The sequence below is a fragment of the Trichosurus vulpecula genome, chromosome 6, assembly GCF_011100635.1.
Source record: "Trichosurus vulpecula isolate mTriVul1 chromosome 6, mTriVul1.pri, whole genome shotgun sequence".
Taxonomy (NCBI): Eukaryota; Metazoa; Chordata; class Mammalia; order Diprotodontia; family Phalangeridae; genus Trichosurus; species Trichosurus vulpecula.
The window spans coordinates 142,877,798-142,949,886 of NC_050578.1; positions in this window are offsets into that span (position 1 = coordinate 142,877,798).

The following is a 72,089-nucleotide window of genomic DNA, read 5'->3' on the forward strand; positions in this document are numbered from 1 at the left end:
TTCTATTTTTTAAGGTGTTATTTTCATCAATATTTTTGTGATTTCTTATCCAAGCTCTTTAATCTTTTTTTCATGGTTTTCTTTCATCACTTTCATTTCTTTTTTTTAATTCATCTACTTCTCTTATTTGGTTTTTAAAATTACTTTTGTGCTCTTCTAGGAATTCCTTTTTGACTTGATACCAATTCACATTTTTCTTTTGGGAGAAAACGGGCTTTGGATGTAGCAGTTTTGACTTTGTTATCATTGTCTGAGGGTGTGTTTTGATCATCTCATTCACCTTAACAACTTTCTATGGTAAGGTTCTTTTTTTTTTGGTCTTGCTATTTGTTCAGTTTCTAGCCATTTTTTAACATTTCACTCTATATTAAAGTGCAGCTCTTCTCCCTGGGTGAAGGGGGCACTATACCAAGCTATAGGCCTTTCTTGCTGCTTCTCTCAGACCTAGTTCTGGGGTCTTTAATTTTCAGTTCTACCAAGGTGGTATTATCTCAGGAGAAGTGTGTTTACTGTCTCCTGTCCTGTGCTCTTGTCTTTCAGCAAACACAAGCTCCTTTCTAGCCTGAAATTGTTACCAGCATCCCCATTTTCCTGTGGCCACAAACTCTGGTTTTCTAGTGCTCCTCTGTCTCCTGGGACTGCAACCCAGGTCTGCAACTGGATCTGTGTATTGGCAATGCAAAAGAGTCCTGTCCCCAGTGGCAGCAAAGGGACCCCTGTAATCTCCTTTTGACTGGTTGTCCAATCCCCTTGCCATATCTGTGCTGAAAGATCTAGAAGCCCTAGTTGCCCACCACTGATTCAGTCACCCCCAAGGCCTGTTCTGCTTTGCTGGGGCACCACCTGCATTGGCAGAACTTGCCCTAGAATGATCCACTTTCACTCCACTGTGACAGACTTTTCTTGCCAACATTCAAAGTTGTCTTAGGCTGGAAAATTGTTTCACCTTATCCTTTTTTGGATTCTGCTACTCCAGAATTAATTTTGAGGCATCATTTAAATTGTTTAGAAGGAAATTTGGGAGAACTCAGGTAAATCCCTGCTTTTTCTTTGCCATCTTGGCTTTGCCCCTCTTATTTTGAAAAACAAACAAATTTTTTTTTTTTTCTGCCAGGAATTCTTACTGTGTTTAGGTCCAATTCACTTTTTTTTTTTTCCCTTTCAGGCTTTGCTTGTAGCTGTTCTGATATCATTTTATTTTTCTGATTTTTTTGTGTCTTTATCTTCCTCGTCATTATAGTAGCTTTATAAGAGTCAAATTCTTTTTTTTTTTTGCTCTCCCCCACCAACTATTTGCTGACTTTTAATTTTATCTTAAAATTGGCCTCTGTTTCCAGGATTGGGAGTGGGGTGGGGCCAATCAAAAGCTTCATGTTTTTTGTGCTGCAATTTTCAAAGCTAATTTCATGGGTCTATAAGTTTTCAATATTTTCAAAGTATTATGGTCTGAGGCTAGATAATATCTCTACTCTTCTGGTCTATCTTCTAGTCTTCACCCAGGTAAGGGCCCTGCTCCCCTGCAGCCACGACAAGTGCTAGTGTTCCTCTCGCCTTGAAACTGTAACCAGTTTTGTTTTTGTTTTTGTTTGCTCTGTAATTGGGACCCAAAATAAGCAAAGCAACATTGTCCTGCACCCAGTGCCAGCAAAAAGTCCCCTATAATTTCTTTCTGGCCATTTGTCTGACCTCTTTACTTTCTCTGATCTGAGAGCTCCGGGAGCTGCTGCTACAATGGGTTCTTCTACAGTCTTCTGCATGCACTCTGGGCTGGCCCCGCCCAGGTGATGTCTTCCTTATGCTTGGTTTAGGGTGAGACTCCTCTCCTGCAGATCTGATAAACTATATTAGCCTGAAAAAAAAAGACTCACCCTAACCTTTTCTTGGCTCTGCTGTTCCAGATTTTGACTTAAGGCTGTTTGGGGAAGAATGTTGGGAGAGACCAGCCGGGATGCTACCTATACTCTGCCATCTTAACTATAACTCAACTATATTGTGCTTGAAATTTCAAAACAATTTATTTTAATGATATCGGGTACTAATGACAGGAGAATAATACTTTGGCTCATAATGGTTAACAATGCATCATTGGGTGTGACAAAAATAAAACCTAAATTGTGTAATACGTGTCGCTAATCAATGAATTTACTACTGATTTTTATTTGCTGACGGCTTAAAGGAATTTATGATTTAGAAGGAATTTCATATCAAGATCAAGAAAAGAATGCATGTCTGAATATGTTGAGACATTATTTATTTTTGTTAGTTTCACTGTTGGTTTTAGACTCAAGGTGAAAACGTGGTACACATAGGCATGCCAAATGAATAAAATAATATAAAATAATAAGATAAATAATTAAATAAGTGGTGAATTGATTTAGAAAATGTTGGAATAACTAGCCAACAAATTCCTTACAGTTGTTAGTTAATCTCACCTGGAAAGAAAAAAAAATGTGAAATTTTGAAATTAAATTCTTAAATATCTTGTAGTTTCTCTAATTAATTTATTTATTTTTAGTTTTAAACATTTATTTCCACAAAATTTTGAGTAACAAATTTTCTCCCCATCTCTACCCACCCCACCACCCCAAGAAGCAATGTATTTTCATTGCCCCTTTCCACAGTCTGTACCACCTTCCGTCATCCCATTCCCCTCCCCTATCCCCTTCCCCCTTACTTTCTTGTATGGTCAGATAGATTTCTATACCCCATTGCCTGTATATCTTATTTCCCAGTTGAATGAAAAACAATTTTCAACATATGTTTTTAAGACTTTGAGTTCCAAATTCTCTCCCTTCTTCCCTCCCCACCCACCCTTGTTGAGAAAGCAAGCAATTCAATGTAGGCTTTACATATATCATTATATAAAACACTTCCATAATAATCATGTCGTGGAAGACTAACTATATTTCCCTCTATCATATCCTGCCCCCATTTATTCAATTTTCTCCTTTGACCCTGCCCCTTTTCAAAAGTGTTTTCTTTTAACTTCCCCTTCCCCTAAACTGCCTTCACTTCTATCATCTCCCCACTCTTATCCCCCCCCCCCACTTTCCTGTAGGGTAAGATACCCAATTGAGTGTATATATTATTCATTCCTTAAGCCAAACCCAAGGAGAGTAAGGTTCATTCAATCCCTTTCACCTACACCCTTTTCCCTTCCCTTCCCTTCCCTAACAGCTTTTTCTTGCCTCTTTTATGTGAGATAATTTCCTCCACTCTATCTCTCCCTTTCTCGTTCTCCCAATATATTCCTCTCTCACCCCTTAATTTATTTTTTTCAGATATCATTCCTTGGTATTCAACTCACCCTGTACCCTCTGTCTATATATATATATATATATATATATATATATATATATATATATATATATATATATATATATATATATATATATATATATATATATATATATATATATATGTATATATATATATATATATACACATATATATACACACATATACATATATACACACACGTGTATGTATGTATATATGTGTATATATATGTATATGTATGTATATATGTATACGTGTATATGTAAATATGTGTACATATGTATGTATGTATGTATGTGTGTATGTATATTCCCTTCAAATACCCTAATACTGAGGAAGGTCTTATGAGTTAAAAATATCATCTTTCCATGTAGGGATGTAAACATTTAACCTTTATTAAGTCCCTTACGATTTTTCTTTCCTATTTACCTTTTCATGTTTCTCTTGATACTTATATTTAAAGGTCAAATTTTCTATTCAGCTCTGGTCTTTTAATCAATAATACTTGAAAGTTCTCTATTTCATTGAAAAACCATTTTTTGTCTTGAAGCATTATACTCAGTTTTGCTGGGTAAGTGATTCTTGGTTTTAATCCTAGCTCCTTTGACCTCTAGAATATCATATTCCAAGCCCTATGATCCTTTTATATAGAAGCTGCTAGATCTTGTGTTATCTTGATTGTTTCCAGAGTACTTGAATTGTTTCTTTCTGGCTGCTTGTAATATTTTCTCCTTGACCTTGGAACTCTGGAATTTGGCTACAATATTCCTAGGAGCTTTCCTTTTGGGATCTTTTTCAAGAGGTGATTAGTTGATTATTTCCATTTCTATCTTACCCTCTGGTTCTAGAATAACAGGGCAGTTTTCCTTGAAAATTTCTTGAAAGATGATGTCCATGCTATTTTTTTGATCATGGCTATCAGGTAGTCCAATAATGTTTAAATTCTCTTTCCTGGATCTATTTTCCAGATCAGTGGTTTTTCAAGTGAGATGTTTCACACTGTCTTCTATTTGGTTCTGTTTTATGATTTCTTGATTTCTCATAAAGTCATTAAGTTCCATTTACTCCATTCTAATTTTTAAGGCATTGTTTTATTGAATGATCTTTTGGACTTCCTTTTCCATTTGGACAATTCTGCTTTTTAAGGCATTCTTCTCCTCATTGGCTCTTTGGAGCTCTTTTGCCATTTGGGTTAGTCTATTTTTTAAAGTGGCATTTTCATCAGTATATTTGGGGTCTCCTTTAGCAAGGTGTTGACTCATTTTCCATCATTTTCTTGCATCACTCTCATTTCTCCTCCCAATTTTTCCTCTATTTCTCTTACGTTATTGTCAAAATTCTTTTTGAGCCCTTATATGGCCTGAGACCAATTCATATTTTTCTTAGAGACTTTTGATGTAGGATATTTGATTTTGTTCTCTTTTTCTGCCTGTATGTTTTGATCTTCTTTGTCACCGAACTAAGAATCTACGGTCTGTGGTTTTTATATGCTGCTTGCTCACTTTCCCAGCCAATTACTTGGATTTTTAGCTCTTTGCCAGGGTAGAACTCTATTTCCAGAGTGGAGAGTGCTATGTCCCAAGCTTCAGGGGTTTGTGCTGCTTTTTTTCAGAATTACTTCTAGGCACCTGTAAATTTTCTGTTCTTCTGAGGTGGTATGATCCAATGAGGGGTATTAGTCCTCTCCTGGTCTGTGCTCTGGTCTGTGAGTGATCTTAAGCACTCCTTTCTGCCATGTAACTACCAGGAAGAACCCCTCTCCATAGTCACCACAAGCTCTGCCACACCAGTGCTCTTCCTTACCCCAGGACCAGCAACGAGGACTGTGACCCAGATCTAATCAAGGCAAAGCAAGAGAACCCTACCTCAGCACCAGCAAAGAGATCCCTGCACTCTCACTCTGATCAGTTGCTTGATTTCCCCCACTGTCTGTGGGCCTGGAGCCCCTGAAACAGCCACCACTGCTGTTGCCACTGTCTCTGCCATTACAGCCACCTCCGCTGCTCTGGGACTGGCGCCAGATCACGCCCTTCTCTCACCGAGGTCCAACAGAGTTTTCCCACTGACTTGCTAAGTTGTCTTTGGTGTTTTTGTGTTGAGAAGTCTGGAAAGAGTCACAGATCAGTGATTCAGGGCCCTGAGGCCTGCTCAGCATATTCTGCTCTTGTCTGGCCTGTCCTGGTGGGGTCCATGCTGGGCTGTGCTCTGCTCCCAACACGATGTGATAGAACCCTTCCCAGCGACCATCTAGGCCATCTTGGGCTGGAGACTTGCTTCACTCTGTTATTTCATAGGTCCTTGTAATAGTAATTAAGGTAGGACTTTTCGCTGTTCTTCTCTTAAGTGCCTTTGTTTGAATGGGGCAGATAAAGCGGGATCTTTTTGTCTTTGAGTATTTCTCAGCACTGAGACAATTGGAAGTCATCAATTTGTATACGATGTGATACTGGGGATGGGGAACTTTCACACAACAAGCCTGGGTGAGGTCAGAGCCCTCAGGGCTCTCAACAGGATATAATTGAGGAGAGCTTGGCATTTGACTTTTGGGGCACACTTATGGAAGGAGTGTTGAGACTCTGGGTAAGCTGCAACTGCCCCCCTTTACAACTCAGATGTTGGTTCTTCTCTGGTAACTATGTGTTGTGGTTTGAATCAGATGAGGTCTGTTTATTGGGGTTTGTAATGTCTGTTTCCATTTACCTTGAAGTTCAAGGGACTGAGCTTTTCCCCCTGAACTATGAATGGTATTTGTATGTTTGATTAAACTGAGATTCTTAACCCCTTAAAGTTACTTTCCTTAGTTAAGCAGATCAAAGAACCTGTGTTGGCAGTTTTCTCTGTGCTGGTGGGTCTTATACCTCTAAAGCAGCTGCTAGCAGATTGTTGATACAGTTCTGTAGCTCTAGAATTTGTTTAGAGTCATTTTTTACAGGTGTTTGGAGGTATTTGGGGGAGAGCTCAAGGAAGTCCCTGTTTTCTGTCTGCCATCTTGGCTCATATCTCATATTTGTTCTAGTCATCTGAAATGATCTAAAATTCACTTACTTGATGGTTATGAAAAAGTATCATTTACCCATTTATTTAAAACTAGACATCAGAGGGAACAAAAGAGTTACAGGAGCAGGATTAGGGAAAGAAACATAATTGTTTTATAATGTTTAAATAGGAGAAAAGAATTATGTGTGTTTCATAGCAATCTAAATACATTTTTAAAATGGGAAAAATATTGGCTGATAATGTTCTCATACTTTCTAGGGACTTATTTCATTACCTATAAAATGTCAAAGATAAATTATATTTGTTTTTCATTTATCATACCCTCTGAGGGACGGAAGAAGTATGGAACAAAAACTGAAGGACATAAACAGAGTAAATAACACAAATCAGGAGACAGGGCTTCTAAGCATCTATTCAGAACAATACATACATAGTTACCAGAGAGAGGAGCACCAAAATTTGGGTTTTCAAAGCCAGGGGACTCATTAACAGCCACCCAGAGTCTCGTCTGGCCATGAACACTCTTCCAATGAGTGAACCTCCAAAGCAAAATGCTAACCTCAGAGTATATATGCACTTCTTCAGGGTCAGCTCACAGAGGGCATCACAACCATGTGACTGGAACTTATGTGAATTAGGCTTTCTTGTGACTTAAGCAGGTCATCAAAGACTCTTGATAAATCAAAGACTCTTGATTCAAATAAAGGCAAATTTCAATCAAAGGCACTTGTTTACCTTAGTGCTGAGAAAAACTAGCACTCCAAAGAAAACAGAGTAAAACAAAAAGTCTCATTTTGCTTGCCATTACAAGTGGTTTGCCATTTCCTTTTCTGACTCATTTTACAGATAAGGAAACTGAAGGAAGCAGAGTTAAGTGGCTTATCCAGGACCATATAACCAGTAAGTGTCTGAGGCTTGAACTCAGTTATTTCTGATGCCAGGCCCAGCATTCTATCCACTGCACTTGCTAGTGCCCCATTTGATCTACAAACATGAAAAACATTCAGTTCTGTCATGAAATACCTCACACTCACATGATGTGTTTATTGGAGTGGTACTACTATTAGAACTTTCCTGAACCCACGACATCTCCCACTTCCATGCATTTGCATAAGCTGTATCCTGTGTCAGGAATCCAAGTCAATCTAATCCCACAAACATTTATTAAGCTCCTACTACATGCCAGGCACTGTGCCAAGTGCTGGAGATATAATTAACAACAACAACAATAATAATAAAAGACAGTCTCTGCCTTCCAAAAGCTTTATAATGGGGAGAGACAATACAAAAGGAGGCAGAAAAGCAGGGGAGGGGGGGAAGACCAAGCTCAGGAGTATCTTTGTTCCACAGAGTTAAAACCAGGCAGGAGAGCAGATGCAAAGAGGATTGAGCCTAACAGTCCAGTTTCTACCATTTATAAAGAAAGGGATTGGGAGGAGTTTAGTATGCCAACCTCCAGCCCTCTTAATCAGAAGGGAGAGGAGGATAAGGGAGATAGTGTCATTCTATGCTCCAGCTAGCAGCATGTTTATAAGATTAGAGGTAATGAGCTTAACCTCATAGGGGCATCTTGTTCATTGGACTTGAAACCAGGCAGAGCAGCAGATATGCATCCATCCTTTCCTTACTCTGCCTTTCAAGTTTCTTTTCTTTGAAAAGTTTGACCATCCTAAAAAAGTGTATTAACTTGTAGTAGAGACTATAAATCTCTTCTTTTGTGTCATCTCTACTGCGTTTTCTATGAGTTTTGAAAAATGATCAGAAAAATCTAGCTTTGCTGCTGGGGAAAGTTAAGATACAGGGGGGTATATGAATAATTTGGTAGATACCCATTTCCCTTGGACAATTCTATATTCCTGGACAAAGCATAAAGCACCAATTGAGCATGAGTCATTTTCTCACTCCCATCCACCCACAGAGAGAGAGAGAGAGAGAAAGAGAGAGAGAGAGAGAGAGAGAGAGAGAGAGAGAGAGAGAGAGAGAGAGAGAGAGAGAGGGAAACATTGAACTTCAAATCAGAAGAGCTAAGTTTATGTATTGATTGTTATTCCTTAACCCTTTCACCTTGGTAAATTAGCTTCACCTCCCAGACTCCCAATTTCTTCATCTACAAAATATTTTTATTATTAACCTCCTCATGGAGATATTCTGAAGACTGAGATTTTATGTACTTATGTATATGTATACACACTTACACAAAAATGCAGGCATGCACGTATACACACACATACCTGGTATATGCAGGTTAGGGACTAGGTCTATGATTTCATAGATATAAGAACTCTCAGGTGAAAAACTCCCTTTCCAATGCAGATTGGCATGTTATCTGTAACTTAGACTCTTAATCCCCTAGAAACTGAGGCTTCAAAGAGAGTGCTGGCAAATGCAGCTGTAGTATTAATTTGATCAAAGATATTCCCCACCCATTCAATAGGCCTCAGGTGGCCCTACCTGGGAAAGCTTGATTATATCTTTGTTTGTAAGTAGGCCTAAAGCCCTTACTTACTAGGTGGGCTTACTGGTTTCTGGAACACAATTACTATATCAAATTAGGGGTATTGGTTCTCAGATTTGATCCTCTGGAGTCTAAATAAATGTTATACTTCCTCTGCCTTCTACATAGAGAGTTTTTCATACTTTGTGATTCCAAACCATTCAGGCATGTTCATTGTCATCCTCAAAGTCATAAATCTTTGCCTTACTGATATAGCAGCCCACAGCACTCCTAGGGTTTCCTGAACTACATTAAAATTGTGATTGAGGAATATTTAACAAAGTAAATAAAAATAACACTCAACATAGACAATGTTTTTTTGTTGTTGTTGTTGCTATGCATCTTCTGGAATGCTTAACTATGGTTTACTGGTCTCTGTTTCTATTTGAGGTTGACTCCACTGGCCTAGAGGCCAGAGGGGCTTAAGTGATTTACCTACTGTCACACAAAGCCAGTTTGTGTCAGAGATGGAACTTGTATCCAGAGTTTCCTGATTCTAAGACCAATATTCTCTCTTCTATACTGTGCTATCCTCTCATGTAGTTATATTTATATTCAGTCATTTTTCAGTTTCTCTGACTCTGCATGACTGCATTGGGGATTTTCTTAGCAAGGATGCTGGAAGTGGTTTGCCATTTTCTTCTCCAGAGCATTTTACAAATTAAGAAAAAGGATTAAGTGACTTGCCCAGGGTCACACAGCTCTGAGTGTGACCAGATGGAGATAAGTTTTCCTGATCAGGTACAGCACTCTGTCTCTATCCTCAAAGCCACTCAATGCCTGCACACACACACAGACACATACAAACACGTAAACTGTAGTGGTATATAATGCTTATAAACACAAAGCTAGGGTCTCAGCTATTATTACTATCAGATATAATATAAATTGGTACTTTGTACTTAACAAACATTTAATAAATTTTTGTTGAATGAAAAAAGAATGTTACTAGGAAACCATCTTAACTCAATACTTTTTCATTCATGTATTTTTGAGTCCTATTTTGGAAAATGAAAACAATTTGATGACATTTTATTACACATAACAATTTAAGGCTTGTTTTTGCATATGCTAAAATGGCTTTGTTTACCTTGCTATTCTAGAGGTATGAGTTCCTCTCACCTGTTCATAATATAAAAGCAGATTGGGCAATGGCAGGGAACCAGAGGAGCAGGATAGAAAGGAAATGATATTGATTAAAAATTCAAGACACCCCACTTTGCATTACCCTTAAATGCAGAATTTAATTAATTCAGCTGAAATTTAACTCACCCCATTGGCAATCAAGCTGTGCTAAATAGTATCATTCATCATTCAATTTAAAAAAAAATAAGGTCTCAGCTGGAGGTAGTGTCTCAATGGAAGTTTATCAGTGAGGGTCTTGGAGATTTTCAAGTGAAATGATAGAGGACTAGATACAGTGAGTTTGTTGCTAGAGAGAAAATCCCATCTATCATCCTGAAGTCAAGTCATTAGGATAAATGTTTAATTTGGGGTGGGGGTGGAGTAAAGAACAATATGGTCCCTTTTTTTGTTGCAATCAGTGATATTTAAAGTTAGTCTTAAAAACAGGACACCAGGGATGAATAAGGGAGAAGAGCAGCTAACCAAAAGTTGCTTTGATTTAAGTTGCTATGTTTTCTAAGGTGGTATTTCTCCCCTTCTTATAGATTGCCAGTATGGGTGGTGATTCAACAGAGGCAGGACTGTTTGTCCTCTTTAAATCGCTGGTGTTTTGTACTACATGTGATATCATAAAATCTTATTAAGAATGGAATGGAAAGGACTGGATTGAAAGGGAAGGGAAGGCCATGGAATTGAAACTGTCTTCAAACTTACAACTTGTGAAAACTATGGTGCAGAAACAAACTACTGCTATTTAAAATGGAGTGAATTGTGCTCTTTCACATCCTCTGTGTTTCAGTAGTAAGGGAGAAATGGGAGATGTGACTAGTTATATATTAACAAAACTGATTTCATCTAGACACCTAGGAAAACTAGCCTCATTACCTTATATTTATACCTCACCTATCAGTGAATGAATGCAAACTGCACAATAGATGTCTCTCTTTTTCTTGTTCATGGAATAGTAATATGGAACATGGGGAACAATAAAAGCCCTCAAGAGGGCTCTAGAATGAAATCCACTGTCCTTGAGTATACATGATTATATTTGTAGTACCTGAGATAACAGTATTTCTAAGTTGCTGGTAAGATTTAATATAGCTGATTTCCACGAGAATGACTCCTTTTCCAATTTTTAATAATGAGGCATTTTTTTCTTTCAAACTTTCAAGCCAAAAGTGGCTTCCTTTTAAAACACTTAACTTTTTCTTAAATGTGTCTGGGAAACGAAAGTCACACACTTTCCATTTGTAGTAATATGTCTAGAGCATGAGTGTCAAGTGGAAATGAACTAGCACTTAGAGGTCTATGACCCAAGATGGAATAAAAAGCCTTCTTCCAATAGGTTACTAGACAGTACTCCTTGAAAGAAAATCAGGACACTTTAGCAACCTCTATCTAATTATCTACTTCCTCAAATGCTAACACTTATTCAAATTATGCATATCCTGTCACCTTAACTGTGCCTTTTCACAAGAACTATTTAACATGAACATCATGTCTCTGACTCAAGAACTCTCTAGTGACCATTGTTAGGATGAGAAACCTGAATGGTTAAGAACTAAAAGCAAAATCATTGTAAACATTGATAATCATACCAAATATGCAATAGTTTTTTTTTTAAAATCTCTATAATTCTGCTCTGATGCCTCACCATGATATGCATGTCTGAGTGCAGAGAGGTGGTGGAAAAACTCTACTGTCTTTGAGATGGAAGACCTGAGGTTAAAGACCTTATATGACCTTGGGCAAGCCAAAGTCTCTGTTCCTCTTTTTCCTCGTGTAAAATAGGGAGGGGGCAAGAAAGTATTGAAAGCTATGACCCTTTAAATCTCTTTCAGCCTTAACTCGTTAATCACATGGCCTTTGATAAAAGGCTGATGAACCACTCCAATGAATTCCCAGATTTTTGAAGTATTAATTTGAAAAAAAAAATAGAAAATCAACTGTATCCCAAAGAGACACATTGTTATATTGGAGATAGTCTAGAAAATAACTTATTTAAATGCAAGGGTATTGTGATTTTGGCCACAATTCCCCCAGCTAGAGAAATCCCAGGTCTTTGACATGTTCTTGTACATATGTTGTATGATAATATTTAATCAAATTTAAAGAGCCCCTTATAAACAGTTCTTTATAGATATCTCCTTTAACCTCACAATAGCTCTGGGGGAATATTTTTATTGTCCTTATTTTACAGATAAAGGAACTGAGACAGATGAGCTTAAGTGGCATGCCCAGGATCATAAATCTAGCGACTATGGCCCAATTTAAACTCAGATTTTATCAACTCCAGGCCTAACATTCTGTCCACACTACTCTACCTAAATGTTTGTAGAGTTATAAACATGTGTAGAGTATAATACTATTTAGGTATATAATTATGATCTTAAAATTCTAAAACTTTTAATGAGTCAAAAAACTCTCAAAATTTATATATCAAGAGTTGTGGTAGGAAATGGGTTTTGTAAATATAAAGGCAGTGGAGTCGTAAATATTTAAGAACCAGCTCTCCAAAAACAAACAAAATATATATACTCATAACACAAGTTTAAGTTTAATCTGGAATATAAAAAAACTTCTTCATTACTTTATTAAGTCTAGACAATAGACAAAACAATAACAAATCAAAAATTGATTTTCAATGTCTATATATTTCCAAAAGTGTAAATTCATAAACTGAAAATTTGATAAACATCTCTCCAACCTCATTAGAGTTGTCTCCAGCAGACTTGCTTAAAGGCATTTATCATTTTTATTATAAGCCTCAATGAATCTGAGTGGCTATTTTCTAAAATCAAATCCACCATCAAAGGACTAAGTTTGAGAAATAGTTGGATCTAATGGAAAGAATATTTGACTAAGAATTAGGAGCCCTGGGATCAAGTCCTGGCTTCCACATCCTGGCTGCATGGGCACTGGGGAATTTACCAAGTCACCTAACCTCTTAGAGTTTGTTTCACCATTTAAAACTGAGAACACTACTTTAATTCTTCTACATTCCAACACCCACAGTATTGTTAGAAGAAATACAGTTTGTTATTTGTAAATGCTATGAAAATATGAGTTGTGAGTAATTTGCCACATTAATGCTTCTAAAAATTATCATAATTTCTGAAGACAATTCTAAAACAGTAATTCCAAGAAGTTTTGAGAGGTAGCATATTTGGAGTAAGTATATAGCCTCACAAGATGACTATTTTGAAGAACAACATGCATTTAAATGTATAAGTTCTATTAGGTAATGTGTTGATGATGTGATTAATGATCTTTCCGGCCCATTCAATAGGCCTCAGGTGGGGCCAACAAAGGGAGGCTTGATTACAGGCAGGCCCACACCTTTGTGATGCAAATCTGTTATTAAATATTTTTCCCACCCACTCAATAGATCTCAAGTGAGGCCAATTAAGGGAAGCCTGAGTAGAGGTTTGTTTGTAGGCAAGCCTTTACTTACTAGGAACTAAGGCTCAGAGGCACACCCTTTTGCTGATTGGGCTTGAAACCCTACGGCCCTAAAAAGAGTATATACACCCAGAAAGTAGCCATTGAGAACTAAGAATTCAGAAGTCAGAAGTGAGAATTCAGAATCCATCACAAGGAGGAGAAGTAAGAATTCTGAGATGACTGAGCTGCAGAAAGAGTGTGGAGCAGAGAGTGGAGTGGAAACCAGGGAGCTTGGGAGACCAGAGGACTGAAGAGGAAAGAGAACACAGGCAAGCAAACAGTTAGGATTTGTGAGTGAATGTTTATGGGAAGGCCCTAGCAGAAGGGAAGGTTACAGGATGACTTGGTTCCTTGCTATAATACTGTGCTATAATTTCCTTGTTGCTACATTGAGGTGGGCTTACTGGTTTGGAAATATAATTACTGCTATATGGAATTGGAGTTATTGATCTTGGGATTTGGTACTCTGATGTCTAAATAAATGTTATATTTCCTCTGCCTTCTACCTACAGAGTTTTTCATACTTTGTGATTCTGAACTACACAGGCATGTTCATGATCATCCTTGAGGTCATGAGTCTTGCCATACTGATACAATTGGTAAACAATATCTATCTCCTCCTCACATTTTATTTAGCATATTCCTAGTTAAAAGGTCTATCTACATTACAACAATTCTTATTCTATACCCATAATAAATCAGCACAGAGATATCTGTCATTAAATTAATATGCAAGCAAGTGAAGAATATTTTTAATGTCAAAAAACAGCATGGATTGAATTATCACTTGACCTAAACTGGACTCTTTGCACAGGAGTTTTCCATGCCCTGAATTCCCTGAATAAGCAAAATTTTTTTCTTTATTAAATGAGTAGGGTAAAATAAAAATAAATAAAAGAACAAAGAGTCCTTTTGGAGAGGCTTAGAAGGTCTGGGAAAAAATTAAAGTGTAATATAGTATATTCTTATTATGCCTTTAAGAGAGCTTAGATGCTCAGCAATTTTCACATTAAGAAAAATTCCAATGTCCAATTTAGTAATCCTCATCAACTTTCATCTGAATTCTTGTTTCTACATTTTTAAAGTTAAAAATGAAAATAAAGTAAATATCTAAGTTCCTACAGGACATGGACTTGTCCTACCTATTCAGCCTCATCTCCTGCTATTTCCCTCAATCCAGCAAAATTCTATTATTCCAATATTCCCTCAATATACTCTGGTCACTCTATTTTTTTTCTTTTTATCCCCTTCTTCCCTACCCCTATGTTTCTGTTTCCTAATCATCCATTAAAATCCAGCTTAAATGGTATCACCTGCATGAAGTCTTCCTTCCTTTTTCCCCTGATAGAAGTAATGTCTCCCTTCTCTGAACCACCATAGGATTTTTCCACATATAGCAACAATAAAATGTTTTGAGATCATTTTCAGTCTGAAAACGTGTTTTTCTCACAACAGTGCTTTGAAAGAGGCCATATACTCTGATAATCTACTTTGTGTATATTCATTTGTATACAAATATATCTCCTCCTAGAGTGTAAGACCCAGGAAGGTTGGAGCTATAGCTTGTCCTTCTTAGTATCTCTTAAAGCATAAAGCAAAATGTTGTCAAATATTTGCTAAATAGATGTAGAAATGGCATAATCACCATATAAGGGAATTGATCATTGAATTAGGGAATATTTAAGAGTAGGCACTTTTCCATGTAAGCAAAGGGGAAAAAAAGTTAAAGAGGTTTAGAGAAATTACAAAGATCTGAGCCTCAGGGGGATTTACTAGATGAGGTCAAGGCTTATGTTTGGAGATAGGAGCTGGGGACTCTGAATCTAACAGAGTTGTATATCAAGGTTACCACAAATTTGTTCAGAGAAACTGATATTTTACTTGCCTCAGTGCACAACTAACTATAATACAAAATAAAACCTGATATGTGTATAGGCAAGGAAGTAAGAATGTGAATTGAGAGTTCTGAGCAGTTTTTGTTCACAAACTTTCAGTCACCCAAAAGGAAACCTGGGTTTACCTGGGCATCTTACCATCTACCTACCCTCTCCCACACTCCATATGAAATGTAGTAATGACTTGTATTCCTGACCTCCAAAGATCATGCTCCTCCTTTGTACAGATTCCCCCCTCTACCTTCATCTGGTGGAACAAATCCCCTCGGCTTGAGAACTCTGCCTCAGGCTTAGCTTCCTTTATCTCTGCACCTTCTCCCTTCTGTATCTTGAAGCCAGTAACTGTAATCAAAGTAATACTGTCATTGCTACAGTAAAGCCTATACCAATTGACTGCCCTCTGTCTCCACTCAGAAACTTTAATTTCTCTGAAAAAAAGTCTTTTCCCTGGCCATCACTCCTTTGTATGTGGATGTCTCTATTGTAATGTTGAGCTTTGCTATACCTTATATTTTTGTATCCCAAGCACATAATAAAGTTATCTGTCACAGAGAAGATTAAATATTCATTGCACACTTATTCACTCAGACCAAGAAGATCAAGACAGGCTAAAAAAAGAGAGCATTTGAGCTAAATTTGAAAGGATAGGAAAATCTTAGCAGATAGAAATGGGATACAGAAAGGAAAAGGGAAGAAAAATGGGAGGCTTCCTCAAGAATATTACTCTATCCATGTGCTGTTTGGAAACAAATATGGGCAGGACAGCTTGCACATAATAACCAGAATTAGGTCTGGCAAGACAGGCTCAAAGAGCAAAAAATCTTTGCAAGAAGCATCTAATGCTGAGACTATGAGGTTTGTGACAATCACCATAGTGGCATGGAAAGGATAGTTGGTCACAAAACTCTTTGCATCCATTTCCATATATGCAGATTGCAGTCACCATCTGTTATATCCTTTTTCATCACAAAGGCCACAAAGAAGATGACTTTAAAATTTGTGGCCCATAGGGAAAATTTTGCAAAGCCTCTTGGGCATCATGTGGCCCCTCCTATCACACATAGACACACGCACTCCAGTTCATCATTCTAAGAAAAGCCTTCATTATGCACCCTTGGGACATGGGGCATCCTTTTATGGTTCCTCTTTCAGTGTAACATATTGGGGATGGTTTTTGAGCTGTAGTTATTATATGTCATTGTACAAAAATATATAGTAGATTTTAGTATGCTATGAATAGGAAATGTACCTTTTATAGGCTTATGGAATTTGGAACTGGATGGGACCTTAGAGGTCACCTAAAAGAACCTCTTTATTTTACATATGAGGAATATAAACCCCAGAGAGTCTCAGTGGCTTGTGCAGTCACAAGTAAGTGGCAGAGCCACTTGATGCCTTCTCACTCCAAATGTTGTTCCCTCTCTACTAATCTAGATTACAGTTAAAAAAGTACTATAGCCTCATTGCTGCTTTATTTAGGAGCATGAACTGTCTTTCTTGCTTCCATTGTTTTATTCTTCATTTCCCATGCAGACCATTTGCAAATTCACCCAGTGTTCAGGAGAAGGCTTAAACAAGTATACGTTGTGATACCCTTGCCAATTCTGATCAGATGGAAACAAAGGTGTAAAGGGTGATGCCATCCACCCCCATCACTGAGTGCAGAGAAGGATGATAATAAAAGGGGATCCAGGAAGCTCTATGCTTTTCCACAGTCAATTTCACTTAGTGTGGTTTCCTTATTTTCTTTAAAGTAATGAAACATCTCCAAATTTCAAAAATGACTTAGCCAGGGGCGGAGCCAAGATGGCGGCTGGTAAGCAGGGAATAGTCTGAGCTCCGTACCGAGATCCTCCAAAAACTTATAAAAAATGGCTATGAACCAATTCTAGAACGGCAGAACCCACAAAACAGCAGAGGGAAGCAGGGCTCCAGCCCAGGACAGCCTGGGTGGTCTCTGGGTGAGGTCTATCCCACACGGAGCTCGGAGCTGGGAGCTGGGAGCTGGGAACGGAGTGGAGCAGAGCCCAGCCTGAGCGGCGTGGACCATCCAGACCAGAAGCCGGGCGGAGGGGGCCCTAGCGCCCTGATTCAGTGAGCTGCGGCAGTTACAAGACTTCTCAACCCACAAACACCAAAGACTGCGGAGAAGGTTAGTGGGAAAAGCTGCGGGAGTGGAAGGAGTTCTTGGTTCGGCTTCCAGCCCTGGGGGCAGCGGAGGTGGGGCAGCTACAGCTGTTGTTACTTCCGGCTCCAGGCCCACCTGGTGGGAGGAATTAAGTGGCGGATCAGAGCAGGGGTGCACAGCCTGCCAAAGATCTAAGCCCAGTTCAGGTTGGGGGTCCTTGGGGAAGGAGCAGTGCTGGTGCGGCAGAGCTGGCACCTCCCCCCCAAACGTGGAACATAGAACTCTGTAATCTACAAGCAGTCATACCCCACTGAAAAACTCAAGCATCAAGTTAGTTGGCTGGGAATATGGCCAGGCAGCGAAAACGCACCCAGATTCAGTCTCAGACTTTGCATTCTTTCTTTCCTGACAAAGAAGACCAAAACATACAGACAGAAGAAATTACTGAAGTCAAAGAGCCTACAACAGAAACCTCCAAGAAAAACAGGAACTGGTCCCAGGCCATGGAAGAGCTCAAAAAGGATTTGGAAAAGCAAGTTAGAGAGATAGAGGAAAAATTGGGAAGAGAAATGAGAAGGATGCGAGAAAACTATGAAAAACAAGTCAATGACTTGCTAAAGGAGACCCAAAAAAATACCGAAAAATACACTGAAGAAAACAACACCTTAAAAAACAGACTAACTCAAATGGCAAAAGAGCTCCAAAAAGCCAATGAGGAGAAGAATGCCTTGAAAGGCAGAATTAGCCAAATGGAAAAGGAGGTCCAAAAGACCACTGAAGAAAATACTACTTTAAAAATTAGATTGGAACAAGTGGAAGCTAGTGACTTGATGAGAAATCAGGATATTATAAAACAGAACCAAAGGAATGAAAAAATGGAAGACAATGCGAAATATCTCCTTGGAAAAACCACTGACCTGGAAAATAGATCCAGGAGAGATAATTTAAAAATTATTGGACTACCTGAAAGCCATGATCAAAAAAAGAGCCTAGATACCAACTTTCAAGAAATTATCAAGGAGAACTGCCCTGATATTCTAGAGCCACAGGGCAAAATAGAAATTGAAAGAATCCATCGATCACCTCCTCAAATAGATCCCAAAAAGAAATCTCCTAGGAATATTGTTGCCAAATTCCAGAGCTCCCAGATCAAGGAGAAAATATTGCAAGCAGCCAGAAAGAAACAATTTGAGTATTTTGGAAACCCAATCAGAATAACCCAAGATCTGGCAGCTTCTACATTAAGAGATCGAAGGGCTTGGAATGCGATATTCTGGAGGTCAATGGAGCTAGGATTAAAACCTAGAATCACCTACCCAGCAAAACTGAGTATCATGTTCCAAGGCAAAATATGGATTTTCAATAAAATAGAGGACTTTCAGGCTTTCTCAGTGAAAAGAGCAGAACTGAATAGAAAATTTGACTTTCAAACACAAGAATCAAGAGAAGCATGAAAAGGTAATCAAGAAACGGAAATTGCAAGGGACTTACTAAAGTTGAACTGTTTTGTTTACATTCCTACATGGAATATGCATGTATATATATATACACACATATATACATATATATATACACACACATATACACACACATATATATGTATATGTACATGTATATATATGTTTATGTATATATATAAGTGAATGTGTATGTATGTATATATCTATGTGTACATGTATGTATGTGTATATATATATGTGTTTACGTATATATAGATATATATAGATGTAAAAGAGAGAGAGCAGACACAGGGTGAGTTGAAGATGAAGGGAAGATATCTAAAAGAAATAAAATGAAATTAAGGGATGAGAGAGTAACATACTGAGAGAGGGAGATAGGGAGAGATAGAATGGGGTGGATTATCTCGCATAAAGGTGGCAAGAGGAAGCAGTTCTATGGGAGGAGGGGAGAGGGCAGGTGAGGGGGGAATGAGTGAACCTTGCTCTCATCAGATTTGGCCTGAGGGAGAATACCATACATACTCAGTTGCATATCTTACCCCACAGGAAAGAAGAGGGAGGAAGATAAAAAAAAAATAAAAGGCAGGGGGATGATGGAGGGGAGGGCTGATGGGGGTGGAGGTAATCAAAACAAACACTTTGGAAAGGGGACAGGGTCAAGGGAGAAAATTCAATAAAGCAGGATGGGTTGGGAAGGAGCAAAATGTAGTTAGCCTTTCACAACATGAGTATTGTGGAAGGGTTATACATAATAATACATGTGTGGCCTAGGTTGAATTGCTCAACTTCTTAGGGAGGGTGGGTGGGAAGGGAAGAGGGAAGAGAATTTGGAACTCAAAGTTTTAAAAACAGATGTTCAAAAACAAAAAAAAAAAGTTTTTGCATGCAACTAAAAAATAAGATACGCAGGCAATGGGGCGTAGAAATTTATCTTGCCCTACAAAAAAGGAAGGGAAAAGGGGATGAGAGGGGAGGGGTTTGATAGAGGGGAGGGCTGACTGGGGAACAGGGCAACCAGAATATATGCCATCTTGGAGTGGGGGGGGAGGGTAGAAATGGGGAGAAAATTTGTAATTCAAAATGTTGTGAAAATCAATGCTGAAAACCAAATATGTTAAATAAATAAATTAAAAAAAATGACTTAGCCTTTGTATATTTAAGAAAATCCAATGATAGGTAGAATTCACTTAATTCATGTAGTCAACTTTTAAATTAGTAGAATTATAATATCATAGATTTCAATCTGGTGCGAAAGTTAGAGATTATCTCGTGCAGCCCCCTCATTTTGCAGTTGAGAAAACTACAATTCAGAGATAAAGTGGCTTGCCCAGATTCAAGCAGATAGTAAATATTAGTGGCGAGATTTCAGCCCTGATCTTAACTCCAAATCCTGCATCATGCTTACCTCCTACTTATTAATTCACATCTAATCCATTTCTCTAGGTTTTCATGACATTATTCTTTCTTGGTTCTCTTGCTACTTGTTAGACCATTTCTTTTTAGTCTATTTTCCTGGAAATTTATCTAGTAATGCCTGTAAACTGTCGAAGTCTCTCAAGGCTTTGTCCTACGCCCTCTTCTCTTCTCCTTTTATATTATTTCATTTGGTGACCTTGTCAATTAGTATGGATTCAACTATCATTTCCATTTTGATGATTCTCAGGTTTATTTCTGCAGCCCTAACCTTTCTCCTGATCTCCAGTCTAGAATTTCCAACTCCTATTGAACATTTCAAACTGCATGCTCCAAAGATGAAGCATGTCTAAAACTGAATTCACCATCTTTTCCCACTATTTTTCCTCACACATTATCTTTGCCCAATTTTCTCTTCCTAACTACCCTATTACTTTGGAAGATACATCCATCCTCTCAGTCACCCAGGAGAGCAATGTAGGTGTCAGTAGTGATGTGATTAGATATCTTTCCTGCCCGTTCAATAGGCCTCAAGGGGGGCTAGTTAAGGGAAGTTTCCCAGGTGGAGCCAGTTAAGGAAAACTTGATTAGGAGAGGCTTGATTGTAGGCAGGCCTACACCCATTACTTACTAGGTGAGAAGCCCAAGGCTCATACACTTTTGCTAATTAAGAGACAAGTAACAACAATGTTACTTGCAGTTACTGTGGCTGTGCAAGGCCAATAACACCAGCACACAGGAGGGCTGCTAGCACAAGTTCTTTGATCTACTTTTCTAAGGAAAGCAACTTCAAGGAGTTTACAATCTCACTTTAATTAAACATACATCAATCATTCACTTAGTTCAAGGTAAAAACTCAGCACCCTGAACTTCAGAGAAAACACAAACAGAAATTACAAGCACAAAGTATATAAACAGAGCAAGTAAACACCAATCAGCAGACAGGCAACAAAGGCAAGACTCATCAAAGACATTTAATTGCCTTAGTGCAGAGAAGCACTCCAAAACAAAAGACAACAAATAGTCCCACTTTACTTGCTTGATTCAAACATAGGCAAGACTCAAAAGCACTTGATTGCCTTAAGTGCTGGGAAGCACTCCAAAACAAATGACAACTAAAAGTCCCACCCTGCTTGTCATGTCATTACTAGGCGTGAAGCCCTCACCCATAAAAGAGTGTATATACCCAGAAGGTAGCCATAGAACTGGGAAGCTGCAGAGAGCTATGGAAGTCAGAAATCAGAATTCAGCCCAAGGAGAAACAGCAGGATCTCCAAGTCAACAGAGAACTGAGAGAGAATGCAGAGCAGAGAGTGGAAACCAGGGAGCTTTGGAGACCAGAGAACTGAGCAGGGAAGAGGACACAGGCAAGCATACAGTTAGGATTTGTGAGTGAATGTTTATGGGAAGGCCCTAGCAGAAGGGAAGGTTACAGGATAAGTTGGTTCCTTGCTATAATACTGTGTTACAATTTCCTTGTTGCTACATTGAAGTGGGCTTACTGGTTTTGGAATATAGTTACTGCTGTATTGAATTGGAGGTATTGGTCTTGGAATTTGTTACTCTGATGTCTAAATAAATGTTACACTTCCTCTGTCTTCTACTTAGAGAGTTTTTCACACTTTGCGATTCTGAACTATACAGGAATGTTCATGGTCATCCTTGAGGTCATAAATCTTGCCTTACTGATACAGTGTCATCCTAACTCCTCACTTTCTCACTTCCTATATCCAATCGGTTGCCAAATCTTGTAACTTCTACCATGATAATAAGTCCCATGTATGGCTGCTTATGTCCATTGACCATGTTATACCCTGATGCAAGCCTCATCACCTTATACCTAAACTATTCCAACATCCTCCACATCTCTACCTCATTGCTTCCTTTAAGTCTCAGCTAAATTTCATCTTCTACAGGAAGTCTTTCAATCCCCGTTCATAAGAGAATTTTATGTTGATTTTCTCTAACTTATTCTGCTTTTATCTTGTTTGTACGTAGCCATTTACATGTTGTCTCCTCTATTAGACTGTAAGCTTCATGAAATTAGAAACTATCCTTTGCCTTTCTTTGTATACCCAGATTCTAGCACAGCTTTCTTTATATATTTTTCTCCTTCAATGGATTGTAAACCCCTTGAAGACAAGGGTCCTACATTTGCCTTTCTCTGTATACCCATTGCTTAGTCCAGTGCCTGGTGTATAGAGAACATTTAGTGAATTCTTGTTAGTTAACTGACTAGAATAGGTAGCAGTTACAACTAGATAAATTTAGGTGTGATGTAAGAAACATTACCATAAATTTGGGATCATCCAAAAGTGAAACGAGGTTTCCCTTTATTGAAGAATTACAAGCAACACCTAAATGTTCATTTGTCAGCTCTGGTTTGGGAGGGATTCATTTGGAGGTATGTGTTGAATTAGATAGCTTCCAAGGTCTGTTCTAGCTCTCAGATTCTAGAAATATGTGTATAGCTTCACATAGCTACCTACACACACATACATACATATGTGTAAGTACTCATATATAAATAAGTATATGCTTATGTATCTAACTCGGTATGTAATATATATGCATAGAAACATACTTAAGCATATGAGGATCCATATGCTACCTCTATATAATTCCCTGATGCAAGTTTTTTCACTAGAACCTTTAGCAACTTAGCATGCTACTATATTGAGATATAACTGATTTAATTAATACAATGTTGTATAATACAATTATTAACACTAAAATTATATATTGGATGTAAACAATTTCCATACCCTTCTACCTCTTTCCCACCTTTTCTCGGGCCCCAGCTCCTTTTATGTGTTGTCTTCCCCCGTTAGAATGTACATTCTTTGTGGGTAGGAACTTTTATTTTTGTTGTGTTTGTATTTCCAGTACTTAGTCCAGAATATTATATATTAAATGAAAATTTAATATATGCTTTGTCTATATGTCTATATACATTTATATACACAGATGATAGATAGACAGACAAAAAGACACAAACATACAGCATCACCAGAAAAAAATTTCTTGAAATAGATGAGACTTTTTTCAGAAGAAGATCAGGGTTATTAAAAATACTGCATAATTGCCCAAAGTTATTTCAGTCCATATTCCTCCTCCTGTTCAATTATTTTCTCTTCTCATTGTCCACCATCCATCATTTTTTCTAAGATGTATCAATACATCTTAGAAATGGACCAGAATTATCAGTTTCTCATTGAACTACAAAACAAAGATTGGATAATACACATTATTCAGCCATTAGTTTTATTTTTTTCAAGATACGTATGTGTATATATATGTATGTATATATATATATATATACATATATATATAAACATGTTTGTATGTAGACACACGTGTATAAAGCTAGAGCAAATTCTTCTGAGATTATAAATCTTATTTATAAGCCTTGAGATGATAAGTTAAGTTGTGTATATAATGTGTGTTCATTTTTCAGCTTTACAAATATTCTGGACCTTGAGGCAGTCTACCCAGTGCCATAGAAAAATATTTGGAAAATTTATCAGCAATAAGGGATCCTTTTCCATATAGCTACTAAGTGGCCATCTTACATTAAAATGACAAAACCTTGGGCAAACATGCCTTGTTGCATTCTGTCCTTAATGTTCAGATGGATATGTAAGAAATCTGAGGTCTACGTAATCACATCCAAGGACTCACTTGATTTTGTCATACACATGAGAGAAAATAGTATGGGGGAGAGCCTTTATTATCATATATTGATGTACCAAATTTTTATCCATATATTTATTTCTACAATGCTTAATTTTTGTTGTATGCCCTACTCTTCCCCTTCCTAGAGAGATATCCTATAAAACAAATGATTTATTTATTTATTTATTTAAGATTTTTTGTTTTCAGCATTGATTTTCACAAGAGTTTGAATTACAAATTTTCTCCCCATTTCTACCCTTCCCCCAACTCCAAGATGGCATATATTCTGATTGCTCCATTACCCAGTCAGCTTTCCCTTGGGTCACCACACTGTCCCCCATCACCTTCTCCCTTACTTTCTTGTAGGGCAAGATAGATTTCTATGACCCACTGCCTGCATGTCTTATTTCCCAGTTGCATGCAAAGACAATTTTTTTGAACATCTGCTTTTAAAACTTCCAAATTCACTTCCAAATTCTCTCCCCTCTTCCCTCCCCACCCACCCTCCCTAAGAAGGCAAGCAATTCAACGTAGACCACATGTGTATCATTATGTAGAACACTTCCACAATACTTATGTTGTGAAAGACTAACTGTATTTTGCTCCTTCCTAACCTATACCCCTTTATTCAATTTTCTCCCTTGGCCCTGTCCCTTTTCAAAAGTGTTTGTTTTGATGACCTTTTCCCCCTATCTGGCCTCCCTTCTAACAGCCCCCCTTTTTTATCTCCTTCTTCCTTCTTTCCTGTGGGATAAGATATGCAGTTAAGTGTGTATGTTATTCCCTCCTCATGTCAAATCCGATGAGAGCAACATTCACTCATTCCCCCACACCTGCCCCCTCTTCCCTTCCAATGAACTGCTTTTTCTTCCTGCTTTTATGCAAGATAATTTACCCCATTCTATCTCTCCCTTTCTCCCTCTCTCAATATATTCTTCTCTCATCCCTTAATTTGACTTTATTTTTTTAGATATCATGCCTTCATATTCAACTCACCCTGTGCCGTGTGTGTGTGTGTGTGTGTGTGTGTGTGTGTGTGTGTATATATATTCCCTTCAGCTACCCTAATACTGAGGTCTCATGAATTATACACATTATCTTTCCATGTAGGAATGTAAACAAAACGTTCCAACTTTAGTAAGTCCTTTATGATTCCTATTTCTTGTTTATGTTTTCATGCTTTTCTTCATTCTTGTTTTTGAAAGTCAAATTTTCTGTTCAGCTCTGGTCTTTTCACTGAGAAAGCTTGAAAGTCCTCTATTGCATTGAAAACCCATATTTAGCCTTGGAGTATGACGCTCAGTTTTGCTGGATAGGTGATTCTTGGTTTTAATCCTAGCTCCATTGACCTCCGGAATATCATATTCCAAGCACTTTGATCCCTTAATGTAGAAGCTTCTAGATCTTGTGTTATCCTAATTATGTTTCCACAATACTCAAATTGTTTCCTTCTGGCTGCTTGTAGTATTTTCTCCTTGATCTGGGCACTCTGGAATTTGGCAACAATGTTCCTAAGAGTCTTCTTTTTGGGATCTTTTTCAGGAGGCGATTGTTGGATTGTTTCAATTTCTAGTTTACCCTGTGGCTCTAGAATATCAGGGCAGTTCTCCTTGATAATTTTTTGAAAGATAATATCTAGGCTCTTTTTTTGATCATGGCTTTCAGGTAGTTCAATAATTTTTAAAATATCTCTGCTGGATCTATTTTCCATGTCAGTGGTTTTTCCAATGAGATATTTCATATTGTCTTCCATTTTTTTGTTCCTTTGGTTCCGTTTTATGTCTTGATTTCTCATAAAGTCACTAGCTTCCACTTGCTCCAGTCTAATTTTTAATGTAGTATTTTCTTCAGTGGTCCTTTGGACCTTCTTTTCCATTTGGGTAATTCTGCCTTTCAAGGCATTCTTCTCCTCATTGGCTTTTTGGAGCTCTTTTGCCATTTGAGTTGGTGTATTTTTTGAAGGTGTTATTTTCTTCAGTATTTTTTGGGTCTCCTTTAGCAAGTCATTGACTTGTTTCTCATGGTTTTCCCACATCACTCTCATTTCTCTTCCCAAGTTTTCCTCTACTTCTCTAACTTATTTTTCTGAATGCTATTTGAGCTCTTCCATGCCCCGAGACCAGTTCATTTTTTTGGAGGCTTTTGATGTAGGCTCTTTGACTTTGTTGAGTTCTTGTGGCTGTATGTTTTGGTCTTCTTCATCACCAAAGAAAGATTCCAAGATCTGAGTCTGAATATGAGTCCATTTTTGCTACCTGGTTATGTTCCCAGCCAACTACTTGATCCTTTAGTTTTTCATCGGGGTATGACTCCTTGTAGAGTATAGAGTACTTTGTCCCAAGCTTGAGGGGCTGAACTGTTGTTTTCAGAGCTTTTTCTACAGAGCAAGCTCTGCCACACCTGTGCTCTTCTCCCAAGAACTGCCAACCCAAACTGTGACTCAGATCTGAGCAGGAACTGGGCTCCTGCTGGGATCTGCCACTTAACTCCTCCTACCAGGTGGGCCTGGATCCAGAAGCAACTGCCGCTGTGTATCTGCACCACCTCTACTGTCCCCGGGGTGGTGGCCGAATGGCGAACTCCTTTCACTCTGTCCCCGCAGTTTTTTCCCACTAACCTTCTCTGTTGTCTTTGGTATTTGTGGGTTGAGAAGTCTAGTAACTGCCACAGCTCACTGATTCAGGGCACTAGGGCCTGTTCTGCCTGGCTCCCCATCTGGTTGGTCTGGGCGCAGCCCATGCTTTGCTCTGCTCCACTACCAGCTTCATGTGATAGATCTTACCCAGCCACCATACAGGCTGTCCTGGGCTGGAGTCCAGCTTCTCTCTGGTATTTCGTAGGTTCTGCAGTTCTAGAATTTGTTCAGAGCCATTTGTTATAGGTGTTTGGAGGATCCTGGGGGATAGCTTCAGGCATGTCCCTTCTTTCTAGTGGCCATCTTGGCTTTGCCCCAACAAAGGATTTTTTTTTTAAGAAAAAGAGGAAGAACCTTTAAAAAATCAGCAAACAAAAATCCCTGACAATAATTGCAATATTCCATACCTGTGGATCCCTCTCCCCCTTCACACACCTTTGCAAAGATTTTGGGGAAAGTGTCTTATCATATATATTTGGGGGGGGCATTAAACATGTTCTTAGTAATTATGTAACATTCATTTTCATTTTTATAGTGGTGATTCCATTTGCAAAGTATATTGCAAATGGAAAATCATTATATATATATTCTTATCTTGACTTCAATTACTTCATTTTTATCACTTCATATAAGTCTTTCCGTCTTTCTCTTTTTACATCATACTAGTCATTTCTTACAGCACAATAATCTCATTATATTTATTCATCACAATTTGTTTAACCATTCCCAAATTAATGAATATCTTCTTTATTTCCAATTTGTTGATAATGCAAAAGTGTTGCTGTAAATATTTTGCTATATATTTGTCAGATGTATTTATATATATATATATATATATATATATATATATATACATATATATATATATCATTGATCTACTTTAGATATATGCATAGCAGTGGATTTTCTGGGTCAAAGTATAAGTATATATAAGTTTAATAAATTCTTTTTTTAAAAGTTAGTAGTTTCGGTTTTTATTCTATGCATCATTCAGTCAAGTATATGTCCATAAAGATGTGGCTGGCTGTAGAATGTCATTTGCAAAAACTTCCTTGTTTTGTTAACATATCTTCATAAAGCATATCTGAAATGGATTTGCATCTTCTTATAATGGTCATAAGTGAGGATAATAGGCATATGATTGACTCTAAAGAGCATTGCCTTTGGAGTCATAAAACCTGTCTTCAAACCCCATCCCTGACAAGTTTGTACATGTGTATCCTTGGGTAAGTTATGTTATTGCCCCATGCTTTATATTTAAAAACTTTAAAATGAGGAACATGAGCTTTTTTTTTTTCAGAATCAGATCCATCGTAGTATGAAAAAGAATTTTATCCCACCTGTCAAGCATGTACTTCCACCTCATGTATGTCTATTGCAATCCCTAGCTCCATTCAAACTAAAATGCCACCACCTACAACAAAGACATATAATAGTTAGAGAATCTCCAGGCTACTGTCTCTGGAGTCAAAGGACCTGGGTTCAAATCCTGCCTCTTTCCCTCTGACTGACCTCAGGCAAATCCTTTAACCTCTCTTCATCTCAATTCCCTCATCTCTAGTCTGTGGCAGCTAGATTAAATGGCCTCTTAGGTCTTTTCAAGCTCCAAAATAATGATTCTCTCTCTCCCCATACAGACTTGGCGTCTGTGTGTATGTGTGTGTGTGTGTGTATACACACAAATACATAATCATATGCACACATATATAAACATACATATATTTATATAAAATTTACTTACTACTTGTATATATATATATCTACATCTATATCTCTCTATACACATAAACATTACAATATACATTGAATTTACTTACTACTTTTGTTAATGTTTTTCATCCACCTACCCCCCACCCCACCCAATATCATATGCTTCTCAAGGGCAGGGCCTGTTTTCATTTTTGTTTTTGTATTCTTATTACTTAGAACGGTTCTGAGCCATAATGGCCAATTAAGTTATTCTAGAAATTTTTCATTTTTTGCATATATGTCATTTGTCTCTCACCAATTTCATCCTCAGATACTCTTAGGATAATTTTGCTTAGTAGAGTCCCTCACCAAGTCTTCTGTATTTCCCTCTAAAGCCCTTTGATCTTTTGTGAGGCTCATTCTGCTGATCATCTGCCATTCTCTTCCACAAGCTTTTACAAGAAAGTTTGTGTTCTAAATTCCCCTGTGCTGCTATAGCTCACCTCTTTGGCATGGATATAAAATGTTTGCTAACTGAGGTAGTTTCTAGTCTCTTTTGATCTCTTTATTGTGGTGATCAATTTACAGCAGTTAAATTTCCTTAGGAAATGGTGATACTCTGCATCACAGTCTGCTTTTTACTCTATTTCTCATTTTTTTATTGTCAGCAACTTGTTTAAATAGATCAAGTTGGAGCTAGCTCAATTGCACCAAATCACCTCATTTTTATGCTTTCTTCTAATTTGATATTGATTTTTTATCTTTGCTTTATCAAACTGATTGTCTGATCATACACAGATGGTTGATTTTAAAATTACTCCCACATCAGTAACCAGTTGTTTCCTGTCAGTTAAAATATATCCAATTTCGTGTGTGTGTGTGTGTGTGTGTGTGTGTGTGTGTGTGTGTGTGTGTGACAGAGAAAATCTTAACACAAAGATCTGGCCCTGCCACCCTTCATAAGAATCTTTTTTGATTCGTTGTGCCTAGGAGAAAAAGCAAGCCTCAGTTTGGCACTTAAAACTCTTTCCATTCTGCCTCAAGCCTACCTTTCCTGAATATTTCCTCATTAATTCCTTTCCCTCAGTATATTCAAGTCAGATTGGATTTCCAGCTGTTCTTTGAATTTGGCATTCTGTCTCCTTTCATAGCCTTTGTACACCTATCCCCTTTGCCTAGAACAAACTCTTTCTTTAGCTGTGCCTCTTAGAATCCCATGCTTCTTTCAATAATGGTTTTTTGGGGCCCTCTTGGCTCAGAGTGAACATAAATGGTAACTGTTTCTCTTTTGGCCAGCAACCCTGAGTGTCTTCCCCTCCCAGTTTGATTTTATTTTATTTTATTTTTTGCTTAAAGGGGCCATCCCTTGACTTCTTAAAGAGGCCTATTCACTGATTGGGCATCGCCTCACTCAAAGGAAGAATCTGAAAGACCTTAACTTAAAATGCCAAGCTCTCCCACTCCATCCTGGACCATCTCCAGTCATCCTGATCAATATCTGGTCAGTGGACCCAGATGGCTCTGGAGGAGAAAGTGAGTCTGGTGACTACTCACAGCTCTCCCTCACTCAAATCTAAAGCAATTGCACGTCATGCCATCTCCCTGATTCCATGGTCCTTTTTAAGAATGAAGGGCCAACAGCAACCACACAACACACCCATTAGCCACTGGCTCTAGGAAGTCATTTGACTTTTCCAATGTTTGTACCGCTCTCCATCTCCTAAATTGTCCTGTGATACTTAGTGTTGATTTCTCCCATAAAAAATGTTAGCTCCTTGAGTATAGGCATGCTTTTCGTTGCATAGTGCCTTTCATACAGTAGGCATTTAATACGTACTTATTGAATTGAATTAGTTTGTGTTTATCTTATTGGATGCTTCAAGACTCTCCTCTGAAAGAAAATATTTGTTATATGGGACTATGAACATTCTGTATCATCTTGAAGATTTTGGCCCTTTTTTTGACTTTTGAACCATGTTTTCCAACTTTTTTCCCCATTGACTTTTCTTATATCCACTCTTGTATTGACATAGTTGAATATTAGATTGTTTGGGTCCAATACTGTTCTTTAATAGGTGTTGATGACTCATGTCCTATGTGAAACTTGTCCACACACTGTTGTAGACCAACAACTCATTTGTAACTTGCAGTGTTAGAAAGTCACTTTGGGTGGGGGAGGGGGGCAGTTGTGACTTGTCCATTGTTGCACAGCTCCTGTATGCTAGGGGCAGGGCTTAAACACAGGACTTCCTGCATCCAAGGCCAGTGTCTTCTTCTGTAGACCAGGCTGCTAGTAAATTTTGGTTTAATTTGGGAGTCTTATGAACTTCCTCAGATAATTCCTTAACTTCATCTTTCACACTAGACGTTGCATCAGAAGATATAATTATTTTCACCTCAATCTGTTTTTGAAAGCATTTATCGAGTTCTTCAATATCATAGGAAAGAAAATCCTTCAAAGCAATGTTCCCTGATGCCTTTTGTCAAAAGGTAAAACTAACTCTGCCAGCCACTTCAGTTTAACTCCTCAGGAAGAACCTATGAGCCATCCTTTCACATAATTGTACCTTTCTTTTGTCTTCTGGTGTCTTTTTATGGTAAGAATTTCAGAAATGATGATGCATTTGCTCTAGGAACATGTTTACTAGATCATTGGATGGGGATATCAAATTTAGAGTACTAAGTATGTCATGTTCACAGATAGCTTAAAAACATATTATTATTAACCTTCTTGACTGCTTTTTTAATAATAATAAAGTTAGCATATACAAAGCATTATAGACTTTTCCAAATTCTGCATTATTGCCAACATTAATGTTGAAAGAAAGAAAACCACATGAGACAGTGAAATGTATATATGTGTGTATACACACACACACACACACACACACATTTATTTCATTGTTTGCCATTCATCAAGAGGTTAGTCTAAAAATGATGATCATTTACTCAGTACATACATAGATTGCTCCTTGGAAAATAGGTGTATTCTTTTTTCCAAAATTATACTTGAAGTATTTCCAGCATGGTGGAATGGTCCAGAGTTTGCATTCATTCTGCTAACATACTGTTTGTGGGCCTAGAGACAACCACATGCCATGATAAGCCATTAAAAAAGTGCTTTTATGGAGAAACGGAAACGTTACATGACAAACTGAGACTGAATTTCCTCTTCTGTAAAATAAGAATCATAATAATAAAAGCTTATAATAATGATGATTAATAACAATAACAACTACAATAATAACATTTAAAAGACACTTTAAGGTTTGTAAATGTTATCTGATTTGGTCTTGACAACTGTAGGAGATAAGTGCTTTATTAATTATGTCCATTATATAGATTGGGAAACTGAGGCTAAGAGAGGTTAAGTCATTTGCATAGGGTCATACAGCTAGTAAGTGTCTGAGGCAGAACTTTAACTTAGTCTTCCTGATTCTAGTTCCACTGCTCTATTTTTTGTGCCACCTAGTTCCATAATAATGGATAATGATACCTACCATTAAGTACCTTGGTGTTCTTGTTGGTTGGTTGTCCTTCATTCCTGAGTAGGACCAAAATGACATCACTATGTTAGAATCAATTTACAGTGTGTCTGACCATGGCTGATCAGACCAGTAGAGCTTGGAATGTTCTACCACAGGTCAGGCACAATTTGTCCATGTTAACATTTGGGGTAGATTCTTTCAATTTGTGCATTTTGTGTTTCATTTGAGCTATTTCAATTCCGATTTGCTTATAGAGCATAGCACCTTCTTTGATGAGAGCATGCAATGCTGAGAGGTTCTGTGCTGATGTCTCCCATGTCACACAACAAATTCCAAAGTTCTTAAGAGAGACCTTGACAGTGTTCTTGTATTGCTTTTTCTGACCAATATGTGAGCCCTTACCCTGTGTGAGTTCTTGGTGTTTTTGTAGAGATCAAATTATTAGTAGATTATCTAAAATATTTTTTAATTGTCTTTAGAGTAAATTTTCCAAATATACACAGATTTGTACACATGCTTTATGAGTATTAGTATTGCAAGATTTTTTAGAAGAGCTATTACATTTAGAAAATGTTTCAGACGAGTTTATAATACCACATGACTCTAAATTCTATCTTTTGAACTTCTGTTGATGGAATGTTCATGATTGACATTTCTACATAGACCAAATGCTATTGTTAATGATAATCCTGGGGTAAGGCAAGATACTAGGTTCTCTTTTGAATCATCCTCCATTTTAATACTACCCCACAAAAATCCACTGTATTTTAGAGGGAAATATATTTTGTTTCATCCTAACACTTAAAAATTAATATTGTAATAGAATATACTGATTAATTATCAATCAGAATATGTGATTATTCAGGGCAGTTGTTTCTCTAATCTTTACTAAAGAAAAAGAAAGTGCTATTTTGTGTTCTTGGGAAATGGAATCTTATAGTAAGGAATTTTCTATCAAGGAGAATAAGGCTTATCTTCTTAGAATGGTATCATATGCCATTCTGTTGCTGGAAATCATCAAAGGTATGATGTCTATAATTCACACCATTAGATAGGTCTAAGTCTGAGAAGTTAAATGACTTGCCTGTGATTGCAGAGCTAGTACGTGTCAATGGCATGTCTTCCAAACTGGAGTGTCTGCCCTTATCCTGGAGTGTCTATTACACAGTTCTTGTTAACTGAATTTTGTCCTAAAAGATATCAACACTTCTTGCTATTTCATTTGAAAATACTCTTTGGTTAGTTAACCAAATTGGAAAATTTGAATATCTCATTTACTCAGCGTTTTTAAATTTTACTGCACTTTTTCTTTTCTGAAAAGATCTATGATCTTCAAGAAGTTTTAATATGTTCTATTCTACAAAAAAATATCTTATAAGAGTTAGTTTTATGCAAACAATGAGTCAAGGTTCTTTCACAATGAATTTCAAATAGATTTGGAGATTTTGTGTGGAGGATTATTAAGAGGTTAACAATTCTCCTAGTCTGCCTGAAATGAATCCATTCATTTAATGGCACTTCTGTTTGCTTAAGGTTCTCTATCAATTGGAACCATTTGGTAATATACCCACCAGGAGGCAGATTGGCCTTCTCACCCTCAATATTTTTAATGCTATCTCTGGCTCCCACCGTTCATTTTTCCCCTAACCAGTTGGGGCATATCTTGTAAACAGAATAAATAATTAGCTACTTAACAGCTTCTTACTTGGAACATGAATTTTTAATCACTTAAGTGCAACATGGCAGAATGAGTGAACATATGCCTACATTTTCACGAGAAAATAATGATCAGAATCACTGTTCTCAGCAGGACTATCTTCAAAAACATCAGATCTTTCCTTTGGGGGCTTGGTGGCCTTACGTCACTTTTCAGAATCTAGGGCTACATTTATTTCTAGGTTTTGCTTGAAGGTTTAATATTCAACCAAGGCTAGGAAAATTCTCTTGTAAGCTCTGTTATTGTCATAGCAAAGCCATACGGATTCATGCTGGGGAAGGACCATGCTGCTGCCCAGCATAATACTTTTTCGCTGCCTTCTGCATTGCATTTCGTATCATGCATTGGCATTTGTCTTTCTCTGGTGATCTTTCTCTCTCTCTCTCTCTCTCTCTCTCTCTCTCTCTCTCTCTCTGTCTCTGTCTCTCTGTCTGTCTCTCTGTCGCACACACCCATACACACCCACACCACACACCCACATTAACACACATGCTGTACTTCATTCAGGTCTCTAAATGAGGTAATCCCCGTTCTTTTTTCTTTCCTTCTAGCAATTAAAGTAATAGTGCTGCTATGGTATTGTCGTAAGTCATATTGAAGAGCCAATTAGCATTCTCTGTAGAGAATTTATATAAACATGCCAATGACAGGTCTTGTGATATCTATACCAAATTAGGTCATATGCCCTTATTTTGAAATGTTATAGTTTTTGGTCTAATCAGACACTCTGTGACAATCAGTTTATATAGGCTGTGCCTTTTATTAATTCCTACATGCTGCATGAGTTTTACAAAATTCTGATTCATTCATTATTTCTTGAGGTGATACACCTTACATTAGCCAAGAAAAGCAAAATTTTAAGCTAAGTATGTTTTGCTTCCCCCTATTCTTTTTTTTTTTAAATCAGAGAAACATTTTTTGGTGGTGATAGGAGGCATGAAAAAGTAAGCTGCATTCTAATTTAAACCATTAGCATGCCTTGTGGTTAGATGACATTATGTTACTAATGGAACCACTGTGCAATGTGACACCACTTGTGATCTCCACTGGGAGTTATAGGCACATAATACACATGTTTATTTCAAGTCTAAGAGGGGATACTAATGGCCTCAGCACTTTTGTGTTAAGTAAGGAACATTCTCTCCCACTTTGGTATGGAATGTGTTGTAATGTAATCCATGTTTCCTGGGATAATTGGGCCTTTTCTCTCTGCACTGGAGCTGTGTTGAATTTCCAAATTAGATTCATGGGTTAAGAGATGGATCTAACATGTCTCTCTAGGAGACTTCCACTTACCTCTCTCTCCACTTAGAAATGAATGCACATATCATTCTTCCTTGTAGTTATGTCACATAATTTTGTAGGACCATCTTCAGGTATTCCAGCATATTAATAATGGCTAGTTTGCTTTGGGCATCACTCTGGACATTTGATTTATTAGGGTTATTATTTTTGATTTATTGTATAGTGTAACTAGTTACAGCAGTAAACAAGTTGCTGGATTCAGGGTTTAGATCTTGCCTCAGATATTTTCCATCTCTGTGATCTTGTCCATGTCACTTGATTTTTATCTTTGGTTTCCTCATACTTAAAATGGGGATAATAAGAGTGCTTACTTCCCAAAATGATTGTAAGAATCAAATGAGAGAAAAAGCATTTTCACAAACCTTAAAGACAATCTATATACATACTAGCTATTAGTAGAACATTGAAGATGTGATTATTATTTTCACACAAAACTCTTCTTAGCAATTGACCAGATGGTTAAATATGGACTATTTGGATGTTTTATCTGCATCAACTGATTAGATAAAACAAATAGGCAAAATCAGAAGTCTAAGGCAACATATTTCAGTGCAAAGAATATTGGTTTTAGAGTCACTGGACCTGGGTTCAAATATTGGTTCTTTGCTATGTTTCCTTGTGAAAATCATAGCCTTTTAGGGCTTTAGTTGAATTAACTTCAAAATTAGTTGCATGGAAAAGAAAATTTCTAAGGCTCCTTTTGGCATTAAATCATATTAAATCTTTTATTCTCTTCTCTTTCTTCTATATTTTAACATTTGTTTCATGCTTCTAATACATTGCTTCTGTTTATATGTGCATGCATTACATGCTTTGACTATGTGTTGACTTGCATACCACTTCATATCTTTTTTCGTTTTCAACTTTATACTGTTTCATAGTAGAAAACATCAGTCTGCTTGACTCATGAATACAAACAAAGTAGATAAATCATTGAAATGACTGCAAGTAACAAATAACTTTTGATGAGCTCCTTTTATTCTTAACTTACTCGGTTTGTGCACAGTATGTTTGTATTTGAAATAATGAGCTAAAGCAGGAGAGAATGTAACTGCTCTACCTAATTTAATTAATAAATAATTACACCTCAAATTGGCTGCATTGTTGAAGTAGTGAAATTTAGGAATTAACCAAAAGAGATGTGCTAAATGTTAGGGAAAGGTTAAGAAGACAATGTGTAATGCAGACAACAGGATCATATTTCCAACATGGAGTCTTGGGCATTTTGGAGGATCTGTGAGATAATATTACGCATAAATGCTTGCTCTCTGTCTACGCTTCTTTTCTACCCTGACTAGCCCTCCTACATCGAAGTATAATACAAAGTGTTAAAGGGAAAATCAAACATGGGTACCTAATTTTCTTCAGGGACTAGACATGTCAAGCTGTCTCTATTAAGTTTAAACAGCATCACCTCCTTCCCCTCCCCAGTGCTTTCTGTTCCTTGCCTCAACAGTACTCCAGCTAGTGTGGTACCAAAACAACTAAAGATCCACTCACAGTATAAACAAAGCCTGGCATGTGAAAGAATCTAGGAGGGCTCTATGTCCCAGGAAAAAGTGAGATGCCAAGTATTGAATATTACATGATTTGAGTCATACTCTGATAGCATGTATGCCTAGCAGCTGGCATGCCGGTCGCTAAATAACTATTAAATATCACAAAGTGTGTGTGGGGGGTGGGGCAGGGTAGTGAATGGTAAAACTTATCTATTGTTACATTTCAAACCATATTGAGTCTTAATGGGAATTTATAAGATTGCTTGGGAATAGCTAGCATTTTTCCTTTGGCTATAGACTGTCAAAGTGAAACTTCAATGCATAAAGGTATCTACGCCAAGAATATGGGGTACATTACAAAAAAATTTTGGTCTAGAGGGCAAAGGGAAAAACTTTCTTATAATCCATAGGAAATCTCATATTATTTTAGTTTTATTTTGTTAACATACAAGTTTCTAAATTAAGTACTCTGATTGTCAAAGTGATATCATTCATAACATATTTTTAAAAGTATATGCCATTTGTACTTTCCCATTCTATATCTCTCTCTTGCCAAAGGGATCGAAAATTTCCAGGGAGCAAATACCTTTTGATGAGACTTTTAATAAACTTGGTCAATATTTATTACTGATCTTCCTGGGGAAATAAGAAATCTAACTTGGTAAAAGAAAGAAGAAAGATGGGCAACACAAAGAATGTCAGTGTTGTAGTCATCAGAAGTGCATTCTTGTTGTACTTCTTGAATAATCCTGATTTGGATGATGTGTTAAAGTTCACCAATCACTTTGTTCAAATTAGTCACAAATATCAGGCAGAACAAATTTGGTTGTCTCCTTGGAGAAGCAAAGTGCCACAGTGGAAAGAACACTGGATTTGGATTCAGGAGATGCTGGTTTGCCAATTACTATGGAAGTTAGGCTAAATGGTCTCAAAATTCCTATGCAGATCTCAGTCTATAGTACTATGAACCTGTTTTATAGATAATGAAACTGTGGCTCAGGGAGCACAGATGACTTGCTTAGGATTACAAAATTGTAAGGGTTAGAAGCAAGTTTTGAACCTAGGTGTGGTTAATTTTTCTGCATCACTATTATTTTTGCCTGTTGAATTACATGTGAATCACTTTAGTGGAAGGTAGCTATGTAAAGTTACTTTATGCCTCTGATCCTCAGTTTTGTCACTTAAAAAATTAGAGGGTTTAGCTAGATGATGTCTAGGTTCCTTTCCATCTTTGATATTTTAAGAGTGTACAATCTCAGGAAAGAAAAAAAAATAAACAACAACCTTGGCCTCCTCTCGTGCCAGAATAATTTAGGGGTGTCAAAGAAATACCTCTTTCATGTGAGCCTTAGCTTTCATCATATGAAAGTATTATGTAGAAGTGAGGATATGGATAAGGATTGTAGTGTAATTTTATTGGTATAGGGACTTCTCATATAAGGAAGCTCCTAACAATGTAGGTAGTGATTTCTCTGACATTTAGCCTTAGAGAATTTTTCAGAGTAGTGTTAGTTTACTTGCCCAGAGTCACACAGTATGTGCCAGTGACTTGCCCAGGGCCACACAGGTACTGTGTGTCATAGGCTACATATGGCCCTAATTCTTCCTGGAAGCTGATTTTGTTTTCATTATGCCATGGTGCTTCTCATGTATAAGAGGTAAGTTTTTCATGACCAAGTATTTTGATTTTTTTAAAGACTCTAAGAGTTTAGGCTGAAACTTTTAATAGGTAATGTGATATAGAACTGAAATTTTTATTATCTTTAGTGATGCTAATTTCATAATTTCCCAGGGTGTTAATATTCATTTTGTGCCACAATAAATAATTCTTTGATATTTCCATGAGAAGCAAATAGTTTATTTTGCACACAGTTGCCTAGTTCATTATCTATTATGTGAAGTATATAGCTAGATAGAAAAACTTTCATATCCATTCACCTTCAAGTAAGTTAAGGCCCAAAGGGATTATGTAGATTGGCAGATATTATATAAGTAAGTCAAGATTGGTTCTCTTTTTTTAAACTGGAAAACTACAAATTGATCATTTGCCTTAATTTTACAAAGATATATGCATTTATTTTATGAGAAAATACTGCAGGTATTCTCACTAGATTGCCAAAGACTATTTCAAGTTCAAATTGCTACTTAACATCTTCCCCATCTTCAATTCACTGGATAATTCTAATATCTTGCTGTATTAAAAATGTGATATTTTAGTAACTTTCTGTTTCAATGGGAAGAAATGCAGTTCATTTGGATACACGCTGATACGGGAAGGAGATGGAAGCCTGTGCCTGGGGAAGACAGTGCCAAGTTGAATAGAACAATTGTGCCAGCAGTTGGAGGGCCATATGGAAAAATGCAGCCTACTTTCATAACCAGGATGGAGAAAAATCTGTCAAGGGTTATTTTTGTTGCATATTCACGTCCTAATGAGTTGTTTTAATTGGGTAAAAGAACTAAGAAGTCACCCAAGAATGAATGCATTGAGTTAGGAAGAGAGCGTAGTAAGAATAGTTAACACAATCCCCCTCAAAAATGGGAAGCTGATGGTCATCTAAAGCTCCTAGATTTAGAGACAACACAAATGACAAAGTAGGAAAGGCAAGGAAAAAACATATTTTAAATCTCTGCCCTATGAAAATAACTTAGAAAATATATGTCAAAATCAATGTTTACTGTAGCAAAATGCATTCTTAATTTTAGTGGCTTCACAAATGGCTACAGGAGCAGACATTCACTGACAAGAACAGTGGGCAGTTTCTACATTGCATTATCCCAGCATGTGTTACCTGCTGAGCACCAAGAAGCATAAAAAGATAGCATTTTCTTTTTTGTCTGATGTATAGAACACAGGCAGGCAGAACACTTGGGATTTCAGATGAAAACTAATGGAAAAGAATTATTTTTAGATTTATTCTCTAGCCTGCCTCTTTTCCTTTATTTCTTCCTCTATACATTCAGGTTAAAAGTAGATTTAATATGTGATTCATCTTACCTTGAAATATATATGAAATTTTCAGGAATATTTGTCAATACACAAGCGTCAAGAGACAAGGTCAGTTTGGAGGATCCTTGAAGACAGAATTTGACTTTGTCTTAGTTTTTCCATTGGGGGCACAGTGCTTTGTAGGTGCTTTAAAAACTTTGTCAAATTTAATTGAAAAGTTAAAGAATAAGGTAAGAAAATCAATTAGGCTGGATTTGATTTGTATTTTCGGCAAAAAGCATAGCTGTTGAAGTGTTACTCACACTTCTTCCACTGACTAGCTCTATGAATTGGCAAAGTATTAACTTTGAAGATCTTTCTGCTTCTTCCAGAATAGTTTAGAAGTGATCAGTTCCATATTATGAACGTTTTAAGACTCCAGTTTAGGATTACCATGGCCACTTAAGATCTGTTTAGCTGGTCCACCAGCATAATCCTACATTTTCTGGGGATTTTCAGAACCAAGATGGCTTTCTTCAAGCATTCTCAACCATTAATTTGAGTATAATTCACTGAACTGGAACTGGGTCCCTCAGAAGCCAAACTCTCATAGTACCTTGGGGTCATAAAGTTAGAGTTGAAATGGACCACAAGTAGATCTTCTTCTGGGTTATTACCTTGACCCTCTAGGTTCTTGCTTTTCTCAATGTATTCTACTAATGTGACTATAATTTTCTGCTCTGTGAGAATGATCATGATATGTGTATATCTAACTCTGATTTGTTTGTGTACAAAATTGAATTAGGCATATGCCTCTCATCTGCTAACCTATACTTCCAAACTTTCCCTTTTCCTCTAGTTGTATTGATGACATCACTATTCTCCCAGTCACCTTTGACTCTTCCATCTCTCTTGCCCTACCCCCCACCCCACATCCAGTTAAGTCTTAACTACAATCACTTCTTCCATTGTAATCTCTTGTTTTGTCCCTATTTCCCACAATCACAATTTCCAACCTGTCATTCCTCCTTGGAACAGTTTATATACAGTTTCAAGAGTAATGATCCTATTGTATTTCAGTTGTTTTACAGTTGTGACTGACTGTGACCCCATTTGAGGTTTCCTTGGCAAAGATGCTGGAGGGGGTTGCCATTTCCTTTTCTGGCACATTTTACAGAGGAAGAACTGAAGCAAACAGGTTTAAGTCACTTGCCCAGGACAACACAATTAGTATGTGTCTGAGGACGGATTTGTACTCAGGTATTTCTGATTCCAGGCAAAGTTCTCTATCTACAATGCCACCTAGGTGTCCTATTGGATAGGTCTTATTAAAGCATTGTTTTGCTAAAACAAACAAATAAATTAAAAAATCCTAATTGTTACATATAAGATCATATAATATGATTTCATCCAACCTTTCTCATCTTATTTATACTACTTATTTTCATGTACTGCATTTTAGCCAAACTGGACCCATTCTATATTCCAATATCAATGCATTTACCATATTCCATGGACTCCCATTTATCTCTGCCTATTGATATCTTTTCCTTTTTTCAATATATGCCTCAAATTCCATTAATTCTCTCTGTTCTCCAAACCCTCAGTGAGAAATAGCTAATCTATCTCCAAACACTCAACTTTATTTGACTTCTCTATATTACATTGCATTATATTTATTTCTGTATACATTTAAAATTTTACTTTAATATACATATTTTGACTTCTGAAATGGTGTCAAGTTAATACATTATTGACAAAAATTCATAAATGTGCATTTGATTGCCTAGAAATGAATTTGTATGATCTGTGAATTTGTACAACTGTTTCCACAATCCAGCTAGCAGCTTCTATGGGGGTGTAAGATCCACCCATAGCCAGCACCCAGAAAGCTGCTGGCATGCTGGGAAAGCACAGGTTCTTTTGATCTGCTTAACTAAGGAAAGCAAGGTGAAGGGTTGACAAGTTTACTTTAATCCAGCATACAGAGAGCATTCACTTAGTTCAGGGGAAAAAGCCAGCACCCTGAACTTCAGAACAAAATACAAACAAATTACAAATATCAGCAGACAGACCCAATACAATTCATAGTTACCAACATCTAGGTTCAGCCCAGGAGCTCAGAACAAGGGCTGGCCCAGAGTCATGTGCTACCACTGCTGCCGCAAAGAGCTCCAACAGAAAAGGATCTTCAAGCTGTCTTCTCTCCTCTTATAGAGTTTTTGACATCATCAAGCATCGTCTGAATGACCAGAGCCCAGGCTCTGGTGATTAGTTCTTGAGTTGGCCCCTCCCCGTAGGACCCTGGGAGGTTCACATCCACATAGATTAGGTTAACACCCAATAGGGCATGGCTCTGGAGTTAACACCTCCCCTTAGCCAGCCCCATCTTGGGCCCCACCCCAGTCACCAATCCTCACCCCCATAGGTTCCACACCTAATAGGGCTCTGGGCCTGGAGCCCAGCACCTAGCAAGGCTCAATGAAATACACTGAGTTACTCAAAGAAAACAAAGGCCATTTTTCTTGTCAACCCAACAGCGTATGGCAGAGTAGAATAGAATTCTGGATGTGGAGTCCGAAGAACCTAAATTCAGATCACACTGGACACTTGTTATCTATGTGACCATATGCAAGTCACCTAATCTTTTGGGTAATCCACTTCCTTGTCTGTAAAAGAGGAACAACCCCTGTGAAGGCGGGGGCTACAAAGTTCTCCTCCCAACACTAAGTGTGCACCAAGTGTAATCAACTGGGAAGACAAAAAGCCTGCCTGGAACATAAGGCATCCATAAGGGAAAAAAACAAAACAAAACAAAACAGGGTGTGGTATATACCAAGTGGATCAAACCACTACTATTATCTCAATCAAAACTTTCTTTCAAAACCAAGTAGAGACATCCAAAGATTCTTAATCCAAGAGCCCTGAGAAAAGCAAGGCCCAAGAATTTCCTAAATGTGTTGTCCCCCCATTAGAATGTGAGCTCCTTGAGAAAAAAGACTGAATGTCTTTTATACTTGATCTCCTAGTGCTTAGTACAATTGTTTAATGTTGTAAATGCTTTAAAAATCTTCATCACTCCTTCCTTCCTTCATTCATTTAAAATACTTACAGTTGTACCTCGAGTTCAAATGAGGCTTGAAGTAGAAAATCTTTGTATAACACCCTCTCTAGGGACATTACCCAGCTTAGATTCAAACTTTCAGGTTGAGTGCCCAGAGGGTTGATGATTCTCAGGGTTTTAGAGGCAACCCTGTGGGTGGCTATTCTTCTCATAAGGGAGCTCATAGTGCTTTCTATTAAGTCACTCATTAAACTTAATTGGCTTTTAGCAAAGATATTTACCAAGATAATACAATATAATAATTATAAGCTTTTCCCTAAAGCCTATGATCCACTATCCGACAAATAGATACAGATCCAAGGAAAGAACCCGTTAAGTGTTAGAGTGAAATATACATGTAGCAAAAGCAACTCAGAACACCCTGTACTTTATGGCGTAGAAGTACATAGCTGGCACTCACATGACATAGTCAATACTCTACTGAATTTGGAATCAGAAACACCTGCATTTGAATCCTGCCTTACTTCCTAACATAAAAGCTACTAAAAGACTAAGTTCTAGGAAATGGGGTTACATTTTTTTTCTCTAATTCTTATTTTGGGAAAACTCTGAGGATCACATTATATGTAGTTTTAAGCACTTGTTGATGAGTTAGGACAAATACAGGATGCGGATATAATCTCTTAATAATGTTAGAACTTTGCAAACTGACACTGTTGCTCCAAGCAGCAATTTGCACCAATTTTATTTTTTCCTTTATCTCTCACTAATTGGTATTCATATTTCAAACCAATCTTCCCCTCTGCCAAACCCTTGTAGCCTTGTCTGCATCAAATTCATCAAATATTTAATAATAAATACTGACCTAACTTTTTTTTCAAGGATTGAGTTACTTAAACATTGGTGGGTTCACAAAAGAGTTTGAAGCCTATTTTAGCAAAAAAAAAAATATCCATTAATATATTGGAAAAGTATATTGATGTTTTTTAAACTTCATTCACAAAAATGTGTGACAAGAAAGCAATTATCTTATGGGGTTTTAACAAAGTCACTAGACATTTGTTATTAGTTTTATCACTGATTTGGCATGTAGTCACACATTTCTCAAATTTTATTCTATAAGGTCTTATGTGGCAAAAGATAATCAACCCGATTAAGTATCTCACAGGGATACACTAAGGATATCTCCAAACTACTTTAAGATTCTTTTGGTATGAATCTTCTAATTCATAATCCACATGCCTCTCTCATAAAAAGTGTTTTCAAACTGACATTTCAAAGAATTTTACAAATGTTAACATTAATAATCTCCATAATATCCATTATATGTAAAGTATAAAGGATTATTATTTGATTTTAAAATTATTTTTACTTACTGAAAAAGTGAGACTCAGTAAGACAACTTACTTGACCAAGTTAACAGTGGGTAAATTATGTGTGTGTGTGTGTGTGTGTGTACATCTACATATACACACATAAACACATGCATGCATATATACATATATGAATATGCGTGTAAATGCATACGTATATATGTAGATGTATCTGTGTCTACATACATGTATATAAAGATACACACATATACATACATATATACACACATGCAAGTGTATATCCACACATATCCACACATATGTATATATTATGTATGTATATACATGTACACATACAAATATGCATATATCTATACATATATGTAATAAAAATTTAAAAACCCAGAAATAGAAGACAAGAATTCAAATGAACTCTGTTAATTTCTATTAGTCTCTGCAGAGATAAAGTTCCTTCTTTCTTTTTTTAAATTTATTTATTTTTTGTTTTCAACATTTGCTTCCATAACATTTTGAGTTCCAAATTTTCTCCACATCTCTCCCACACCCACCCCAAAACAGCATGCATTCTGATTACCCCTTCCACCAATCTGCTCTCCTTTCTATCACTACCACCCCCCCTTCTCTTATCCCCTTCCTTTCTATTTTCCTGTAGGGCAAGATGGATTTCTGTGCCCCACTGCTTGTATATCTTATTTCCCATGTGCATGTAAAAACAATTTTTTGACATTTGTTTTTAAAACTTTAAGTTTCACATTCTCCCCTTTCCTCCCTCCCCACCCACTCTCATTGAGAAGGCAAGCAATTTGATGTAGGTTATACAAGTGTAGACACATAAAACACTTCCACAACAATCATGTAGTGAAAGACTATACTTCCCTCCATCCTATCCTGCCCCCCCCATTTATTCTTTTCTCTCCCTTGACCTACTCTCTCCTCAAAAGTGTTTGCTTCTGATTACCTAATCCCTTGTGGTGCTAATGTGATCAAAAATCTTCCTTTACCCATTCAATAGGCCTTTGGTGGAGAGAGTTAAGGGAATCTTGATTAAGAGAAGCTTGCTTGTAGGCAGGCCGATACCCTTTTGCTATTAGGTGCTAAGCCCCAGGCCTATACCTTTTGCTAAGTAGGTGTTAAGCCCCAGGGCCCCAAACAAGGTATACATACCCTGGGGCTAGCCATTAAGGAAGACTAGTAAGCTGCAGAGATGAGAGCACTGCAGAGACCAGATAGCTGGGAGAAGAAGAAGATGGAGAGGGAACTGTTAGAGAGGACAGAGAACTGAAAGAGACAGAGAGAGAGCTAGAAGGTCTCTCAGAAGTGCAAGAACTTTCAGAACTGCAGGAGGAGAGGACGCAGGCAAGTAAACAGGATTCTTGAGTGAGTGTTTTTGGGAAGGCTTTAGCAGAAGGAAAGTTTAAAGGATGACTTGACCCTTTGCTGTGATACTGTGTTTTACTCTTCTCCTGTTACACTGAGGTAGATTTACTTGTTTTGGAATACAATTACTGCTATGTCAAATTGGGGTTGTTGGTTTGGGGATTGGATCCTCTGGTGTCTGAATAAATGTTTTACTTCTGCCTTCTGTACAGAGAGTCTTTTATACTTTGCTATTCTGAATTATACAAGAATATTCATGGTTACCATTGATATTATGAATCTTGCCTTACTGATACATCCCCACATTTACCCTCTTTTCTATCATCTCCCCCACTGTTATCCCCTTCCTCCCTACTTTCCTGTAGGATAAGATAGATTTCCATATCCAATTGAGTGTATATGTTATTCCCTCCTTCAGCCAAATCTGATGGGAGTAAGGTTCACTCATTCCCTGTCACCTCACCCCTTCTTCCCCTCATTGTAAAAGCTTTTTCTTACCTCTTTAATGTGAGATAATTTAGTCCATTCCACCTATCCCTTTCTCCTTCTCTTAGTACATTCCTCTTGTTAAACCTGAAAGTTTGGTTGAAGAAGGCAAACAAGGTAGGTGATAGAAAAATACATATTGTTTATTATTGTCCCTTAAAGCATAGCTAAGCTAGCTTGTATGGACAAGGAATCAGACCATAAGCTCTGGCTGTCTGCACAAAGGAATGAGAAAATTTACATACATTATTTTCAGTGGACTCAACAAGTCTGTATTACCTCACTTTTATGATCCCCATGTGTGTTTACCCATGATACAGGAAGAAGATTTTCCTTAATGGAGTAGATTTGTAAATACAATAAGAGTGTTGACAAGGGTCAGTTGAAACTACAACCCAGAGTTTCTGTGTTTCATTAACATTCCATAGCATAGTATATGCCCATACAGTATTAAGTGAGGTAGTCTCTTGGGATTAGGGTCTCATCCTTTAATGGTTAACAAGGTAAACAATGTTCTTAGGTAAGCCCAATCTGGCCTTGTTGACAGAGAAAAGATATTTTCTGAGCAAACTTAAGAGAACAAAGAAGCCCAGGCCCAGGCTTTTCTTCCAGTAGATCATTAATTCAGGCCCTGGGCCTTGATTGAAATTACAAAAATGATATAAAATGATATAAAATGTTCCACACTCTCTAACTCTTTAATTTTATTTTTTTAAAATATCATCCCTTCATATTCAACTCACCCTTTATTTGTGTGTGTGTGTGTGTGTGTGTGTGTGTGTGTGTGTGATAAGTTACAAATATCATTTTGCCATGTAGAAATGTAAACAGTTCCACTTTAATCAGTCCCATGTGATTTCTCTTTCCTGTTTACCTTTTCATGCCTCTCTTGAATCTTGTATTTGAAAGTCAAATTTTCTATTCGGCTCTGGTCTTTTCATCAAGAGTACTTTAAAGTCCTCTATTTCATTGAACATGCACTGTGCCCCCTGAAATATTATACTCAGTTTTGCTGGTTTTAAATCTATCTCCTTTGACCTCTGGAATATTATATTCGAGGCCCTCTGATCCCTTAATGTAGAAGCTGATAAATCTTGTGCTATCCTGATTGTGTTTCCATAATATTTTTTTTCTTTCTGGCTGCTTGTAATATTTTCTCCTTTACCTGGGAACTCTGGAATTTGACTACAATATTCATAGGAGTTTTCCTTCTGGGATCTTTTTCAGGAGGTGATTGATAGAGTCTTTCCATTTCTATTTTACCTTCTGGTCCTAGAATATCAGGATAGTTTTCCTTGATAGTTTCTTGAAAGATTATATCTAGGCTCTTCTTTTGACCATGGCTCTCAAGTCCAGTCATTTTTAGATGATCTATCCTGGATCTATTTTATAGGGCAGTGGCTTTTCCAATGAGATATTTCACAGTCTTCTATTTTTTCATTCTTTTGGTTTTATTTTATAATTTTTTAATATATCATAGAGTCATTAGCTTCCATTTGCTCCATTCTAATTTTTAAGGAATTGTTTTCTTCAGTGAGCTTTTGGACCTTCTTTCCCCTTTGCCCCATTCTGCTTTTTAAGGCATTCTTCTCATTGACTTTTTGGAACTCTTCTATCATTTGGGTTATTCTATTTTTTAACATGTTATTTTCTTCAGCATTTTTGTGGGTCTCCTTTAGCAAGTTGTTGATTCATTTTTCATGATATTTTTGCATCACTTTCATTTCTCTTCCCAATTTTTATTCTACTTCTCTTACTTGATTTTCAGAATCCTTTTTGAGTTCTTCCATAGACTGAGGCCAATTCAAATATTTGGAGGCATTGGATGTAGGAGCTTTGACTTTGTTGTCTTCTTCTTGTTGTGTGTTTTGATCCTTATCACCAAAGTAAGATTCTACAGTCTGATTTTTTCCACTATTTGCTCATTTTGCCAGCCCATTACTTGTCTTTTTAGCTCTTTGTTAAGGTATGACTCTGCCTCCAGCGTGTAGAGTGCATTGTACCAAACTTCAGGGGTTTTGTGTAGCTGTTTTCAGAGATATTTCTAGGGACTTATAAATTTTTAGTTCTTCCAAGATTGTATGATCAAAGGAAATGTGTTTACTCTTCTCCTGGTCTGTGAGTGACCACAAGCTCTTTTTTTCTGCCTTGAAACTCTGAGGAAGAGTCAGTCTCCACTACAGCTACAAGCTCTGCCACACCAGTGTTCCTTTTTGCCCCAGGACTACCAACCAGGACTGTGACCCAGATAGAAGTACAAAGGAATAGAATCCTGCCTCAGCTCTAGCAATGAGATCTCTGCAATTCCCCTCTGAGCAGCTACTCTAACCCCCCCCCCCTTATTTGTGAGCTAAGAGCTCCTGAAGCACCTGCCGCCACTGCTGCCACTACCCTGGGGCTGGGGATAGAGCCAGACCTCACTGTCTTCTCACCCAGGTCCCACAGACCTTTCCTAATGACATTCTAAGTTGTCTTTGGTATTTGTGGTTTGAGAAGTCTGGAAACTGCCACAGCTGCCAATGATTCATTCCCCTGAGGCCTGCTTCAGTACAGTCTGTGCCTGTGTAACCCACTCTGGACTATGCTCTTCTCTCAGACTGGTGCAACAGACATTTCCTGTGAATCTTCCAGGTTGTCTTGGGCCGGAAATTTGTGTCGTTCTGTCATTTTGTGATTCTGCTTCTCTAGAATTTGTTTAGAGTCATTTTTACAGGTATTTGGCAGGGGGTTGGGGGAGAGCTCAAGCAAGTCCCAGTTTTTACTCCACCATCTTGGCTCTGCCCCATAAACTTGCTTCTTTCAAGAGAAACTTTGATTATGTCATATGTTTGATGTTCTTGGCCTTGTTGGGTGAGTAAATTCCACATTCAAATGGAACATCAAGATTATTTCAAATGTTGCTATAATTTTGGATGATTCAGAACTGGTATATAATAACATGTCCCAGTGATGACTGTGTACCATATTCCTGTATTCCCAAGGAATTATGGATTAGAACATTTGAGCAGAATACATTTTTACCTACTGTTACACAGAATATACATTATTAAATACCTGAATATTTTATTTTTAAAATTAATTGCACTTTCCTACTGACTTCCATTTTAATTTTCAATATGTGCCAGAATGGTATAATAATCTCTGGTCCATTATATTCTAAAATATGATCAATAAGATCATTTATTTTATAGATCGTTTTAGTTTTGCCAATTCATGGCAAAGGCAAATATATGTAGTCAAATAGAAAATCAATAACTGGCCCATTAAAAGCATGTACAGTGTATTCCATTTTATGAAATCACTGTTGAATAGGAGTAATTATATGCTTCAATCAAAATATGAACAATAAATCCTTTATTTGATGATACATGCTTAAAATTGATCATTCACATCAGTTTGAGGAATCCAAATTTAGGCAATGCTTACAGTAATTTCTTATTGCTGACCTGGAGAAATAGGACTTTTCCAACTCTAAGATCTTCATATTCTATGATTAATTTCCCATAATATAAATTTATTTTAGTATCTGAGTCAATTAATAAACATTGATTAACTGTATTTTTTGTGCCAGACAGTATGCTAAGTTCTTGAGATACTAAGAAAGGCAAGGAGATCACATCCAAATGGAGAAGACAATATACAGATAACTATGTAAATCTAACATCTACAGATTATAAAAAAATGTAAGATAATTTTAGAGAGAAATAAATAATGCAGATGGGGGGGGAGGTGTAATAGATTTACCCAAGGAATGTATCCTATGGAAGGTAGGTTTTGACCTGAAGATTTTTATGCAATACCATCCAATCTAAGAAAGTCTGTCCAGAGAAGGCAAATGGTAAAATCTGTCAAAAGAAAAATCTTAAAGAGAAAGTAATAGGAATAGGAGAAATTTGAGCATTGCCTTCTTTGTAACCTGGACTTCTGTCTTTGACTATTAGCTAGTGACAGAAGGAATAAGGTAATTTGGAAGTCTACCTTTTTTTTCCTATAGAGCAGCTATATGGAAAAGAAAAAGGTATCCCTGCATGAGATTATACACTACTACTTCTTCTTAAAATCTTCTCTTACATATATATATATATATATTTAGACCCTTAATATTCTTCTCTTAATATCTTTTCCACGGTTAAGCAGAGTTGTATGAACAATATCTGTGAGCTTCTTAATAGATTGCTAGTTTTAGAGTCTTGTTCATTCTTTAGATTAGATTATAGATTTTAAGATTTTAGATTATAAGGTCCCCCTTCTCCCACAGCCCCCCACTAATAAGTCTGCAAAATCTAAAGCAGAAAAGGTCTTCTACAGAGGTCTGGAAATTTGTCAGATGAATGAAATCATAGTTTTGGTCCTTATCCTTTATACTAGTGATAGCTAACATTTAAGTGCCTTCTATGTTGTTTCTTGATTGTCAGAACAATCCTATGAGGGAGGTGATATTATTACTCACATTTTACAGATGGAGAAACAAAGACACAGAAAGATTAAATGAATTGCCCAGGCGTCACTACTGGATAAGTGTCTGCAGCTAGGTTTGAACTCAGGTCTCCTTAATTGCATGTCCTGTTCTAACCACTGTCTTAAAATATCAATTTATGCAATCCACAGGATCAACGTGTGCCTGAATTTTAGCATAACTTTCTACAAGGCATTTCTATCTTGGTAGTAGCCACCCTAGCTTGCTCTATTTTGTCATTTTTCCCCTTCTATACCAGGATGAGGCATTGAATTAAGAATTTTCTATATTGATTAATATGAAATTCAAAATATGTGTAATGATCCCAGTACAGTGGAAAGAGCACTAGATTTGGAGACAGAACTACTGAGCTCAAATTCCAGCTCTGCTACTTACATTCTACATTACTTTTGGTGATTCAGTTAACTTCTTTGGGCCTCAGTTTCCTTATCTGGAAAATGAGACCATTAGCTAGGTATAAATGTAACTTTAATGACTGAACCATTAAATTGAACTTTCAGTGTAGACTGACAGCTGCTACTATAAGCATCTCTCTATCTATGACAGTAGTACCCTGTCTCTTACCCCGAGCCTGCCAACAAGTGTCATAATAAAGTTGAAAAAACCAAAGCTTCTCATTTGATATTTGACAAGGTGGTCCATTATTCTGTAGTTGCAGAAAAGAATCTTGGAAGGAAAGAGGGAGAGAGCACTAACTTGTCTTTCTTTGTGCCTTTTGCATGTCTGGTATTTTAGGCTACCTTTACTAATGTGTCTCTTTGTTCCCTCTTATTGTACATGTCCCTGGAAACAGTGTAACCCAAAATGTTGGCTTCAGAGTACTTAAGAGAATTAGGTGGACTGCTATAATCTTGGATTGGTATGACCTTGTGTATTATTTGGATGTACCTAGTTCAGAGGTCATATATCCACATACAAATCTACTCCACAAGTAAAGGATGGGGCCAATTTGGCTAAAACTCAATTCATATTAAACAAATTAAGATATTTTAGTTGACAAGTTTAATATGAAGTTATAGCATACTACGCTCACTTGAGCAAAAAGAATGACACAGTAAGACCTGCTAATATATCCCAGTTTTTTTTTTCAGGAATTGAAATAAAGCTCCCTAGACAACAATTTACAAACTTAATTATTTTCCATTTTTTAAAAAATTAGGGTAGTGTTTGTCCTTTAATTTTATGTAGCACTGTTCTCATTCTGTGCAACCTTTCAAAAATAATGGACAGGACTCAGCAATCACAGCTTTTTCAATACTTCACAATACAGTTCTTCTGATCTCAGTCCACAGAACTCGATAAGGGCAGCTAGGTTTTCTTCTTACTGTCTCATTACTGACATGAAGTAACTTCTTTATAAATCATTTTGGAGTCAGAGGGTTTGGTTCAAACTTCAGCTCTGCTACTTTTACAATCTGTATGATTGTATGTATTGTATGTTATATAAGTTACTTGGACTTTCCTAACCTCAGTTATCTCTTCCATAAAATCACGGTTTAGATTAGTCAGTATGTATTCTAACTCTATAGCTAAAATCTTATGATCTCTTTTTGCTCCATTTTATCTTGTGCAAAGAATGAGTTGATAGTGACCTTTTTCATATTTTCACATTTGCCTTCAATCTGAAAAAAATTCTAGTGGAGTGAGCTGCTTGGCTGAGGTGTTGAGTGGTATTCTTACTGAGCAACAACTGGTGACTGAAGCAAAACTAGTCTAGTTAACAAGAAAATTTGGAAGAGAAAATAAAAAGGAAGCCTAAGTTCTGAAATTATTGTGTACATATGTGTCCTTTTCCTATTTCTTTGATCTCTTTGGAGTATGGGTCTAGTAGCTGTATTGAAAGATCAAAGAGTATACACAGTTTGATAACTTGTCATGCCATAAGAAATGATGGAATGGATCATTTCAGAGCAAACTTGGCTGACGAGTCAATTGATGTAAAGTGAAAAGTAATAGGAGAGCAATTTATAAAATGACAATAACATTTATTAAACAAACAACTTTGAGTGAATTATGGACTCTGATCAAAGCAATAACCAACTTTGTACCTCTAGCTACCCACCTGTTAAAAGAGAGATAATTGACTGAATATGCAGAATAAGACATAATTTTGTAAGCAAAATGGGCTCTTCGCACTTAGTTGGACTTTGTCTCCTTTGAGTAACTCAGTGTATTTCATTGAGCATTACCAGGTGCTAAGCCCCAGGCCCAAACCCCTATTAGGTGCCAAACCTATGTGGGTGTGGATTGGTAACTAAGGTGGGGCCCAAGGTGGCGCTAACTCAGGGGAGGGCCTAGTTTACCAATGAGTTTGAGTGATAGGTTTGGGACATCAGAGGCTCTTAGACCACGTGGATTTAAGTTGCCTCTTTGTGACGATTTTAGGCCACGTGGGTGAGGCACATGTGTGACTCACCCCTGACCCTGAAAAAGATATAAAGCCAGTGGTTGGCCTTCTCTATTTTTTGGAGGTCTTTCCCACAGCAGTGGTAGCACGCATGACTCTGTGCCAGCCCTTGTTCTGAGCTTCTGGGCTGAACCTAGATGTTGGTAACTATGAATTGTATTGGGTCTGTCTGTTTGTAGTTTGTTTAGAGCTCTCACTGGTGGTGGTGCTGAGGCTGAGACTCTGGGCAGCTGTAGCTAGGAGCCCTCCAGCTTGTAACCCAGATGCTGAGACTTTGTTAAGCTCTGGTAACTATGTATTAGGATTTGAATCAGACAAGGTCTTGTCTGTTGATGTTTGTAATTTGTTTATATTTTGTTATGAAGTTCAGGGTGCTGGCTTTTTCCCCTGAACTAAGTAAATGACACTTGTATGCTGAATTAAAATGACACTTGTAACCTTGTCAACCCCTTCATGTAGCTTTCCTTAGTTAAGCAGATCAAAAGAACCTGTGCTTTTGCAGCATGTTGGCAGCTTTCTGGGTGCTGGTTGTAGGTGGATCTTACACACCCACAGAAGCTGCTAGCCCGATTGTTGAAACACCTTCTGACAATGGTGGGTACAGATTCTGGGATTATGGGAGGACCAAGATGAAGAGAACCACAAGATGGTAGCAATCTCTTTTTGTCTATGACTCTCTCTCTCTCTCTCTCTCTCTTTCTCTCTGTCTCTGTCTGTCTTGAAAGTAAAGCCATTCATGTGCAATGTACCAATACCATACTAACTGGCATGGAAGCTTTAACCAACTCTGTTTTATCTGCTTGGGGACAGGTCATCCCTCATTAGGAAGCCTGAGAAAAGAGGAGTCAAGTGTATTGATGCTGGCTTTAGTGCTAAGACCCAATCAGCTTTAGTTCTATTTTAACTCAGTATTTCCAAACCCCAACAAACCACCACACCTAGCCTTTCTTTCTTTACAAACTCTTGCACCAATTCCCTGTCTCTTACATAGGCCATGGTGGGGGAGGGGGGCTGGCTTTTCTGGAAAAAAAAATGATCACCCTCATAAGAGTTTGAGCCAACCAATAGGGACAGTCCCATTCACTAAGGATCAACCTTTAGGTAATACCATTTATAGGAAGATGCAATAACAAGCTTCAAGCAAAGGCCCATCTCCTGTTATAGTCATCAAAGTAAATAGGGCACTGCTCTGATCTATCATTCACCTGTGCACATATAGCACACACATAGTTTTGTTTTTGTTTTTGTTTTTCCTCCAAGGTAGCAAAAATGGTCATTTAGCATTGCGACATTGGTGTATATAGCAGGGTTGAACAAATGTAATAGTTACCTAATTCCAAGTTCACTGTGATTCTCAGATAAATTATCACATTTGCTGGAAGACAAGGGTGAATCCATACACTCATTTTCTAACTAGCAACTGGGCAGTTAAACAGCAAATATGCAACATAGAACCCATTTCAGCTCACTGTCTCCAATGTGATTATCATTAATGAATTAAAAAAATATTTTGTGTACCTACATAAGCACATTTTGACAATCAATTATAGAATATATTTTCTTTGTCCGTATATCTGCCTTCCAATGATGGCTCTAAAAAAAATTAACAACCTAAGTCACATGTTTTTGACATATGTGCTATGAAATTTGACCTAAATTCTCCATCAAATGCTTAGGTAATCTTGCTCCCAAATATAAAGATGTGATTGTCTTACTCTTATAATGAATATATTTAAAATTAATGTTATTTTTATGTTATTATATTAATAAATATGGAAACTCAGTGAGCATTTTGTTTACAGTATTGAGATGAGGTTATATCTCTAAGTATTTCTATGGCTTCTTTTTTCTATATTTTTAATCTTTAGATGATACATTTATCAATAGCAACATTGAAATTGCTTGAAGACAGATTATTACTCTGAGTTCCAAGCACAATTCCTTAAACTTAGTAATGCTAAATACTGGTCAGATAGTGTAAGTATGGGGGTAGAAACCTCTACCTTGATTAATGGGGACAGAGATGGTTCAGCCTTTTGCGTCAAAGGTGTAAGCTAGAACTGAACAGCTTCATAATTATATAGAAAGAGTGAAGTATCTTAATCATTGGATAAAATGTGGATGTATATTGGGACTGGTTGAATCAGACTCAACCATATATCTCTTTATATAATTTAGCATTCCAAACATTTTCTGTATAAGCATTCAGAAACAAGCCAGTTTAATACTGATTGAAGGATCAGCCCTGGGTCTCAGGAGAATTGAGTTCTTTCTCCTCCCCTACCTCTTGACCAAAGGACAACCACGTGGGCTTAGATAGGCTTAGGACTTCCCATGTGCCTTGGTAGCAGTACCCCAAAACAGTAGTGGCTAATGGTAGCTTCTTCATTGAAAGCTGAGACATAGTAGAGGCAAACTATAAAAACCAAGAAAGGTAACTTCAGAACTCATAAGGTTACTGATCCTCAGAGTCTAACTGAGAGCACACCTAACAAAAATTTAATGAAATCCCCACTATGGGACAAAAAGACTTCCAGGAACTCAGAGCCATGAATTACCTTTTGGCCACATATAACGTATTCTAAGTTTGCATCTGCCCCCCATGGGAGGGAGGATGTTTTCTACCAACTGTACATATTACATAACCTTAGAAAATATGCTTCTGTAAAATTTGTTTGATATTCGGAAGTGGAGAGGATGGAGACTCATGAGTATTAATATTAGATACCACTAGACTTTCAGAGTTATCCCTAAAACTCTTAAGGGAAAAATAGTCAGCCACCTTGGAGGGTCCAACCTGATAGTGATAGTGAGAATTAGGAGAAGCAGTTCTAGAATGGATACTACAATTACATTGGATAGGATTGGAAGAACTGTATGCCAAAACAATCTTGTTTTTTTCCTACAATTAAATTTGTAGGCTCCCAGTACATATTCTCTGTTGCACAATTTAAAGCAAAATTTTCATGAACATTAACTAAGAAATCTTTTTGAATGTCATTCAATCAGAATATCAGCCCCATTTTAGTGTCTTATTTAATATAACATAAAGGACAGAAGCAGAGATCTTTATTCCTTTTTGACTTCTCCTTTTGTGCCTACTACCACTAATTATATTCTCCTTCCTCAGTGATTTGACATGCTTTTAATCCTCCCAAATTATTTGTGCAATGAGTATGTATTGCTTAAATTTGCACAGGCTGGGCCCTATTTCTTAAATCCGGTCTGTATGTTTTATGAAACTTTAGAATTAAAACTAGCTTGTATAATCTCACCTCACAAAATAGTCTTATGGATCTCTCCTTACACTATTCTGCTTTTGTTATAAAAGGGGGAGGAAGATCATCATACATCATATTTTATGTCATCTGCAAACATTAACTTAATGGTGAATACTTTAAAAATTAGTTCCTCATCTGAAGAACTCAGCTTTCTCTTTGGGATGACAGTTAGCTCAAGAAAGTTCTCTGAATACCTAAGTAAGGGTTACCAGAAGCAATTATTCACCTTTCAAAAGTATCAGTTTGTACTCTTTATGCTCAAATTAGATGTTGTATTCATGTGGATCAGTTATGCACATAAGGGATGTGTGTATGTTAATTATTACTAATGGGTTTTTTTGCCTTTGTCACTTTTCTTTCTGGTACCAATAACAATTTGTATTGGAAAGTGGTACTCTCAGTACCGATTTAAAATAGTATGAGTTTGTTTCAATTCAGCACAAGCATCTATTAAATGTTCATTCTGTGAATTTGGATATGTCCAGTGAGAACAGGTTTCCTTCCCTGCCTTCTTCACACTTGGAACTTTAAAGTCCAGATAAGCAGATAAAACACATATACAAATAATAATTGTAAGTGTTTATAATGATATATACTGGAAGTTGATTAGCACACGCAAAGAAGAATATATAAACAAAGGTGGCAGACATGAGCCTACTTTCATCAACCCTTTTAATAAGTCTGTACTAAAACACTTATACACAGGCATTCTGTGACTGTTGATCGTCTTGAAGTGTAAGATGGAAAGTTAGGCCACATTTGATCCTTTTGGTGATTTTCAAATAAGTGATGATATTAATCCAGTTTTTCTAGCTATGTTTACAGTTAAAATTTTCCCAAAGTTTCAATTGAATAATGGGCTTTTTCATTTGGATTAAAATGCTATGCCATGTTCCGATGCCTAGCAAGCAATATTCCTGAATATGTTTCCTCAATAGATACCTTGGCTAGATTGCTTATGTAATTTGAAATGCCAAAAGAAATTCAGATTAATTTACAGCAGTGATTCATTGGATTTTTGTTGTTGTTGTCAGCAGCAAAGCTATGCTCTGTCCTGTAATCATTAATTGTGCAATTTTCTAGATGCAGAACAATGAGGGACAGATTGACAGTAGTTTTATTTTTCACATTTTTTCACTATGTACTAGGATTAATATATACTATTAATACCACATATTAGGAGAAAATTGTGCTCATTGTGTTTGGTGGTGGCCTATTAGATGCAATAAATCCTTGATTATCCAACACAAATGAAACTGAATTATAGAAAGAGTGGTTAATAAACAACAGTCGCCTAGGTTCTTTGGAGAAATTTTGGTGTACAGGTATTGAAAATGTTATAAAGAAGTTATACACACGCTGCATTATTTATATAAAAATGTTTTCATTGTCTATACAGCTGATTCTTTATACCTGCCATAGTACCATAGACCTTTTGTACTGCTCACTCTGTTCCCTGCAATCCCTTTTATCTTTCATCAGCAAGATTGTCTGGCTTTCTTACAGATTTCAATGGCTCCATCCTAACATAGTTGAACAATTTCTTTCTATTTTCAGCCTTTTGTCTAAAGCACATTCCCTGATTGTTTGACACTCTGGTTTGACATTTGCGATGAAATTTGTCTTGTCTTGTCTCTTCAGGTCATTAGATGGTACAGTGGCTAAAATGCTGGACTTGGAGTCAAGAAGACCTGAGTTGTAATGCTTCCTCAGACATTTACTAGCTGTGTGACCCTAGGTAAGTCACTTTACATTTAGTCCAGTTTCCTCATCTGTAAAATGGGTAAAATAGCAGCATTACCAGGTTTTTGTGAGGATCAAATGAGTTCACATTCTTAAAACAATTTGAAAATATTAAAGAATTATATAAATGGTGGTTATTCTTCTTGCATTGTTCTTATTATCATTATTGTTATTCTTATTACCATATTTACCCAGGCTTTTATATAGTCCTACCCTACAAACAATTTGTCCATCTGACCATATGCAATGGAAACTGTCTGTCTGTCTATCTACCTATCTATCTATTTATCTGTCTGTCTGCTGAAACTGCAGACTAACCTCATCAAGCTCCTCAAAATCCTTATGTCCTTTTCTAGCACTTATCACATTGTAGGCAATTAATAAATGTTTATTGATAGATTCTCTTCTAAACCTCCCTCAAAGTTGTTCAGACTTCTCTCTTAAATGAATAATTGGCAGAGTGGAGATAATAGACATGTTTTGACCCTAGTGACACAACAGGGTTAAGGTAGAAGTTCTATTTACTTCCATCAAGTTTTGCAATTATCACACTAACAAATGGAGTCATTTCTCCATGATTATATGTCCAAATTTGTTCAAAGCATCTCAATTATTTTTCATGATTAAAGGTTTTTTATCCTGAAGTTCATGTTCCATTAGATAATCACAGATTCATCCTAGAAACAATATTCATGAAAACAATAATTACTAATGTTCATAAATCTAGAAAATTGCACAAAAATCACAAAGTTATATTCTTTGTTTGGCATTGCTTTAGATAATATATACAATTTTCAGGATTTTGATAAACTAATTAAAGAAGTTATTGACTGCCATTTAAATTAGACTTTGGATAAGGCTCATAGGCCATTTTACTATTTCTAAAGTTGTCTAAAGTTTTTAGTAAGATTCAGTTTTTCTTTAAGGGACTCCACTGAAGGATCTTTGAAGCCAAGCAGTGTGAAGAAAAGCAAATTTAAATGGAAGCGTTTAGTTCTGTGTTTTTTTCTTTGAAGATTTTTCTTTATATTGGAATTATCCTCTCTATCCATGAAATACTTTGGAGAGATAGTTCATAAAGCATGCTCACATTTTGCATATTTTGCACAAAACACCCACAAATGAAGGGTGAGCTGAAGTATAGAAAAATAATAAAAAAGTTAAATCAAATATAAATAGACAAGGAATGGAAATGCTACCCTAAAGGCATAATATATAGAACAACTTTAAGAACCTAAAAGAAATCAATATGTAGTGTGAAAGAGATAAACAGGTGTTGCCTTTCTCATCTATTCTTCTGTTAAATATTTGTGATTTATCGGGAACTTCTAAAAGGTTTTGCCAGAGGTAGTCTATGATTTCCTTAGTCTCAGGTTGTGTAGTCTTGGGGAAAGGGAGGCTCTGTCACTGATTAATGTGAGTTCACCACAATACATTTTTATTGGTTGGTGAGGATTTTTCTGGCCACAAATATTTTGTAACTAATATAAAGCTCCTACTACATGCTTAATATAAACAACAAAATTTATTCTGCTGTTTTAGGACCTAAGGTTTTATTCTATCCTTTTGTTGTTACTCTTCAAAAAGAAAACATTTCAGAGAAAGAAAAAAAAATCTCTAAAAGTTAAAGAAGAGAGAAGTGTCTACTGACCTTTCCAGTTGGATATATTTTTAAGGATACATCATCTAAGTAGAGAAGGTAGAAGTGGAAGAATGTAATAACGACAGAGCTCGAAGGAAGATGACAGAAACTACCAGCAATGACTTTTTCCTACCTTTCAAAGTAGATGGACTTTTTGCTCTTTTCCAGTAAAAGATCAGAAAAATTCATCCAGAATAAGACCACTATTATGCTCCAATACACACGCATACACATATATTGTTACTTCATTCCTCTCTTTTATAGCTCATGTTTTACATCCTTATCATATTAAACTGTCTCTACTTTCTTAAAAGTTACCAAAATTAAATGATTAAAAAATTGCAACAACACTAAAAAGCTTAGTCATTATCCATCCGTGGGCATAATGATTGATTCTCTTTCACATTGAGCCAGAACATGGAATTTTTCTTCAAGTTGATTATTGGCTATGTCCCTAATTAGACCAAACATAGGTAATAGTTACCATAAATCACTAGCATGGAATATGTATGAACAGGAATTAAAATGTAGAATACCTATTGGGTGACCTCCTTTCTCATCTTATAATCACTACCATTTGTCCTATAGGATTCCTATTGCTACCATGTGCTCTAGACAGTTGAATATTGCAACACTTTTGCCATTGAGTAAGGAATATTTTATAACACTCTCCTCACATGGTACTAAGGAATGTGAAAGTCATATGAGAAGCTGCCTTTGATCTGTGATCTATAGGGCTAACTTCTGTTGACTTGTTTAATTTTTTTCATTTTATGCCCCATGGAATAAAAATAAAAGAAAATAAAATTTCCTCTTAATTTAGTATATTGCTATCTCCAGGCATCTAATGAGTAACCAAGTAGGAGAGACAAGTCAAGGATGGACTCTTTCCCCTACTGATAAATGGTCAAAGGACATTTCAACATGAACAGTCAGTTTTCAGAGGAAGAAATTAAAGATATCTATAGTCATATGAAAAATGTTCTGAATCATTGTTGATTAGATAAATGAAAATCAAAAAAACTCTGAGGTGCCACATCACACCTGTCAGATTGGCTAACATGAAAAAAAAAACATGAAAATTGTAAATGCTGGAGAAGATACCGAAAAATTAGAGCACTAATTCATTGTTGGTGGAGTTGTGAACTGATCCAACCATTCTGGAGAGGAATTTGGAACTATGCCCAAAGTGCTATAAAAACATGCATACCCTTTGACCCTACAATACCACTTCTTAGGGCTGTATCCCAAAGAAATCATACAAATAGGAAAAGGGCTTACATATACAAAAATATTTATAGCAGCTCTTTTGCTGTGGCCTAGAACTGGAAATTGAGTTTGATGGGCTTATTGCCCATCAAATGGGGAATGGTTCAACAAGTTGTGTTATATGAATGTAATGGAATACTGTTCTTCTATAAGAAATGATGAGCAGGTAGACTTCAGAAAAACATAGAAAGACTTACATGAAATGATGCTGAGTGAGGGGAGCAGAACCAGGAGAACATTGTTTACAGTTACAGCCACATTGTATGATGACTGACTTTGATAGACTTGGCTTTTCTCAGCAATGCAAGGTTCTAAGACAACTCCAAAAGACTCATGATAGAAAATGCTATCCACATTCATAGAAAGAATTACAGAGTCTGAATGCAGATTGAAGCATACTATTTTCTCTCTCTCTCTCTTTTGTTTTGTTTTTTCTCATGGTTCATTCCATTGGTTATAATTCTTGTTTGCAATAATGACTAATGTGAAAATATATTTAACGTAGATGTGTATATAGATCCTATATCAGATTACATGCTGTCTTGGGGAGCTAGGAGGGAAGGAAGTGGAGAAAATTTGGAACTCAAAAGCTTGTGGAAATGAATGTAATAAACTAAAAATACATAATTTTTTTAAAGAGCATAGACTCACTGGCTTTCTTATATTCAGCTAAGTGGGACAGTATATAAAGTACAGGACCTTGGGTCAGAAAGATCTGACTTCAAATCCAACCTTAGTCATTTACTAGTTGTGTGATCCTGGGCAAGTCACTTAACCTCTGTTTACCTCAGTTTTCTCAACTATAAAATGGAAATAAAAACAGTACCTACATCACAGGGTTGTTGTGAAGGTCAAGTGAGATAATATTTTTAAAATGCTTAGTATGGTGTCTGTCCCATAGTAGGCATTATAAAATGCTCGTTCTCTTCACTCCCTGCCTTCTTCCCTTGTACCAATACCATTCATAGATACATCAAAATCTTAAAACATTTTTCAAATACTACTGAAAAGGAAATTCCTGATGATTTTCCAAGCTACATTTCTATATTTTGCCACTAAAATTAAATCAAGAATTAAATCTGGGTAATATTCAGGAATTGAATCCTTGAGTTGAATTTAGGAAAAACTGGACTAAATACCAGTTTAGATATGAACTAACTAAAGGAACACATGTGGGTCAAATAAGTTACTGAACCTCAACTTTCTTATCTGTAAAATGAGTATAACAATGCCCTAGACACTGCTGCATAGATTAGTTGGGATTATCAATAAAATATGTAAAGTGCTCTGCAATAATGAAAAACTTTGTATAAATTTCAGTTATAATGATAATTCTAATGATAACAAATCCCTTGATTCTTCAAAGGATCTGTGAGTAGGTAGCTTTCAACCCATGCTTCCTTATCTTTTTGGATGTTTGTTGCTTGTTCAGTATAGATTCAGCATGAAAGATCTACCCAACATATTGGATGCCTTTTTCTATTTCTTGGGTAATGTACAGTACTTTGGTTGTTACTGGTTTTACTACTTGACTTTCTTATCTTCTTTTCTAATCATTAATTTTCTGAATAATATATTTTATATTATCCCTTGCTTAGGTGTTACAATTGAAAATTTGCCTTTCATTTCAATAGCCTTTCATTTCTCCATTGCCCTCTGGGTCACCCACAACTTCTGTTCTTTAGAGTTCATGTGGGACTCTAAGATCGACAATGGTACCACATGAATAAGAGAGAATTCATATTAAAAAGTTGTATTATTTTTGCAGAGGTGTTTGTGATTGTTTGGAGCACTGCATAAATTTCCAAATGCAATTCATCTCACTCTGTCATGTCTTTTTCATTCTGAGTCCAAATATGAAGTAATACATAAATATATTTTTTATTTAATTAGAATCAAGGAATCTACTGTGAGACCATGGTACCCAAAATCCAAAGGGATTTACCTATTCATTTTCTTCAGCTATTCTGCATTTCGTTAAATCTCTAAGATTATTTGAGTCCCCTCATCTGATTTATATCCACTAGGGATTTGTGTTTCTTAAAGAATGGCTTGGCCTCAGGATTAAATTTCTGCGTAGTGGTGAAGTAAATAATCTCTACTTCTTTCACCTGTATTGGTTTTTGATGGAGCAACATTAATTTATGTATGAAAAGCATTCTTGACATCATGAAAATGTGTTAGTATAATTTGTGGAGAAACAGTGCTCAATTCTATTTTTATAATTAAAAAAATCTTGTAAAAATTGTTCTTTGACTAGGATTCATAAGACCTTTATGACCTTTGACAATTTATTTCATCTCCCTGAGTTTCCATTTTTCCAACTTTCAAATGGGAAGGACATTTCTTTCAAGGGGTTAAGTTGAAACAATGGATATGAAAGTACTTTGAGAGCTATAATTGGAATATACATATACATAAAGTATGAATTTAATAAGATTGCATCCAGTGCAAAGAAAACTTTATTTTAAAACGTAAATTGGTATTATTTATCCTCGTAGGAAAATGTGAGAAAAGGTGGTTCAGGAGGGGCCAGAGCCAAGATGGTGGAGTGAAAACAGGGACTCACTTGAGCTGTCCTCCAAATCCCTCCAAACACCTGTAAAAATGACTCTAACCAAACTCTAGAGCTACAGAACACACAAAATTACAGAGTGAAACAAGCCTCCAGCCTAAGATGGCCTAAGATTGTCTCTGGGAAGTGTCTATCACACCATGCTGGGAGCAGAGCACAGCCCTGTATGGGCTGTGCCAGGACAGACTAGGCAGTCAGAGCAGGCCTCAAGGCACTGAATCACTAGCAGCTGTGGTGGTTTCCAGACTACTCAACCCACAAACACCAAAGACAATGTAGAAGGTCAGTGGGAAAACTGTTGGACCTGGGTGAGAGAGGGGCACTGTATGGCCCCAGCTTTGGGGTGGCAGATGCAGCTGTGGTAGTAGCAGCAGCAGTGGTGGCTGCTTACAGAGCTCCAGGCCCTTAGACAGTGGGCGGGGGGCGGGGATCAGGCAGCTGATCAGAGGAAGAGTGCAGGGATCACTTTGCTGGTGCTGAGGCAGTGTTCTCTTGCTTTGCCCTGCTTGGATCTAGGTCACAGTCCTGGTTGGCAGCCCTTGGGGGAGGAGGAGCACTGGTGTGGCAGAGCCTGCGGTGGCTGTGGTGAGGGAGTCTTGCTGGTTGTTACGTGGCAGAAAGGAGTGCTTGCACTCACAGATGTGAGCACAAGCCAGGAGAGGACCACCTAAGAATGGAAGTAGATCTGAAAACAGCAGCACAGAATTCTTCAAGCTTGGGACAGAGCACTCTCCTCTCTTAAATCAGTCATACTCTGACAAAGATCTCAAAAGTGAAGTAATTGGCTGTGAAAAGAGGCTGGAAGTGTAAAAGGACTCAGATTATAGAATCTTACTTTGGTGACAAAGAAGATCAAAACATACAGCCAGAAGAAATCAACAAAGTCAAAGAGCCTACCTCAAAAGCCTCTAAGAATAATATGAACTGGTCTCAGGCCATGGAAGAGCTCAAAAAGGATTTGGAAAAGCAAGTAAAGAGGAGTAGGAAAAAATTGGGAAGGGAAATGAGAGTGATGCAAGAAAATCACGAAAAATGAGTCAAAAGCTTGCTAAAGGAGACCCCCCCCAAAATACCGAAGAAAATAACACCTTAAAAATAGACTAACTTAAACGGCACAAGAGGTCCAAGAAGCCAATGAGGATAAGAATGCATCAAAAGGCAGAATTAGCCAAATGGAAAAAGGAGGTCCCAAAAATCATTGAAGAAAATAATGCTTTAAAATTTAGAATGGAGCATGTGGAAACTAGTGACTTTGTGAAAAATCAAGAAATCATAAAACAGAACCAAAAGAATAAAAAAAAGTGAAACAATGTAAAATATTTCATTGAAAAAACCACTGACCTGGAGAATAGATCTGAGAGAGAGAATTTTAAAAAGGTATTGAACTACCTGAAAGCCATGATCATAAAAAGAGCCTAGACATCATCTTTTAAGAAATTATCAAGGAAAACTGCCCTGATATTCTAGAGCCAGAGGGCAAAATAGAAATTGAAAGAATCCATTGATTGCCTCTTAAAAAAAGATGATCCCAGAAAGAAAACTCCTAGAAATATTGTAGCCAAATTCCAGAGTTCTCTGGTCAAGAAGAAAATATTGCAAGCAGCAAGAAAGAAAGAATTCGAGTATCGTGGAAACCCAATCAGGATTACACAAGATCTAGCAGCTTCTACCCTAAGGGATAGAAGGGCTTGTAATATGATATTCCAGAGGTCAAAGGAGCTGGGAGTAAAACCAAGAATCACCTACCCAGCAAAGCTGAGTATAATACTTCAGCGCAAAATATGGATTTTCAATGAAATAGAGGTCTTTCAAGACTTATTAATGAAAAGACCAGATCTGCATAGAAAATTTGACTTTAAAATACAAAAATCAAGAGAAGCATGAAAAGGTAAACAGGAAGGAAACATCACAAGGGAATTACTAAAGTTGAACTGTTTACATTCCTACATGGAAAGATGGGTATTTGTAACTTATGAGACCTTTCTCAGTATTAGGGTATTTGAAGGGAATATATATATATATATATGTATACAGACAGAGGGCACAGGGTGAGTTGAATATCAAAGGTTGATATCTAAAAAAAATTACAAGGTGATAGCTGAATATATTAGGAGAAGGAAAAAGGGAGAGATAGAATGGGGTAAATTATCTCACATAAAAGAGGCAAGAAAAAGCTGTGATCATGGAAGGGAAGAGGGGTAGGTGAAAGAGAATGAGTGAACCTTGCTTTCACTGGGTTTGGTTTAAGGAGAGACTAACATGCACATTCAATTGGATATCTTACCCAATGGAAAGTGGGGGGAAAGGATAATAGGGGGGAATATAGAAGGGAAAGCAGATTGGGGGAGGAGGAAGTCAAAAGCAAACACTTTTGAAAAGGGACAGGGTCAAAGGAGAACAATGAATAAAGGGGGACAGGATAGGATGCAGGGAAGTATAGTTAGTCTTTCACAACATGACTATTATGGAAGTGATTTGTACGATGATACATATATAACCTATCTTGAATTGCTTGCTTTCTCAACAAGGGTGGGTGGGGAGGGAAAAAGGGAGACAATTTGGAACTCAAAGTTATAAAAACAAATGTTAAAAAATTGTTTTACATGCAACTGTGAAATAATATATACAGGCAATGGGGTATAGAATTCTATCTTGCCCTACAAGAAAGTAAAGGGAATGGGGATGGGGGGAATGGGGTGATAGAAGAGAGAGAAGAATGAGGACAGTGGCAATCAGAATACATGCCATCTTGGAGTGGTGGGGAGGGTAGAGATGGGGAGAAAATTTGTAACTCAAAATCTGGTAATCTTGTGGAAATGAATGTTGAAAACTAAAAACAAATTAAAGAAAAGAAAAGGCAGTTCACAAGGACATGCTTAATTATAGTTTGACAGTAGGTGGGAAAAACAGAGCAAAGAGCACTATCATTCAAAATGTACACACATTCCCTAAGTTTCACTGTTACATAATAATAACTGAAATTTGTTTAGCACTTTATGGGTGAAAAACGTTTTCCGTACTATAACTCTCTAGTGTAGGGAATGGTTCAAAACTTTCTTGGACCTCTAATTCTCTCAGTGTAATTACTCTTTATAGAAGTGAAACAATTCATTCAGGACATCCTCTGGGAGAGAATCAGGGAGGGAGGGAGAGAGAGAGAGAGAGAGAGAGAGAGAGAGAGAGAGAGAGAGAAAGAGATTCATTCCTGGGTGGTCATAAATCCTCCAAAATGGTACACCTAATGGTCTGGTGTATGGACTCTTAATATTTTGATCTATGAAGAGCATGGATTGTCCATCTAATATTAATTCTTTCATATTACTAAACCATCTCATTTTTGTCTCTGTTCTCCTAGGTAGATCAGAGTTCGCAAATATGTTGTCATACACTATTATCCAATTTGTGCCTCACTATTGCTTTTCAGGTGATACCTAATTTTAGTTATTCAGAGGATGTGCTATTTATGCTAAGTAACAGACCCTTGTCTCAGGGAGAATCTTCACATCATTAAGAGTAAATATACTGATGTGCTAGGTTCATGATTTGTCCTTTCAACTCCATAGAATTTTTTGCCTAGATTTGTGAATTCATAATTGTAGAAAACTTCTGGTTCAAAAAATTCCTCTACTGTCTATAATCATATGAAAAAGTGTTCCAAATCACTATAGATTAGAGAACTGAAAATCTAAACAACACTTAGGTACCACATTACATCTGTCAGATTGGCTAGTATGACAAAACAGGAAAATTATAAATGCCAGAGATGTGGAAATTGGAATATTAATTCATTGTTGGTGGAGTTGTAAACTGATCCAACCATTTTGGAGAGAAATTTGGAACTATTCTCAAAGGGCTATAAAAATGTGCATACCCTTTGATCCAGCAATAACACTTCTAGGGCTGTATCCCAAAGAGATCATAGAAACGGAAAAAGGTCCTACATATACAAAAATATTTATATCAGCTTTTTCTGGGGGGGGGGGGGCAAAAACTTGGAAATCAAGGGGATGTCCATCAATTGAGGAATAGCTGAACAAGTTATGGTACATGAATGTAATATAATACTAGTATGCTATAAGAAATGATGAGCAGGTAGACTTCAGAAAAACATGGAAAGCCTTATATGAACTGATGCTGAAGTGAGGGGAGCAGAACCAGGAAAACATTGTATACAGTTACAGTAACATTTTGTGATGACTAACTTTGATAGACTTGGCTCCTCTCAGCAATGTAGGGTTTTAAGACAACTCCAAAAGACTCATGATGGGAAATGCTATCCACATCCAGAGAAAAACTTATGGAGTCTGAATGCAAATTGAAGCATACTCTTTGCTCTCTCTCTTTTTTGTTTTGTTTCTTCTTTCTTGTAGTTCATTCCATTGGTTCTAGTTTTTCTTTGCAACATGACTAATGTAAAAAATATTTCTAATGTGAACATATTGTGAATATATATGTAGAGCTTATATCAGATTGTATTCTGTCTTGGAGTGAGGGAGAGGGGAGGAGAGGAAGGGGGAGAAATTTCAGAACTCAAAAGCTTGTGAAACTGAACTGAACATTGTAAACTAGATATAAATAAATACATTTAATAAAAAAAATTTAAAAAAAGAAAGTGGAAGAAAATTGCCTCTACTGACTCAGAATGGCAATTCATCTACAAGTTATAGTCTTAGACAATTATCTAGGACGCAGAGGGGTGAAGAGGCTTGCCAATTGTTACATAGGTAGTGTATGTCAGAAGTGGGAATTGAGCCCAGATTGTCTTGACTCCAAATACAAGCAATGTATCAACTATTTCACGCTTCCTCTCAGCATATTATAGTCTGGACAATAGTTTACTTTGTCTGCTTTCTAATTAGGTAGACATTGATTTCTAGATATAGATATTGACAACTATTATCTATAGCTATATAGATGTAGCTATCTAAAGCTGGACTAATATCTTATGTGCAATTGCGAGCCTCATTTAGGAAACTATTAAATATGTTTGGGCTTGATGAAGTCAGCACAATGTTACCCACAAGCAAGAATACCTTGATGATTTCACAATCTAGAAAGTTTTCTTCACAATACAAATAAGAAGAGAGGATGCATTCCTTGACCGTAGTCATACGTATATAGCTTCCAAATAGTAAATAGTCTCAAAGTCATGTTTTCTGACTGTAAGTTATTGATCTTTCCTGCATGCTATACTTCCTTTTGCTTCTGTCTTCTTCAATTGATATACTTAAGGCTTCGGTACTATTAACTTCTAATGGCTGTTTTAAAATGGTTAATTTCAATAAAATCTGAAGCAGATGACCAAAGGAAGGTGTAGGCCAGTCCTAAGTCCATGTATATTTAACTTCAAAGAATATTGAGAAATGACACAGCACAGCAGAAACAAAAACAAAACACAGAGTTTAACTTCAATTCAGTTGACCTGGGTTCCAGTTATGCTTTAGGCATTTACTAACTGTATGAAACTAGGCAAAATATTCATGTCTTAGAATCCAACCTTCTTCATCTGCAGAATGGGCATCTGTATACTTGCACTAGCCCTCTCACAAAGTTCTAACACTATGTAGATATGAACTATGTATGATTTCTTTGAATGAATTTAAAAATATCCAAATGCAAAACATTAAAATTTTATTTTGAGTCCTGATCTGTGGTTTTAGATTAACCACTTTTCTCACAACTTACAGTCTAATACTACTGCTTGCATAAACTTAGAGGTTAAGTATCTGGTCCATAGTTACATGACTATTATACGTTAGAAGCAGGACTTTACCTTAGTTTTTAATGACTCCTAGCCTGTACATCTATGCGCTAACCCATGCTGTCTTTAATATATTAAAACCTGTCATGAAATAAACTAATCTCCTTTCTCATTGCCTCAGTTCACAAAGAAGACTTTTGGGGGTCTCAGATATCATAAAGTGGGCATTCTATACATCCTGCCCAAATGTCGCAAAGCTGGATTTCAGGACAATATTTAAACTCAGGCTACCTTATTTCCACCAGCTTCCTGACTCACTGCAGATGGATAATTGCCATGTTCCTCATGTTTCTAAGCATCCTACTCAATATTAACAAAGCAAAAGAAATACAAGGACCTGTTTGGTGTTTTAATCAGTTCCCCATGCATGGCATCAAGTTAACCTTAATATTTTGGCACCCTGGAACTCAATAAAGACATAAAGTCTAGATTTGCTGAGAAATGAATTACAGAAAAACAATCTCCACACAGAGCATCCAACATTAAGCTCCTAAGAAAGTGTATCCCATTATTGAGGAACATCATAGAGAAAATAGTGATCACTAACACTGTGATCTCTAAGTTAACCATAGGAAAATCAAGTTATGGATTATAAATCTACACTGTAATCAAAATGCATGTGCCAATAGAATTCTACCCTAGAAATTCATCTTTTCTCTCTGTCTCTCTGTCTCTATCTCTGTCTCTGTCTGTCTCTCTTTCTCTGTCTCTCCATCTTTCTCTCCCACTGTCTCCTTTCCTATTTAAATGTCACAAAAATGCCAATAACTTAACAAGAAAAAGGAGTTTATTATTTTTTTGCCAATTGCCTACATTTTGGAATGAGGAATCTTTTCCAGTTAGCAGTTTCATAGCTAATGGAAGTAAATGAATTTAAAGAGCTGCAGACAGCTATTTAAATTGGAGGCTTTAAACTGATTAATTGAGAAAGGCGGGTGTTAAAGGTTGGGAGGTCAGAATCACATTAACTACATGACAGAATTTTTTTCCTCCTAAGTTGTTTTTACCCTGCTGTGAATCTGTAGTACTAAATCCAGGACTCAAAAGGCATGCAAAATTCTCCTCATTAAACAAACCATGCCATCCAGATCCTACTGTTTACTAATTACAGTGTCCCTGAGCTCCCTTTAGTGCTTGCCCTGCTACCCAAATCCATCACCGATGCTCTATAATACAGAATTGGTAAAGACCATCCCCATGTGACAGGCCTGCTGGGGTTTGTGGACATCCACCTTGTGGGCAGACAACAACAAAGGCTCTGCTAGAAAGGATTGTGATGTTTGTACCTGTTGTGATCCACTAATGGCACCTCAGTCTGTTGAAATAGGTCATAGGTTGGGGTGTTTTTGAATGTAAAAGGGTAAAGGGAGGTGAGGATTGAAGAATTTCTTGCTATTATTTTGGTTTTCATTTCATTTGGAGCTAGTAATAAGGGAAGGTAAGAGGAGTCTTTTTCATCATTCAACCTTTCAACTCCTATACCTATTGCTTCCTGCTTCTATTTTCAGGAGGGAAGGGGGAAAGGGAGCCAGATGTGCTTAGCAGTTTATTAAATGCTGCATTTGCACCTCTTGACAAAAAAATAAGTAAATAAATAAAGTCTTCTTAGGGTGCTGATCGACTGAAGAAAAGGGGAAAAAAAAGTCAAGCAGCCAGCATGAATCTACATTCAAATTAGCTTCAGCCCACACAAAATCAAGCACCACTCTGGGAAAATAACAATATAGTTTATTTTAGTGTGGATGGTTTTTCAATAATTATGACTCAGTTATGTTTCAGAAGGGAAAACTCAACATGGCAAATTTGAGACCACCTTGAATGCTATGGGGTCCAATTTCTGTAAATGATATGGACATGTTGATGTCTAATTGCTGTTCCAATGACCTGGACTTTCATTCCTTCATTATCACTGTTATACTTGGTCTCTTTTCACTTCCATGTACTTTCAAAGTTTTCTTATAATTCCCTTCTCATGATACTATCCTGTAGAGAATTAAAATCTTTAATCGTCTCATTGGCTCAGTTCTGAAAAAGTATAAGCCATTCCTAGCTCACCACAGAGGGAACCAACCTGAATGAAAATATCAATCCTGAAGCATTTAGTGGGAGAAAAAAAAATCCAATGATTCCTACAAGGAGTCAATTCAAAAAATAACAAAGTTTTAGTTTTACTGAAGTGAAGGTAAAACTCTCTAGAGATTAACAGTGAAGCACAGTGGTAAGGGGAGGATTATTCATTCTTTCTATGCAGAAAAAACTTGGATTTTCTATGTATTACCATAACAACAATAACAACAACAACAACAAAAGAAACTATTGGAACATATCAAGAATAGAAACTTTGAAGGGCAGATTGAAGATGGCAGCTGGAAAGCAGAAACTTGCATAAGCTCCCCCAGCTCCCTCCAAACACCTAAAAAACATGGCTCTGACAAATTCTAAAGCTGCAGAACCCATAGATCAGCAAAGGGAAGCAGGGCTCCAGCCCAGGACAGAATGGATGGTCTCTGGGAGGGGTCTATCCCATGGAGCTGGGAGCGGAACAGAGCAGAGCCCAGCATGGGGCCCGGCAGGAACAACCAGACTGTGCACCAGGTGGAACAGGTGTAGCACCCTGAATCAGTGAGCTGTGGCAGTCACCAAACTTCTCAACCCACAAACGCCAAAAACAACATAGAATGTTAGTGGGAAAAGCTGCTGGGACAGAGTGAAAGAGTTCATGCTCAGCCACCACCCCAGGGGCCGCTGAGGTTTTGCAGCTCTGAGGCTGCTTCCATAGCTCCAGCTGCAGTTGCTTCTGCCCCAGGCCAGCCTGGTGGGAGGAATTAAGTGGTAGATTAGAGTAGGAGTGCAAAGCCTGTTTTGCCCTGCCTGGATCTGGGCCACAATCCTGCTTGATGGTTCTTGGGGAAAAGGAGACACTGGTGTGGCAGAACTTGTTGTGTAGAAGTAGCTCTGAAAATAGTGCAGCCCCTTAAGCATGGGACAAAGTACTCTATACTCTACGATCAGTCATACCACAACAAAAAGGTCAAGGGTCCAGTAGTTGGCTGGGAATATGAACAGGCAGTGAAAATGGTCTCAGATTCAGACTCAGACTTTGGAATCTTTTTTTGGTGACAAAGAAGACCAAAACATACAGCCAGAAGAAGTCAACAAAGTCAAAGAGCCTACATCAAAAGCCTCCAAGAAAAATATGAATTGGTCTGAGACCATGGAAGAGCTCGAAAAAGTATTTGGAAAAGCAAGTAAGAGAAATAGAGGGAAAATTGGGGAAAGAAATTAGAGTGATGCAAGAAAACCATGAAAAACAAGGCAATGACTTGCTAAAGGAGACCCAAAGAAATACTGAAGAAAATAACACCTTAAAAATAGACTCACTTGAATGACAAAAGAGTTCCAAAAAGTCAGTGAGGAGAAGAATGCCTTGAAAGGCAGAACTAGCCAAATGGAAAAGGAGGTCCAAAAGACCACTGAAGAAAATACTACCTTAAAAATTAG